General features: G+C 35.0%; 6 protein-coding genes across 8 annotated transcripts; 3 read left to right on the top strand and 3 right to left on the bottom strand.

The window, feature by feature from the left end:
• Positions 1 to 907: 907 nt before the first annotated feature.
• Positions 908 to 4,665, bottom strand: LOC104120860 (probable indole-3-pyruvate monooxygenase YUCCA4). The gene is made up of 4 exons (XM_009632718.4): positions 3,608 to 4,665; positions 2,659 to 2,907; positions 2,419 to 2,541; positions 908 to 1,335 (listed from the first exon to the last, which is right to left on the bottom strand). Exons 1-4 carry the CDS (start codon positions 4,247 to 4,249, stop codon positions 1,102 to 1,104), a joined length of 1,248 nt encoding a protein of 415 aa, XP_009631013.1. The 5' UTR covers positions 4,250 to 4,665; the 3' UTR covers positions 908 to 1,101.
• Positions 4,666 to 6,956: 2,291 nt separating this feature from the next.
• On the top strand, positions 6,957 to 7,397 carry LOC138894651 (uncharacterized). The gene has a single exon (XM_070179365.1). The coding sequence runs from the start codon at positions 6,957 to 6,959 to the stop codon at positions 7,395 to 7,397; it is 441 nt and encodes a 146-aa protein (XP_070035466.1).
• A 16,273-nt stretch (positions 7,398 to 23,670) lies between these two features.
• LOC138894650 (uncharacterized) lies at positions 23,671 to 24,680 on the top strand. Its single transcript, XM_070179364.1, has 2 exons — positions 23,671 to 24,060; positions 24,186 to 24,680. Exons 1-2 carry the CDS (start codon positions 23,671 to 23,673, stop codon positions 24,678 to 24,680), a joined length of 885 nt encoding a protein of 294 aa, XP_070035465.1.
• Positions 24,681 to 31,018: 6,338 nt separating this feature from the next.
• On the top strand, positions 31,019 to 31,432 carry LOC138894649 (uncharacterized mitochondrial protein AtMg00810-like). The gene has a single exon (XM_070179363.1). It carries the CDS (start codon positions 31,019 to 31,021, stop codon positions 31,430 to 31,432), a length of 414 nt encoding a protein of 137 aa, XP_070035464.1.
• Positions 31,433 to 38,721: 7,289 nt separating this feature from the next.
• Positions 38,722 to 51,649, bottom strand: LOC104120859 (type 2 DNA topoisomerase 6 subunit B-like). Of its 3 annotated transcripts, none has more exons than XM_070177728.1 (12): positions 51,512 to 51,649; positions 51,287 to 51,395; positions 50,446 to 50,529; positions 49,666 to 49,692; positions 48,548 to 48,656; positions 48,337 to 48,412; positions 48,216 to 48,240; positions 47,745 to 47,913; positions 42,042 to 42,189; positions 40,299 to 40,476; positions 40,058 to 40,185; positions 38,722 to 39,217 (listed from the first exon to the last, which is right to left on the bottom strand). In XM_070177728.1, exons 1-12 carry the CDS (start codon positions 51,545 to 51,547, stop codon positions 38,945 to 38,947), a joined length of 1,362 nt encoding a protein of 453 aa, XP_070033829.1. In that variant the 5' UTR covers positions 51,548 to 51,649; the 3' UTR covers positions 38,722 to 38,944. The 3 variants fall into 3 exon arrangements, with proteins under 3 accessions (XP_070033829.1, XP_070033828.1, XP_070033830.1); XM_070177727.1 differs by having other exon boundaries at positions 40,299 to 40,491; positions 51,512 to 51,648; XM_070177729.1 differs by having other exon boundaries at positions 40,299 to 40,491; positions 51,489 to 51,635.
• Positions 51,650 to 54,079: 2,430 nt separating this feature from the next.
• On the bottom strand, positions 54,080 to 62,068 carry LOC104120858 (probable protein phosphatase 2C 22). The gene is made up of 4 exons (XM_009632713.4): positions 61,623 to 62,068; positions 58,158 to 58,364; positions 55,792 to 56,003; positions 54,080 to 54,930 (listed from the first exon to the last, which is right to left on the bottom strand). The coding sequence occupies exons 1-4, from the start codon at positions 61,764 to 61,766 to the stop codon at positions 54,366 to 54,368; spliced, it is 1,128 nt and encodes a 375-aa protein (XP_009631008.1). The 5' UTR covers positions 61,767 to 62,068; the 3' UTR covers positions 54,080 to 54,365.
• Between the last annotated feature and the right edge of the window lie 10,021 nt (positions 62,069 to 72,089).

The following is a 72,089-nucleotide window of genomic DNA, read 5'->3' as shown; positions in this document are numbered from 1 at the left end:
GTTTAGTCTAAAAGATGAGTTTGTCAAAACAACATGACCCCAATTTCTTTCCTTTTTTTTGAAATACGAAAGATAATATATTTTTCTTAAATTATTAGCTTAAATCCCTTCAAATTTACATAATTCTTGATTACACTTTTTTTTATCTGTTTCGACGTAATAATTTGATGGGTTATTTCGAGTTTAACTGGTTGGTCAAGTCAACAAATGGTTGATTAGCATAAGCCAAAGATAGTTTTAGCATTCAAAAGTGTACTTTTTCTTAGTACAATTCCATAGCATCAGCAAAGCATTTGTGTTTCAAACAAAGAAGTCGATCTCAACAACTGAAAAAGCAAAAAAAAATCTAACGGCTTTCTTGGTTTTCAGATGAAGCTGATCTCATCTTTGACTTTTTACGTTGAATATATAATGATACATCAATTAAACTAGCATGTAATAGGTGAGCTTTTCTCAAAATAATATTAGCACGTTACATATAAAATTTACTCCGTCCAATCCACAATAACTGATCATTTTTATCTTTTTATTTTGGTCCAAAATAAGTGTTCATTTACATAATTAATTAATTAAGATTAATACAGTGAATATAACTTTTTTTCTCTAGGAATTTGTATTTCCTTAATGGGTGTGTCAAAGATAAAATGATCACTTATTGTGGACAAAAGAAAGTATTAGTTTATAATTTTAAATTTATTTAGTATGACGAAAAATATTTTACACAAACAAATTTTTCATTAAAGGATAAAACCAATTTTCTTACTCATGTTTTTCTCCCATAATCCATTTGAAACACACATTTAGCATTTCTTTTAAAATGAGAATATGACGATGTTGGAACATTTCTTTGAAAAATCTAATTTCAACATTAAATAAAATGCTAACTCAGAAAATTACAACATAGAACACAGGAAGCCTCCTTTGCAAAATTGATTAATTTACAAAATTGACAAGAGATAGAGGTGGAAGAAAACGAACAGCATAGAAGAAGAAATTTCCTCTTGTTGAAATATTGAAGAAATAAAATTACAATTTTATGAACCCTAACTCTATTTTTCCAAAACTATGATCCTTTGGAAAAATTTATATCCTAACGTAAACCTAAAAACATATACCCTGGCTATCTGATAGATTTCTTGAAGTACAAAAATTTTTGCAGAAGCCCTTGTATTTCCTCCATTGATCACTAATATCCCTGGCAATGTTTTTTGCATCATTTGCAGTCCCTAAAAGCCCTCTTCTTGTAAACCCCACCGTGTATAATCCATTTTCCCCTTTCCAGCCATTAGGAAATGGTGTTTTTGGCATCCCTTGTTCTGTGAAGAAGTCAGTTCCCTACAAATTTAATTAAAGAAAAATCAGCATTTAAATTAAAAATATTAACATTAAAATTTTAATAACTGCTTCAAAAAATAGAGTAAGTTATACATCTTTCCGATCAGCAAAAAATAATTATATCTGCTAGCCAAATATTCCAAAAATATACACTGATTATATATGTATATTATACATTAATACAAAAAAGTACAAATGTTTCTGCTATTATTTTTGGAAGCGACTATACAGTATTATATTTCCTAAAAATATCTCTAGATTAAGCCCAAGAATTAATTATAAATTTGAATTTTGTCAATTTTGGTCAATGCATCAACATAAATTTTGAAAAAACAAAAAACAAAATTGCATGTGAATCCTGAATTCCTAGTCTAATCCCATCTTCCCCTAGATGACCTAAAAGTCTAAGCAAGTTGGTGTTTTCACTACATCTAAAGCACAGAACACATACCACTATGCATGGTCTACTAAGTGCACTCTCCTATACATATATATGTTGAAATATTCATTTCTTTGATCAATTTTGGACCACAAAAAAAAAAGGAAAAAAAGAAAGAGGTCACTCTAATAAAAACATTTAAAAATTTAATAATAGTAGCTCTTAGTCTATATTATATCTATTATTATATAGTACACAGGATATGAAAATAATAATTGAGACATGAGTTGTCATTCTAGTACTCCTAACCTCTGGGAAGTACATACAATAGAGTTTATCAAATTAAAACTCCATATAAGTTACTACTACTATTTTTTTTTTCCCTTTTTATTTGGGTTGCGCCTCGAAAAAATGCAGAAAATAGATAAAATAGTTGGGGGGATGATAGGAAAAAGTCCAGACAAATGAGATCAGAAATTCTCTTTTTGATTTAAGAAACGTTTTGTAGCCTACTGCATGTGTAAGAATGAAAGTGATGTGAGATTGAGAGTAAAGATAAAACTAGAAACTTTATCAGGTAACAACAAAATCCTCATTGGCTTATTATCCATTTTGTCATTGCTCCATGCATTCTATTTTTATTTATTTTTGTTTTGAATCCTACAAATTTATACTTAAATAAAAATACTATTGAAATAGTATACCTTAAGCCAAGAAGGAACATTGCTTTTGTATCCAGTTGCTAGGATTATTGAATCAAATTCTCCTTCTTTTCCATCTATAGACTTTGCTCCTATTTTAGTTATCTCCTTCACACCGTGCATAATCTGCAAGAATATACAAAATAAAATAAAATTAAAATCACCATTACCAAAAATACAGAAAAATAAACTAAAAATACCCAAGATTTAATTTGACAAAAGCAAGAATTATTGTGAATTTACCTGAATTTTTCCATTTCTTATTTGTGACAATGCACCAACGTCGAGTACCGGAGTTTTTCCGGTGGCATTTTTCAGTTCAAGTGGACCGGTTTTTGGTCGCCGGAGACCTAACTTATCTGTGCTACCTAAGGTCAAATTGGCTACTAGTAATAGCAACTTGTCAACAACTCTTATAGGCAACCATTTGAGAAGTGCCATTGCTATTGAAAATGTTGATATCCCTAACATTTCCCTTGGTAAAATATGCACCTGCATCCAAAAACATTAAATTAAAAAGTAGCCAAAAGAAATTAGCTTAAAACATGCCCTAACTTAATACACACTTTAAATTTTTCCAAAAATTATGAAAGTGTACCTATAAAAAAAAATGGTGTAACAAGGATGAAAGCTAATCTCAAACATGTTTAACAAATCAATTTCTTAAGAAGATGATACTACATATTTTTTTATTTTCTTATTTTGCCTCGGGAGACGGAGTTAGAATTTTTAGTTTATAGGTTCTAAAGCATAATCCAATTTGTCTTCTCGGTTCCACGTAAACTATCTATACATGTTCAATAACCTTTTTAACACAGATAAAGGGTCTGAGTTAAAACTACTGGATTTTGTCGAACCCGTAGATATATGGTTGGCTTCGCCCCTATCTGCATCATCCGACTAATTCAAATTTGTGCCGGAAAGTCCATAAAACGCTTTCTATCAGAAGCGTTTCTATGTTCAAGGTTAAAACCCGAGATTTTAGGTTAAGGTCACCACAATAATTTGAAAGAAAAAAAGTAATCTCATGAATGGGGTTTAGAGAGGATAAGTTGTACGCAAACATAACTCCAATCTTATAAATGTAGAAAAACTATTTCAGGTAGACCACGGCTCAGGCAACAGCGAACGCCCCCACAATAAATCGAAAGAAAAAAATAAAAATAAAAGGAGGAAAGGGAAATGTACTTACGGAATTTCTGACGACCATGTGAGGGATGGCATTATGTCTACAAAGGTCCAAGCTAACTTCCATACCAGAATTTCCACAGCCAATTACCAAAACCCTTTGATTATTAAACTCAGTACCAGACTTATAAAGACTAGTATGCATTACTGTTCCTTTAAACTTACCAATCCCTTGAATTTCTGGTATAACTGGCTCTGCATTTTCCCCTGTAGCCACAATCAACCACTTTGAAAGATACAAAAAATCTTGAGTTTCCACCTTCCAAAATCCACTAACATGATCAAATTCTGCAACTTTTACAGACTGTTTAAACTTGGGAATTATACCAAAGTGTTTAGCATAATCCTCTAAGTAAGAAATGAACTGTTTTTTTGAAGGGTATTTAGGGAAATTTTCAGGAAAACCAAATAATGGGAGTTGACAAAACTGTTTAGGGAGATGAAGTTTTAAACGATCATAGGTTTTTTGTTGCCATAAAGAAGCAATACAATCACTTCTTTCAAGAATAAGTGAAGGGACTCCATTTTCTTTAAGAGAAGCTGAAACTGCTAAACCAGAAGGTCCAGCACCTACTATTATAGGTCCATTAACCCATAACCATTTTGGTTGTTGATCAGTTTTTTCTTCTTCTTTACAAGAACCCATGTTGAGAAAAAAAGAGCAAAAAGAATTTGGCAAAAGAAAAAGAGAAGGCACTTTTTTCTTTAGCCTTTTGAAAAAGAGTGTAATAACTGAGAGTTTCCTCTGTTTTTTGCACTCTGTAATAGTAGCTAGCTCTCTGTTTCTTTTTACTCTGAGAAAATGTAGAATGAAATAAGTGGGAATTTAAAGAGGAGTGAAGGTGGGGTGGGTGGGTTGCGGGGTAGGGTAGTTTTGTTGGGGGAGGGGGGTTTGTAGAATCAGAAGAGTATTTGAGTTTCCTTTTTAAAGGGTTTTTCTTTTTTCATTTTACTACTGATTTCACTGCATAGAATGAAGAGAAAACAGGGGAAAAGAAAACAGAGGGTTTTAAATGAGTGTGTGTGTTAATGGAGGCGTGAAGGTTAAGGAAGAGATTTGGTTCTCTTTCTCAAGGCTCTTTCTTCTCTCTGCTGCAGAGTTTTGGGGTTGCGCTAAGGAAAGGTATTAAGGCCAATGAGCTTTGTAAATAACAAGGAGTTCAATACTATCTAAAAGCTAATTAATTAATGAAGGGCAGCCTGTGCACTAAGGGATCGTTTGGTACATAAGATAGGATAAGACGTGACATTAAATTTATATCGTGTTTGGTTGAAGGTATAAATTTATCCTGTCTTCAACCAAATACTGTATAAATTTAATCTCGGATTTAATCCAGGATATCTCATCTTATCCCACATTATCCCATCAAACTTAAGATTATTTTATCCTACCTCCCATATAGTATAAATTAGTCCTGGGGTTATAATCCCGGGATATTTAGTCCGCGTACCAAACGACCCCTACATGTCTATTTTACGCAATTTTATCCTGTATTTCTGCAACGTGTTATTTTCACGGGTCAAACCCGTGACCTTCTGCCACATGACAGTAACTTTACCAGTTACACCAAGGCTCTCTTCTAAAAAGCTAATGAATAATTTATGGAATTTTATTTTAGACATTGACGACAAAGTTTTATTGAAAAGTAATTTAATAGAATATTTTGAGTGAATTGGTAAATCCATTAAAAAGGTAAGTATAACCATGAATCAGTAACCTAAAAATGATAAAAGAATTATATAAACATGATTTTAATTATTTTTTTGCATTAATAACGCAGTTTAATCAATTGTAGGATGCTACTTAATAACTTATTCGAGTAATAAATTCATACTTCACTATTAACAATTACTTATAATTGATTTTTAAATAATCTAGTATGTAGTATAAAAGTTGTATATGGTGTCGAGGTTAATGGTTGGTTCTATAAAAGAGTATAAAATAATCAATATAATCGCTAAAATACTTATAATTATGTAACTTGACAACTTAAAAAAAACATGGTCAAACTTCATAATATCTGTATACATTAATTAAATACAAAACCTTTGTCTTTGGAGGCGGAGCTAGCCTTTTAGGTGCGAGATGAACTAAGTCACTTTTATATAAATACTATATTTGTATTAGAAAATTCATTAAATATGCATAATATTTATTTGCGAATCCACTAACTAAAACGAGTTCTGTGGCAAATTCTATGGAAATACGATGACATTCATTCTTCTTATTAGGGAACCTATAATTCTAACAATGTGTTTCTATATATTGTTACTATTAAAAGGAAGAGGCTTTGTACCTAATTAAATATTTATTATAAATTATTAAATATCATTTTTAATATTGCACAAATTGATAAGAGAAGAATAAATTGTTTGAGTAGGAGAAAAGTTCGATTATAATTTGTATCTTTTATATTATCATAAAAGCATGAAATCTCAACAAATAATTAAGTCTTTGAATTGATAAAAATGCAAAAAAAAAAAAAAATCTATTGTATTTTTCATGAATAATATTTTTAATTATATAAAAGTTTCTCTCTCCTCTTTCTCTCGGCGTACGTTAAGCGCGGCCTGCTAAACAACGCTGACCGAAAATGGGGCGAGGACGACCAAAACGGAATGTAACGAAGGTTCAACTAGCTGACTTCATAGTGTCAGGAAATCGCAGTGAAGACAAGGAAGGGCTTTATCGTCGACTGAAACCCTAATTAGCGAAAAAGAAAAAAAATCGATAATGCCTAATTCAGGAGGATCAAGTATCACGAAGTTGAATTCACCAGTAAATTCGAGCAAAATCAGTACCAGTGTCCTGAACTTAACGCCTAAAGCTACGGTGGGGACTAATTGGATTAGTTATCCCAGGGGATAACATTGTTCCATTGCTTACTGTATAACGAACAGTAACAAAAACAATTGAGAAGCCTAAGATGATAGACTAAATCCCCTCTCAAAGGGCTATTGCTAGCATGAACAAATCAATTGCAGAGGAAGAGCAACAGGGCAAGGAGCAACAAGGTGATAATCTACTGAAACAGAGGAAGGCATGTCTAACTAATGGGAAGGCAGAAAAATCATGGGTTAACCTGTTTGCTGGCAACATGATGGCTACAAGGGGAATAGACCTGGTCTTTATTCCTCCAATGATTAAGAATGGAGTTAAAAAGTTTTAATTGCAACAAGAGGCCATGGAGGTTGAAACAGAGAAATGGCAAAAGGTAATTACATTGTATGTCATTGGCGCCTCCCCATCAATTGGAACTATGTAAAGGTTCATAGCTTCCCAATGGAACTTTGCTGCTAAACCAAAAGTATACTATCACAACGAGGGATATTTTGTCATTCCGTTCAATACCATGGAGGATAAAAATAAAGTATTGTATTCAGGGACACACACTATAGGTAATAAGCCAATTATCCTCAAATCGTGGTCTGCTGATTTCAATTTTTATGATGAGGTGTTGAAGACCATACCACAGTGGGTGAGTTTTCCAAACTTGCCTCTGAATTATTGGGGTAAGATTACATTGAGCAGAATTGCTAGTGGTTTGGGTTGCCCTATATATGCTGATGATTGTATATCTAGTACAACTAGAATCTCCTATGCTAGGGTTCTAATTGAAATGGATATTTCAAAGGAATTGCCAAAATGTATTATAGTGCAGGATCCACCGGGGAAAGAATTTGAACATGTGGTAGAGTATGATTGGGTGCCACAGTACTGCCACAAATGCCTTATGGTTGGGCATGATTTTGTTGTCACGCAAGAAGTTGCTGAACCACAGTTGGTAATGTAGAAGGATGGTCAACAAAACAAAAGGTTGTATTACCAAATCAACAAGACAGAACTTACAAGACTGGAGCCAATATGCAACAAGCAAAGACCCAAAAGCCAACAGTACAATGCATAGCAAGAGGGCAACTCAAGCAGAATGATGAGGTTAAGGCCAAACAGGCAACCCAACCTCAGCAACATGAGCCACAAACACATGATAATGACAAAGAACCATGGCAAAAATATAGTGGAAGAGGTCTGCAAGCTAACCATCCCAGTCCACAACAATATTCTCTTGTCACTACCAATGGTTTCTCTCCTTTAAGAGTAGAACACAGGCTGATCATACAAGTTGGGTTGATGTTGTTGAAGGACAAAGGAGTACTAATGAGGGTACATAAGAGGTTCCCCACCAACCCATTTCATTATAAAGATAGCTACAAAGAATATGAGGGGTTTCAATAAAGTATATAAGCAAAGGGAGATGAAGGTGTTCTTAGAGGTGAATAAGATAATATCAATTATTGAACATAGAGTTCAAGATACTAAAGTAAAAGATATAATAAACAAGGTTGCAATTAGTTAGAAATGGTGATCAAATGTTTCATCAAATGGCAGAGGGATAATGTGGATTGTGTGGGATCATAATAGTAATATATTCACGACTCTACAGAGTCACATACAATTCATACATAGGCTAGTGCAAAGTATTATTTTTACCAATCAGTTTGCTTTCACTGTTGTGTATGGGCTTCACACAATTGCTCATAGATATGATTTGTTTGCTGTTTTAAATGAGTTGAAGGAACATATGAATATGCCTTCGCTAATTATGGGGGATTTCAATGCAATAAGGGATATGGATGACAGAGTCAATGGAACTACAATTCAGGATAATGAAGTTAAAGACTTCGGCGATTTTATAGAAGATTGCAGAATAACTGAATTGCTAACTGTAGGAAAATCTTTTACATGGACCAATAGCCATGTATATAGCAGGATTGATAGGGCTCTTATAAATGCTCAATAGATGATGGATATGCCTCATATTCAAGTCCAAGTGATTGTTCCTTACTTCTCAGACCATTCTCCCCTAAGTATAGAGCTGGAAGTAACAATGGATAACATGAAAAAGCCTTTTAAATTTTACAATTGTTTAGCTGAACATCCAAATTTTGGTCAATTGGTACAAGAAGGATGGCAAAACAAGAGTGTTGATATGAAAGGTATTTGGCAAAATTTAAAGATTGTGAAATCTGCTTTAAAAGGCTAGAATAGAAAAGAGTTTGCAGATACAACTACAAAGGTTAAAAAGATGAGAGAGGAGTTGGCAACCATTCAAGCACAAATGAGAAACACCACCTCAAATGTTAATATGTGTGAAGCTGCAAAAGCTATTAGACAAAAGCTTGAGAAATGGAGTATGATAAAGTAAAGTATCTTCAAGAAGAGGTCAAGGGTACAGTGGCTTAAACTGGGGGATTCTAACACAACTTTATTCTTTGCCAGCATGAAAGGAAGAACCTCACAAAATCAGATCAGGCTCCTCACAGCTGAAGATGCAAGTATAATAAGAACTACAGTAGGCATCGAGCAAGAAATAGTGGGCTTTTACAAGAGATTTCTAAGGATTTCATCTAGTAGCCTGCCTGCGATTGATCCCACTGTGATGAGGAAAGGACCGGTCTTAACAAGAAATCAACAGCTACAACTAATCTCACCTTTCACTAGTGATGATGTGTTCAAATCACTGCAGGGGATTGATGACTCAAAAGCTCCAGGGGGAGATGTTTTTAATGCATGCTTTTACAAGAAAGCATGGACTATAATTGGGGAGGATGTAACAGCAGCAGTCCTAAACTTCTTCAATGGGAACAAAATGTACAAACCAGTTAACAGCACCTCAGTCACCCTGATTCCTAAAGTGAAGAACCCAGCTTCAATCAAACAGTATTGACCTATCTCATATTGCATTATTCTTTATAAGCTCATATCTAAGATGCTAACCAGTCGACTGCAACTAGTGATGGACTATTTGATTGATAAGAGCCATGCATCTTTTGTACCAGGAAGTATGTTAAATGAAAACATCTTACTAGGACATGAACTTATGAAAGGCTATGGAAGGAAAGGAATTTCACCCAGATGTATGATCAATATAGACATGTAGAAGGCATATGATTCCCTGGAATGGGTGTTTCTTGAACATATCCTCACAATAATAGATTAATGTACCATCCCAGTTCCTCAAATAGATTATGAGTTGTGTCACCACAGTTCCTAATCCATTATGATTAATGGCAAACCAGCAGTTCCTTTTGATGCTAAACGAGGAGTCAGACAAGGAGATTGCCAGATATGAGAAGTTAAACATAGTACAACTAAGTTTTGCAAATTATCTACTCCTATTTTATAGGAGTGACCTAGTGTCTACAAAAATGTTATATGATTGCTTTCACTAGTTTTCCAACTCATCTGGTTTGATTGCAAATCAAGAGAAAAGTTGTATATATTTTGGAGGGGTGCCAATAGACATACAACATCAAATTTTGCATAGGCTGGGGTTCTCCATGGGGTCTCTCCCTTTCAGATACCTTGGAGTACTATTAGGTACAAAAATATTATCAGTGGCTCAATGTCAACACCTGTTAGATAAGATGTTGGCAAAGGTTCATTATTGGACAGCAAAATTCCTATCTTATGCAGGAAGATTACAATTGATCAAGAGTGTTATGATTGTTATTCAATCCTTTTGGTCACAGATCTTTCCACTGCCAAAACACAATCATGATGAAGATTGAAACTATTTGCAAGAGATTCTTATGGACAAGGAAAGTTGAAAGCAGCAAGAAGGCACTGGTAGCCTGGAAGCAACTCTGTTAGACTAAGACTGTAGGTGGAATGAATATTACTGATATTATTGCATGGAATAGAGCAGCAATTCTTAAACACCTATAGAACTTGTGCAAAAAAAAAGGATCGATTATGGATACAATGGATGCACACATACTATATAAAGCAAGGAGAAGCATGGACTGTCAAAGCTAAGCAAGCATCATGGCTGACTCAAAAGATTCTAGGTGCTGCCAAGTACCTAATTGAAGCAAATATTAGAGTGGAAGAGGTGATGGCTGCAGATTGTTATTCCATCAAAGACATATACAACAAACTTAGGGGAGAATTTCCAAAGGTTGCATGGAGGAAACTATTGTATAGCAATGATAGCTGCCCTAAATGGATCTTTATCGTATACATAGCCATACATGGTAGGCTATACACCAGGGATAGGCTTATCAAATGGGGTATCTTAACCAATCCAATTTTCTCCTTGTGTGAAGGAGCTGACGAGGATCATGAACACTTATTTTTCGAATGCAACTACTAAGCGGCTATATGGAAGAAACTACTATAATGGGCTGGAATAAACAGAGATATTAAAGGATGGACTGAGGAGATCAGTGGGGCTACACAGTTTGCATCAGGTATGAGATCATCAGCAGCCATATACAGAATGCTACTAACGTGCATTGTATACCACTTATGACAAGAGAGGAATTGGAGAACTTTTCCTATTCAGAAGATGAAAAGTGAGGACATGGTCAAATTAATAATTCAAGAGGTCCATTGAGGAGGGAGTTTGAAATCCAACTTAGTGAATAGACTACAGAATCTAAACTTCTATCCGTAGATAGTTTTCTTATATTTCATTAGATTTGGTGTTGATTAGTTTACCAAGACCTTCTATAGTTGGGGCTGCATGTCCATTTATAGAATAATAGTGAAGGGTTTCCGTTATACTTGTACATATTTTTTCTGATAATAAAAATTTAAATTACCAAAAAAATTATAAAAATTTCAATTCAACTATGTTGCAAAATCATTGTGCAAGTACAATTATTTGTCAAGCTGATAAAACTCTTAAGGTACATGATTTTACTCTCACAAAAAAGAGCATAAGCCGTGAAAGAATTAAGAAAATAGAGCAAAATCCATTATAATATAGTATTAAAAATCAAATTGCTAAAAATGCTAAGTTGAAACAATAAGAAAGTAACATAAGACAAAAGGTATTCAGAAGAAGTTGTCATTATCATTTTTCTTTCTATTTATATTCATTCCAATAAATTATAGCTTCGTATAATTTTAATATAGTATTACATTATTTTTTATAATTCAATATTAGGTATTTAAGACTTCATATTGTTATTTATCAATATTTTTCTACGGGCTTGTGATGACCCAATAAGTCATCTAGAGTTTTAACCCTTAATTCTGTATTTTGAAACCTCAAATAACTCCTTTTAACCTTCCTAGATTTACGTACGTAGTTCGTGTCTTTTTCTGCAAGGATTTTATGTGAAAAATTATTTAAAATGTGAATTTGTGCCTTAGAAATTCATTTAAGTTGATTTCGGTCAACATTTTGAACAAACGGATCCGGGTTCGTATTTTGATGGTCCCAGTGAGTCCGTATCGTGATTTGAGACTTGGGCGTATGCCCGAAATCGAATTCGGAGGTCTCTAACTCGTGTTATCGCAATTTGCTAAAAATTAGAAGTTTAAAGGTTTAGAGAATTTATGAATTTGACCAAAGTTTGACTTTATTGCTACCAGGTCCAGATTCTAGTTTCAGAACTTGGTATAGGTTCATTACTATATTTATGACTTGTATGCAAAATTTGGTGCAAAACGAAGTTGATTTGACGTGATTCAGACGTTCGGTTGTTAAAATAAAAATTCTTAAGTTTCATTAAAAATTTCATTCATTTTGGTATCTGATTCCTAGTTTTAGATGTTATTTTTATATTTTGATCGTGCAAACGAGTTCGTATGATGTTTTAGGACTTGTGTGCATGTTTTGTTTGGAGCCTCAAGGACTTGGGTGAGTTTCGGATAGGCTATGGGGTAAATTTGGTGTTCTGGTGTAGGTCTCGCATTTGCGAGATTTGCCTCGCATTTGCGAGCACGGGCAGACTTGAGGATAGGTAAAAATTCGCATTTGCGAACTTGCCATTTCCTCTTATGCGAAGGCAAAATCGCATTTGCAACTTAGCATGGTCCTTAGCAATCTTCGCATCTGCCAAGAGGTGGTCCGCATTTGCGAGTGCTGGGGGTTCGCATTTGCCACCAAAAACCTCGTATTTGCGATGACTGGGTTTCTGAGAGGAGTTCACATTTGTGACCTCTTCTCGCAATTGCGATGTTCGCAACTGCGAACAAAATATCACAATAACGACATCTGCAACTGGTTAAAAACTGAGATAGACGGGATTTTGCTCATTCTTTCAAATTCTCAACCCTAGAAACCATAGAGGCAATTTTCCCAAGAGCCTTCCTTCCTCAATTCATTGGTAAGTGACCTTAGTCTACTTTCTTTCATTTACCCATTGCATTTCATAAGTTTTCATCATTAAACCTAGGATTTTAATGGTGGAAATTGGGAATTTGGGTAGGATTGAGAATTTTTGTAAAATTGAAATTTAGACCTCGAATTGAGGTCGGATTTCGAAAGTAATTACATAACCGGGCTCGAGGGTAAATGGGTAATCGGATTTTGATCCGAATTTCGGGTTTTGACCCAGCAGGCCCGGGGTTACTTTTTTATTGACTTTTTCAATAATGATCGAAATTGAACCTCTTTCATTCATGGGTAGTTCCTAAGGCTTATTTTGAATTGTTTGATTAATAATTTACTAGATTTTGTTGGTTCGGAGGCTTGTTCAAAAGGCAAGGTCGTAGTTGGATTTTGAGTCGATTGCGAAGCGAGGTAAGTGTCGTGGTTAACCTTGACTTGAGGGATTAGGGCTTGTTTGCCTATTTGTTACGTTTTTAAATGTGTGGGTACAATGTATATGTGCGGTGACGAGTACCTATGCATTGTTGTTGGGTTAAAGCATGCGGGTGGGACTTGTTTCCTTGTAATTATTGTCTTCTTTGATTATGATATCCATGCTTAGACTAGTTTATTACGTAATTGATCGTTATTTCCGCATTTATGAACTATTCATGATGATTGAGTATTTTTGGAAGTTGAGGTTCGGTAATTTGGAACCGTTATTGACGTAAAGTTTATTCTTGCTTATTCTATCTCCCAAATATTTATATTCATTGCTACATGGTAAGGGAGAGTGTTAAAGCATGAAGGGTAATGCCGTGTCATTTATTGCTTCATTTACTGATTAATACATAGTGAGAAAGAGAGTTAAAGCATGAAGGGTGATGTCGGGCCATATTTATGGTTTCATGAAAAGGTTAAAATAAAAGCACGAAGGGTGATGCCGTGCCATTATTATTATTTCATGGTGAGGTTGAGAGTAAAAGCACGATGGGTGATGCCTTGCCATCTTTATTCATTATGTTTATCCGTTTTCATTAGTTGATGGTTTAGTTGACTCTCTTATGTTGTCATTTCTTGTTGTAGTTACCGTATCTTGTACCCCATTTCGCATGTCCCCTCCCAATTGTACATGTTTAATCTCTATTTGTTATTATGTTGCACGTATACCTTCGTTTGTACAGGTTTAATTATGTGGGTGTCCTGTCATAGGCTCGTCACTACCTCGTCGAGGTTAGGCTCGATACTTACGGAGTACATTGGGTCAGTTGTACTCATACTACACGCTGCACTTGTTGTGCAGATTTTGGTACTGGTCCCAGCTATACGTGAGGCGCATTAGCTCGGATTGGCATATTTGGAGAGTTGAAGTAGATCTGTTGGCATCCGCAGACCTTGAAGTCCCCTTTCTCTTCCCTTATTTACTGTTCATTTCATTTGAAATAATTGTATTTATTTCGGACTCTACTTGTAGAACCTCTAGAAGCTCGTGTACTTGTGACTCCAGATGTGGGTTGTATTTAGATATGCTGGTTATTATGCTACTTCGTACTTCATTTTAGTTTCATCTCAGTTTAATTGGTTTATTTATTTGAACTGTTTTAAGAAATTGGTTTAAGAATTTCTCTAACGTTGGCTTGCCTAGCGAGTGAAATGTTAGGCACCATCACGGGCCCGAAGATGAGAATTTCGGGTCGTGACAGTTGGTATCATAGCATTAGGTTGCCTAGGTCTCACGAGTTATGAGCAGGCTTAGTAGAGTCTAGAGGATCTGTACGGAGACGTATGTACTTATCTTCCAGAGGCTATGGAGTTTAGAAACAATATCACTTCTATTCTTCTATGTCGTGCGATTTTATTCTATCAATGATAATTGAACTCTTCTATTCTTGTTCTCTCGCAGATGGCGAGAACACGTACAACATCTTCAGCTGGACAGCATCTGGAGCCCCCAGTGGCAGCTCCTACGAGGGGCAGGGGTCGAAGCCGACGTCGCGCCACAGGCCGAGGCAGAGCTCAACCTAGAGCTCGAGCAACAGCACCACCAATAGAGCCTCAAGTGGATTTTGATGAGGAGGTTCCAGCTCAGACTGTACATATTGGACCAGCTCAGGTCCCGTAGGGGTTCATAGCTACTCCAGTGCTTCAGGACGCTCTAGTCTATTTGGTGGGCGTTATGGAGAGTGTGGCCCAAGCCGGTACTTTCCGCTAGCACCTACCATCTCTCAGGTTGGGGGGTGCAAAGACTCCCGCTACTCACACTCCGGAGCATATGGCTCCCCAGTATCATACTCCAGTAGCCCCGCTGGTTAGAGCAGTTCAGCCGGTTGTTGTGGCACAGGCCGGTGATAGGCCCGCCATATCTTCTGAGGCTTTATTGAGATTGGACAAGTTTACCAAGCTCTTTCCAGTTTACTTCAGTGGTGCACCTTCTGAGGACCCACATGATTATCTTGACCGCTGCCATGAGGTACTGCAGAACATAGGTATAGTGGAGACCAATGAAGTCGATTTTGCTGTGTTTTAGATGACGGATTCTGCCAAAAGGTGGTGGAGAGATTATATGTTGACCACACCAGCTGGGTTGCCTGCACTTACTTGGGACCAGTTCTCACATCTATTTCTAGAGAAATTCTTCCCTGTAATACTAAGAGAGGATTACCGCAAGCAGTTTGAGCGTCTCCGGCAGAGCAGTATGACCGTTACTCAGTACAAGACTCGTTTTGTGGATCTAGCTCGTCATGCCCTTATCTTGCTTCCTACTGAGAGGAAGAGGGTGAGGAGATTTATTGATGAACTCACCTACACTATCAAGGGGCGATATTTCCTTGCAGACGGCGGCAAATGTTGCTAGACAGATCGAGATGGTACTTGCTCAGGAGAGGGGATAGGGGTCTGATAAGAGGCCTCGTCTTTTTGGTGGGTTCAGTAGTGCCTCATCTGGCGATAGGGGTACGTTTGGTAGAGGCCATCCTCCCAGGTTGTTTCAGTCATCGCTCCAGACGTCTCACAGTGCTTCTGGTAGTCGCGACCCTTATGTGTCTCATCCCGACCAACTAGCCTATAGTTCACTATTAGCTCCTATTAGTGCACCTCCGCTCCAGAGTTTTCAGGGTGGTTACCAGGTCGAAAGGGTTAGTTCCATGATCAACAGTCACAACAGCTGAGGGCTTGTTATACTTGTGGTGATTTGAGGCACATTGCTAGGTTTTTTCCTCGAGCACCGGGCATCACACAACAACAGGATTCTCGTGCAATGGTTCCGACATCGATCGCTTCACCGCCCGCTCAGCCAGCCAGAGGAAAGGGGTCAGGCAGCCAGAGGTGGAGGTCAGACCGTTAGAGGTGAAGGTCAAGCCGTTAGAGATGAAGGCCAGCCAGTTAGAGGCCTTCCCAGAGACGTGGTTCAGAGTGGTGGGGCCCAACCCCGATGTTATTCTTTTCGAGCTAGACGATATTAATTATTACATTATTTTAATTATAAATAAATAGTAAATGTGAAAACTAATAAAATATCACAGTAAAAGTATTTCACTTGATAATTTAATAAAGAAAAAGCAGGGAGCAAATAAGTTATTTGATGACTACGACTCATATCCTTTATTTCATAGAGATTATTTCGCACATGCATTAAAAATTAACATAGCAATTAAAATTTGGTTAAACAATACGATCTAATGTGCTCTAAGATCATCATATATTTTTTAATATTATCCGCGCATCGCGCGGGTTCTAATACTAGTAATTCATTATGTTTAGGAACTTATATTTGTTTTTTTTAATATTTGTTCAATAACTCAAACACATTGTTTATTTCACTCACAAAATTCTAAAAGATTAAAAGATTCAAATTCTTCAGTTTGTTTTATTATCTTTGAGCAACTATGGTAAGAATATTTTTTCTGTTATTTGATTATAGTATTTACTGACAAAGATAATAATAATTTCAAAAGATATTCCACACCTCATAAATCATAATAAGACATATAAAGACTTCTGCAATTCTGTGGAATATGAGTTCTTTGTTTATTTAGTTAGCCTAATGAGATTAACAGCCATCATTTTTAGGCAGTTTTTTTTTTTTTTTTTTATATTTGTTCAATAACTAAAATACAATATTTAATAATATTTACGTAATTTTTAAAAATTATGTACTCATTGATATAGGTACACTCTCAAAGTATGTAACCTGAGACTAGAACTACTAATTTCAAAAAGAGCTTAACTCATATTCATCAATGGTGTAATATTTTTTTCACTTTTAGGTCTTCTTTATCTGTTGTAGCAAGTTACTTATTTTTTTTTAATATTATAAATTTTACTTTCTTTGAAGGATTATTTATAGATATCTTTTAGGTAATTAAATTGTGTAAAGATTTCTTATTTTCACGCGCTTGATGGTGGAATAAGATAGTGAATTATATCTTTCTTTTCATGTTTTTGCAAATTTAAATTGAAGCTTAATACTTGTAATGTCAAATTTAATCGAATGCATGTTTCAAAGATAAAATATTTTTCGTATATATACAAAATTTTAAAGTTTTTTCTATAGCAAGTAGATTTTCCTATTTACAAGAAGTAATTTTTTGTAGATTCTCTTATTTACAGGAAATAACTAAAGTTTTTTTTTATAAAATAGATACAAATTCGGTAAAAAGCTACAATTATTATACAGCTTGAATACAATTTTTTGTTAAAATGAATATGCTCAAAAGCTTCAATTTACATACAACTTATACATAAAAGAATTTGGGACAGAATCTGGTCAAAAAGCTATATTTAACATACAACTTATACACAACTTGTATAAAATTATTTAGTTGTATATATTTTGTATACCGTTTGTACACCCATCATCAAAATATATACAATTTATTTATGTCTTCTTCTTCGAGTTGCAATCTGAATTTCCAACAAAAGCTAACTCGAATCATCACTAAATTTCCTTAAAATTGAGATATAAACTTCAAAGGATATTCTCAATCATTTGCAAGAATATTCAATCCAAACGAATAATAATTTTGTAAAATTTAATTTTCGATTTTAAAGTTTCAAACCTTTTTAATAGCAATCTTTTATGTTTAACGTTTGCCATTCACTCTTAATTGTTTCCTTTTACCAAAAGAATAATAATTTATATCTATCTATCTATCTATCTATATATCTATCTATCTATCTATCTATCTATCAATCAAAGTATGAATACAAAATTGATAGACCAAAATAATCGTAACATTGATTAAGCTTACCATAAATCAATTGGTTATTTTGGTAAAAAAAAATACTGAAATAATTATGGAATCATAAATAAATTTGGTCCTCTATCATTGTTAGAATCAAATTGTTAACATTATCCCATGGATAAATAAACGGGTCAAATTTATTGCTACACTTCATTCAGGAAAATATCGAATCCTATATGTGCTGTGTTTAAAAATCCTTTTGTATTTAATTTGAAGCTAGCGTGAGTAGTAATTAATATACAAACAGGAAGAATCACTATTAAAAAACATAATTTTGAATAATTTAAGGAAAGACCAAAGTCCTATTTTTGATAACCTAAAAATTCTGAAATGGAATGTCATTGAACAATCCAAGTCTACAACGAAATTATTTTGCTAAATGAGTCCCAAATTAGCTAGGATACCTTGACGATCTTTTTGCAAAAAAACAAAAAATAGAAAATATATATTCAACGCTACAACAAGCTAATGCCGAGGGTTTTATCGAAAATAATCTCTCTCCCTTTATAAGGTAGGGGTAAGGTCTGAGTACACATTACCTCTTTAGATTCCACGTATCAAATTTCACTGAATTTGTTGTTGTTGTTGTTATAAGATAAAACATTTGTTTATGAAAAAAAATCTATAAATGACTCGTGTTTGGAAAGGATTTAGGGGTTTGATCATTCTTGGGATAGGAAAAAATCTAAAAGAAAAAAGGGAGCTGCATATTATTTTAATGTAGGTTTAGTTTTAAAATATGTATTTACATTGGTATATAAACTTTATAGGACTATTTGATTAACGGTAGTGAACATACTATTATATATTCAGAGAATTAAACATAATTTTTCACGAAAAGTCTTTCTTTATTTTGTCTTTTTTACTTTTACCAAGAAATTAAATTATATAGAATTAATTGATTTAATTCTATAGCCGTTTGTAAATCTATAGTTAAGAATAAGGAAATTTGGGATCACTAGCGTTTATCATCTTATTATACTACATTTTCTTTTAAAGAGCGTGCTTCAACTCATCATTGATTTATCTCTATGTTTGATTTTTTAAAATTTAAAATATTTTGACTTATCTGTTCTTTTATGAAACTGACCAGTTTATGCTAGAAAATGACAGTTGACTGATAGTTGTTAAATACATTAAATATTTTTTCTGAAAATTTAAATTAATCTCAATGGTTTTCACATGTATCTTACGTAACATACACTTGTAAGTAATATCTACTCTTTTACTTTTCAAATTAACTCTCAATACTCTTTTTTTACTTTAAAAAATTAATTATTGTACTACATATATGTTCTGCGATTGCAATTATTTTTTGGAATATATATGCAGTTAAAATTAGGGGTGTACATAGATCTGGTTGGTTCGCATTTTGCAATTACCAAACCAAACTAATTATGTCGGGTTATTAAATCTAAAGACCAAACCAAACCAATAAACTCGGATTTTTCAATCTCGGTTTTCTCGGGTTTTCGAGTTATTCGGGTTTTTTCTCCGATAAAATCTTCGTAGCACAAAACATATAACTTGTGCTCCAAATATTTCTTTAATCCTAGTAAGATACAACTATATAAGGTATTTTCCAAGAAAATAATACAAAATATGAGATGTGTCATGGCAATATCCTAAAATATTCAACAATAAAGTTAATAAAATCACGTAATACAAATATTGCTAATTAAAAAACCATAATAAAAATAAACATAATCTAAAATTACTAAGTCATGCTAAAATAAGTAGACTAATAAGGGAGTATTAATTATATGATTAAATGCTAAAGAAAAATAAAAATAGGTTATGCAATTTTATCTAAATTATTTCAAAACAAAAAATAGATATTCAATACATTGTCATTCCTAGTATTAAATTGAATGTCTTTTATTAGCATTAGTATTGATTTGATTTTGGTTTAGGCTTTTGTTAGCATTATTTGAGTTACTAATATTAATGGCTATAAAACGTATTGGAACATTCAAAAGTTCTAAGTTCAACCTTGAAATAATACCTTAAAAGATAAAATTATGAAAAAGTTTAAGAAATATTTATAAATTACATCACAATAAGTATATTTATATATTAAATATATCTAAAATTTATATATATGTATTGTCGGGTTGGTTTGGTTTTGGTTTGACTTTCTTTAGTTAAAACCAAACCAAACCAATTATGGTCGAGTTGTTTTTTCCAACACCAAACCAAATCAAACCGAACCATAATCGGATTTTTTTTCTCTGTTTGACTCGGATTATCGGGTTGGTGCGGGGTGTCATTTCCTTTGTACAACCCTAGTTAAAGTTATATATTTTGTAATGTTATGCAAGATATAATTCGTGCAAAGACGGATATAGAGACTAGTTATATGGAAATCATTGAATATTTTTTCGTTTAACACGTGAGAGTTGTTAATTTTACTCATTCGTTCAACCCAAATCAGAGAACAACTCACAATTTTCTATATTAAGATCGAGCTAAGACTATGGTACAACTAGTTGGTAGCGTTTCAATGAATAATTTGTCCCTAGGTAAATGCATGTTTTTTTGTAGTGACGTCCCTTGATACACCTTCAATAATCATTTATTAAACATTAATTCCACATCCCAGATAGTAAAATCAATCGCATCCACTTTTAATGCATTCAATATTCATTGTCTACACCTATAGAATAACATACTTATTTAAAGGCCTACGTAAGATAATTTAGACCATATAAGACGAACAACGAGCTTATTTAACTGATGAATGCACATTGTGCATCGAAATGTTATGATGAGTTAATACAGCTAAAAATTTTGCGTATTATCAACTTAATCGTCTTCTCTACTTTGGAAGGAATTTGGGTCTCTTACATATTAACAATTGTATCTTGTAAAGTAGTGATATTGTGAAAACGTTATACAATCATTAAATTAAACTTCCTAGTTTTCCTAACATGAGAATTAGCTCTCTTGAGCTCTAAGCTGGAAAGAATCATAAGATCACTTCAAAAACAATAACACAGAGGTAGTAAACGGCAGTACGATACGTAAATCATTTTGTATTTACGCATGATTCGGAAAATTAAAGGGAAGCATCTTCTAGGAGTGTGGTATAGACGGATCCTCTAGGAGTGTGGTATAGACGGCTTACCTTAATTCCACGACTTCAACTTTCAACACCATTACGAGTTTCAAGTCCTAGCTAATTAGAGATTAAGATCACAAACTCAAGAGAATGAGTAATTTCTTTGTCTTAAAAAAAAAATTCTTTGGTTTGAAATTGCCGGTTAACTCTTATCGGAAATTACGGATCGTCAAGTTCTGCTTTTTAACATCTTCAAAATATATGACCATTGACTTACTCTAATTAGACCTCTAGTGATACGACATTGACGACCTACTTCCTATACGCTTAAGCTTCAGTTCGACCTTCTATATATGTATCATGGTAATTGTGTGTCAATTCTCCTTCCCTGAGCTGCTCAGAACCCATTTAATATCATAATATCTAATCAAAAGTTGCGGTGATATACATAGCAGATAAAATGGTGCACTTTCAATAGGTTATCTGATCTACTCTCTCCCCTCGAAGAAAAATCCAAATAAAAGACTAACCGCTTTCTAATTCTCTAAAAAGGACAACTCACTGCACAAAGCTAAGCTACAATACGTAACTTTTTAGTACGTCAGTGGCTATCAAGATCGCTTGTTAAGTAGCGACCTTAACAAGGGCAGCTTGGTGCATGAAGCATCATGCGTTTATGGAAGGTCCGAAAAAAGGTCATACCCCAACAGGTATGATGTAGGTAGTCTACCACGATGCGAGCATTAGTGATTTGAACTCTTGACCTATAGGTCACACATAAATAACTTTACAATGCTCCAGAGCTCCCCTTCTCCCTTTCTAATTTTCTATATAGTGAAAATAACTTAGCCTCGTCTAGTTTAGAAACAAGTAATGCAGGGATTAATAATGTAAAATTAAAATTCAAAGATTATATATAATACAGGAATTATTTTCTATTGAATGTTTATTTGTATGATAAGTATTATAAATTGTATATTTTGAATATGTTTTCATTTATTTCACAAATAGAATATTGATTACTGCATGAAAGGTTATTCTAGTCATTTAATTATTTTAATTCAGAAATTTTTATTTTATATTTCTACTTCACATTTTATCTCGCATAAATAAACATAAAACTTAACGTGAAAAAGAAAAATAAAAACCCAAAATTATATGAGTCTTTCTAAGTTGTTATGTGTAAAAGAAAACATACTATTGCATAAACAATACGGAGTACTATTTAATTTTATATGAAAATTACTTTTTCTACTACTCCCAACCAGAAGTGATGTTATAGTTTATGGCTTTTCCAGAAATATCACAAGTGAAGTTTAGTTATTTTTCCTTTACATTTCACTTTTAGAGACTAAAAAGGTGAAAATATTAATTGCGTTAGCCCAAATTTTAGTTTTTACCGTCACGTACCTGACCGCACGAAATTAGAGTTGGGGAATTGATGTCACGTGACCTCATTGAACCGTCACCTACTGCTAGTCACGTGCCATACTAACTGACAGATCTATCACTAGCTTTCCCCTTTGGCCCCATTTTCCAATCAGCATGACGTGTACTCAAAATGGGTCCCACCATAGTGCCACGTGGAATAGAATTTCCAAAGATTGACGGTGATAGTGATCACCTGAGATGATATCTAGTTAATGAATTAAAATTTACTGATTTTTTCGATTTGATAGTCTAGTCACTAGTGCAAAGGACACGTGGTAACAGACTTTAGATTATTTTGTTTTCTCTAACTTATTTTTTGTTGCTAAGAATGGAAAAGTTTTATAGGAAAAGGAAGTTCAAATTATATTTTTATAAATATTAATTCGTTGACAAAATACATAAGTTACCCTGTGATTTATGGACCAAATTCATGTTACACACTTTTTACGAACAAGAATTATCTTACACACTTAACATTTCTAAAGTGTAGCCAAGACACACCACTTTTTTTAAAATATGTGTGATATCACGCACCAATAAAATCGTGACATGTGTCCCCACTCAAAGAAAAATACTAAATTTACACCCCAATTGATAATATTTTTAAAAGAAAAAAAGAAAGAAAAAAAAAAGAAAACAAACCCCTCTCCCCCACGTCGACTTCATTCCTCCTCTATTTCAAGTTGAAAATGCGAAAAAATGGACACCCTTTCATGAGTTCAAGAAAAGATCTTTTTATTCGGCCTAGCGCTTTGCTACAGGAAAAAAAATAAAGGAAAAGTAAAAAGTGATGGTGCTTTTATTAAATAATATAAAGTGTATAAATGTCATTGTATATTAAAGTTGTTAGAGAGTTAGTTAAGCTTAATGTCAGAAGTTAGTTAAAAGTCGGAATACACTGTTAATGAAACGTGTATGAAGGGAACAATGAAATGTAATTTCTACAAACTTCTAAGAAATGAAATCATCTCATTCATTTTGGCTAATCTTTATTCTCTCAAACGATTGCCTCCTCTTCTTCTTCTTCTTCTTCTTCTTTTCTCTGTGTCCTTTATTTTTCTAAATTTTTACTCACTATTATGTGAATTATTTTATGGTATCAGAGCTCACTAGCTAAAAATTCATAGCTTATATATCGATCCTAGCTATCAGTTCATATCTCTATGTTCTTTCTCTACTAAAATTAGTATCAGATCTGTTCAAATCTTGAATTAGCAAGGAAAAAATGGTGATAACTGATGACTCGCTGGGTCAAAATCCAGGAACTCAATTCACTACTGAACATACAACTCAATCTACAAGGAATCAAGTAAACCAAGCTAATGGGATTGATTATAATCATCCTCTATTTCTGTCTCCTGTAGATGTGAGTGGAATTCAGATCATATCATTTCAATTGACTAGGATTGAAAACTACTCTATTTGGTTTAGGTCTATGCGAGTTGCCTTGTTAGGGAGAAACAAGCTTGGTATGGTTAATGGCACATGGAAGAAAGAAAGATTTTCAGAAATTATGTGGAATCATTGGAAAAAAGTGAATGTGATCGTGCTTTCTTGGATCATGAATTCTGTGGCAAAAGTTGGAGGAATCATGTACGCATCTAGTGCACAAGTGGTCTAGGAAGATCTTGCTGAAAGTTTAACAAAGTGGATGGCTCAAGAACTTTCAATCTACATAAGGAAATAGCTACTCTATCACAAGGTACAGCTTCGGTTTCTGTGTATTTTTCAAAACTGAAGAATCTATGGGAAGAATTTGAAGGCTTGGTGCCAGCACGTGGGTGTGATTGCCCAAAATCAAGGGAATTTGTGAGTTACTTGCAGAAATTAAAGTTGTATCAGTTCATGATGGGATTGAACGATTCATATTCTCAAGTTAGGATTGAGATTCTAATAAGAGGTCTCACTCTTACTATTAATCAGACATATGCCTTAATTGTGAGTGATGAGGGACAAAAACCTATTCCTGCTATCACAAGAATTTTGGGAGCTTATCTAACAGGCCAAATGGGAAGTTTTGAAGCTGCAATGTACTCTAATGCTAGAGGAAATCAAAATCAAAATCAAAGATTTAGAAGAAATTATAATGATACATACTGTGAATTCTGTAAGATGAAGGGACATAGCAAAGAAAACTGCTACAAGATAGTTGGATACCCTGTAGAGTTCAAGAACAAAAAAAAAAAGGAAATGGGAGTACAAACACAAATGCAACTTATAATGTCAACCTTCTAACATAAAATGGTATTTCTGTGTACAGTTCAACTGACAAGATCACCAACAAGGGTCTGCATTTAACTATGGAAGAAATACAAATATGAAGGAATAAATTACTGGAAGTAGTTCTAACAACTTAACCACTAAGAATCCTATGAGTCAGCTGGGAAATTATGCAATTACAAAGAGCCTATATGAGCAGATTTTTCAGTTGCTGAACAAAAATATTGTACCAAATAACACTACCTCAGCAACAAATATAGCAGGTATTGACACAGATTTACATGTTACTGACTGTATTAGACAATGGATTATAGATACATGGGCTACAAATCACATGGTTTCTGATATCAACTTATTAAAGAAAGAAACAGTTGCTGAAAAAGAAAATCCAAAGAAAATCTTGTTACCTAATGGTGACATTACAGTAGTCACTCACACAGGGTCCAACTGAATATTAGAAAGCAACATGATAATAAATGTGTTTTATGTTTCTCAATTCAAATATAATCTACTGTCACTCTCTAAACTAATCAAAGAAATGTAGTGCTCAGCAACATTCTTCCATGATTTTTAAGTATTTCGGGAGATCTTCACTGGGAAGGTGAAGGGGATTGGTAAGGAAGATGGTGGACTTTATCTACTATGTACTGATATAAGAGAAAAGGAGAAAATAGAGGCACTAACTGCAAGAAGTAATGAGACAATTGAAACTGAAAAAACAGATGTAGTGTTGTGGCATAGAAGAAGTGGTCATGTATCTATACAAGTTTTAAAGAAGTTGATTCAAGTAGATTTAGAAACTATCAAGAGTAGAATAAATAAGTGCACAGTTTGTCCTTGTTCCAAACAAACTAGACTGCATGTTCCTACAAGTAGTATTCAGAATAGAAGTTGTTTTGATCTAATACATGTAGATTTGTGGGGGTCATATAAAATAGCTACTTTGGATGGAAACATATACTTCTTGACTATTGTAGATGATTTTTCCAGAATGACATGGGTGTTTCTGCTAAAGCAAAAGTCTGATGTGTGTGTGTCAATTCAGCACTTTTTTAACTATGTCAAAACTCAATTTGAGAAGATAATAAAAACCATCAGAACAGATAATGGAACAGAGTTTGTAAACTCTGTATGTAAAAATCTATTCAGAACCTTGGGTGTTATACACCAAAGAACCTGTGTTTATATCCCTCAGCAAAATAGAGTTGCTAAGAGAAAGCACGGACATATACTGAAAGTTACAAGAGCTATCAGATTTCAAGCTCAAATACCTATCAAGTTCTGGGAATATTGCATATTGGCGGCAGTTTATCTGATAAATAGAATGCCTAGTTCAGTTATTGGAAATATGTCTCCATTTGAGAAATTACATAAAAGAAAACCTTATATACAACACCTTAGAGTGTTAGGCTGCCTATGTTTTGCAAAAATTATTCAGGAACATGATAAGTTAATGCCTAGAGCAAGACTATCTGTCCACATGGGCTATTCAGAAGTCCAAAAAGATTATATCATATATGATCTTTCTAATCAATCTTTCTTTGTTAGAAGAGATGTCATTTTTAGAGAAGATATATTTCCATTTGCCAATAAAGAAAGTATTTCAAAGCCTGTGTTTGTGGATAATACATCAAAAAACAGGAGTATTGTTTGACAACAGTGAAACATCTTTTGAAATTCTATTAGAATTACTACAAGCAATAGTCAGTCAGACAGAATTGAAAAAGCAGAATCCAATGCAAATCAAGACATAAGGGAAGAAAAATATGCAGACATACTAGTAGACTACATGTACACTGAACTAAATGATCATATTGCTCATGAAGAGCCTACTCAAATAACTACAGAAGTTCAAAATCAGCAGCAACCTGAGTCTTCTCAGATATCTACAGAAACTCAGAATCAACAGCAACCTGAGCTTAGAAAGTCCTGCAGAGGTAACTATCCTCCTGTCTGGATGAAAGATTTTGTATCTTTAAATATTCATCAAAATGTGCCTTATGCACTAGATCAATATATAAGTTATGACAAACTAACTCCTAAGGATCAAACATATGTAGTTGCAACTTCATCAATTGCTGAACCTACCAATTATTCTAAAGCTATCCTGGATCCCAAATGGATAGAAGCTATGAGTGAAGAGATAAAAGCCGTTGAGAACAATCATACATGGGATATTGTAACATTACTAGAGGTAAGAAACCTATTGGCTGCAAGTGAATTTACAAAATCATATACAAAACTTCAGGTGATGTTGAGAGGTTTAAAGCTAGATTAGTAGCCAAAGGATATAGTCAAAAAGAAAGGATTGATTATTAAGAAACATTCTCACCAGTGGTGAAAATGGTTACAGTAAGAACAATATTAAGTGTTGCATCTTCAAAGAACTGGCATATACACCAAATGGATGTGTATAATATTTTTCTTCAAGGTGATTTATTTGATGAAATCTATATAGAGCCACAACTCCCCCAAACTTGAGTTTTTGCTTGTCCTCAAGCAAATAAAGTGGTTCACACCTCCACAAGTTAAGAGCCATTTCACCAAATCAAAGTGAGTCACTCACACATCAATTGGGACCAACAATTACCCACATCACTTATGAATTATCAACAAGGTAACAAGTTAAACTTTTAAGCACAAATAGTTCTAATGTGACACTTGAGCATCAAGAGTTGACTTTATTCATCAAGGAAGCTTGTTCTTTTATATAGGTCATTGTGAATCCCAAACTCCTCTTCCTCTACTCTCCGTTTGCCTATCTCATTTAATAATTTAGCACTCAATCCAAAGATTTGCGAAAGGTTCACTCACCTCTCTCAAAAGAATATCGCAAGTACGCCTTTAAGTACCATAGGTTTGCCCCTCGTGTAGATCACCACTAATGTAAGCTCACTCGGCTTGAAATCACGTAGGGCTTTTTCGGAATACAATGAAGGATTTTGGACTAAGGTGGGATATGTTATGATAGAACGAGTTCATCTTTCCTTAAGCACTCCATTTTCTTTTCTCGGATCATGTTTTGCCAACTCTTTGAGGCATTTTCTTTTCCTTGGGGGAACTAGAGAGACTTAACATCACTCTTTCTTGATCGTGACATTTATTTTCTCCTTCTTTGATTTTTCCATACTTTGTATCATTACTTTTCTTTGAATCCCTTCAGCTCTTCAACTTATTCACTTTCTTTTTGCATTTTTTTTTGTTCTTTCTCTTTTTTCCTTTCCTTGTTTTTCAAGTTCCTCGCCTCTCCACGAAACTTACGTTTTTATCCAATTATTTCACAATAGTGTTAAGGAAAGCTCGAGTGGCAAGAGAGGGTCACGACAAAATGGGTAAAGACTTGTAACATGGTTATCAAATGAGAAAGGTTTTAGGCTTACATGGGTTGACTAGGGATAACAACATTGGTGGGCAATAGAAAACTTCAAGCGGGACAAGGAGATCCTACAATCGCTTCTCAAGCCAAGCAAAACTTAAAAGTTCTCCTAGAACACATTCAGGGCAAGTTCTAGACCATTAGCACGGGTACTTGGACTTCCAACAACGACATCTCACCTTTCACGCAGCTGGATTGTTAAAAAAGATAGAGTCGAGGGCCCACAATGACTATATTCAAGATTAAAAATGACTATGGTTCGATTAAACCACTCGATGATAGTCTAAGTCAACACAAGAGTCACAAGGTCACTAACTAGAGCTATTTCTTTGAAAAAACTTTGTTTTTTACCATAGGCATGCAGTTAAGTGTGTTGGTACCAAGTGACGCATGTTTGACTCTTCTAGTATGACTCAATTAGGTCTTTTTATTTATTACTACTACTATTATTGCTTAAACACCAAAAATGGACTCAATCTCTTAAGAAGGTTATCACGCCGGCGTATTCGTCGTTGGGAAGAGCCACCCGGTTCATACAAAAATCACCTTTGGAAAGAACCGTGGCATTAAGAAAACCAACGTCTTATTATCCACGAAGACATAAAAAGAAGCTATTAAATCAAAAAAAGAAGTTACTAATTCAAAAAGAAGACAAACATAAAGATAAAAAAGCTATAAAACAAAATAACTATTGAAAGCTAAACGAATATATATAATGAGAGATAAAAGCGAATATATACATAATGAGAAAGAGGAAGAAAATAGTAATTAGTTAATTACAGGACAAATGTCTCATAGTTATCAAAACACACAATCATCAGAATGTGTCAAAGAAACTCTCCCCCACAAGAAACTCCACCCCCACCCCCGAATAAAAATAAGCATTGTCCCCAATGCTTAACAACATAAGAGTAAGAGAAGGGTGAGAGTGAGGAAAACTCTCTATGGCTCTGTGGCCATCTCTGTGTCCCAAGCAGTGGCACCGACCTCAGCCTCATCCAATTGGATCTCATCATCCTCAAGTCCGGGAGTGGCTGGGTTGGTGAACATCTGACGGACTGCCTCAGCAGTGTCAGCAGCGGTTTCTGGCTCCTCAGACATGCCAGCTGGTGTTGTAGGTGTTGTAGGAGTTGGGCCTGGGTGGTGCAAGTCTACCAACATATCAAATGGAATGTCCCCGGCAACGATGCCAAAAATTGATCTCGTCCAATTTCACACATCAATTCGAGGTTATGAAAACGGTCGATGCAATAATAATACCCAACAAGAGTCGGGGTCGAATTTCACAGGGAGCTATATGTGTGGGAGTTAGTAGTATATATCGTAGCGTGTGAGTTTGTATATCTAAATTTTCACTTCCACAAAATTGGGTTGTTTTAAAGTCTAATTTAAACTACGATTGTAATTTAATGAATAAAATAGGAAATTGTTTTTGTTGTTTTACAAATGTTGTAAAAGGCCTAGGGCTATGACCTTCACCTAGGTGTTTGCCTAATGGGATATAAACTTTAAATCTTATTTTATTGGTCGGAGTGTATTATAGTTATCAACACTCAATTACCAACTCAATACCTCTCGGTCAGAGAGTGATTTTGCCCAGTTTAGCCTTTTCAAGTCCAAATGGGTATTGAACAAAAAGGTTGATAAAAAGCTCAAGTCGTGTTGTTACTATCTCTAGGTTCAACCCTTTAATTGATATTGTCAATTTCTCGATTGACCCAAATTCTTGTTAGACAAGTTTTCCTAGACTAAGTCTCTCTTTCTCAAGTAGAGACCAAGTCAAATAGGCATGAACTAATATTTTCAACTATTAATTCTACAAATAAAAGCAAGAACAAGGCTAAATAATAAACACCCAACCATAAACAAGCATTAAATCAAACACCTATTAAGTTTACACACTAGGGTTGGGTTGCAACCCTAGTGAAAATCTAGTACTCATGCTTCAGATGGAAGAAATAGAAGAAGAAATGATAATTAAACTCATATTGCTAATTAAAATGATAAAATCTATGTTCAATTAGCTCAAAATATGAAAAAGTACTAAAAAGAGTAAAAGAAAACGGCTACTATAGCAGCTGATGTCAAAAGTTGACCTAAAAATGTGAAACTTGTCTATTTATACATGGATATAAATTTTTGACAAAAATGCCCTTTTGGAGGCACAATTCCATGTGTGGTCCGCACTTTTCATCAGCTTGACAGGATTGGAAAACTGCGGCCGCATTATTTTGAACCGCGGCCGCAATGCGTTCCTTCCGCAGACCGCAGAATTGTAACTGCGGCTGCACCTGGCTCTTCTGCGGTCCGCACAATTGTATTTGTGGTCGCATAGCTCTTCTTCTACGGCCGCACAATTGCCGCACTTTGCACCAATCTCTGATGGAATTTCCTTTATAACATGCGGCTGTAGATGGAATTCGGCGATCCGCACTTATGAGTTTTTGTACTTTTTATGTCTTTAGTTCATATTACTCCTTATTGAGTTGGATTTCATCTCGGGGGTTCATCTTCCAATATTCCTACAATTAAGCATATTTCATTAGTTTTCGTGAACACAATTAAATACTTTTGGACTAAACCGTAAGCTAAAAGGCGCTAATAAGTAGTCAAAATCCTCACTTATCAAGTTGCCTCAAGGATTTAGAAGCCATGGGAGAATAAAGTATGCAAGCTCATTAAATCCTTGTGTGGGCTTAAACAAGCTCCTAGATAGTGAAATACAAAATTGTGTGAGGCTCTAAAGAAATTCAACTTCAAACAAAGTCAATTTGATCATTCACTATTCATTAAGAAGACTGCTGGAGGAATCACTATCATCTTAGTGTATGTACATGATTTGCTAATCACAGGAGACAGTCTACAACTTATTGAGGAAACAAAAACATCACTGCAGAATGCCTTCAAAATGAAAGACCTAGGGGAGTTAAAATATTTCATAGGTATTGAGTTTGCTAGATCACATAGAGGAATCACTATGCATCAAAGGAAATATGTCTTGGAGCTAATTTCAGAGGTTGGACTTGCTGCAGCAAAACCAGCATTAACTCCTATTGACAATAATGTCAAGCTAACTTCAAAACAGTATGATGACCATGTTGGACAAACAAAAGACTCAGAAGACAGTGTTCCATTGGTTGATCAAACTTTCTTTCAGATACTGATAGAAAAACCTCTATATTTAACTGTAACTAGACGTGACATAGCCTTTGGGGTTCAAACACTTAGTCAATTTCTTCAACAGCCCAAAAATTCACATATGGAAGTTGCCTTGAGAATTGTCAAGTACATTAAGATTCATCTAGGTCAAGGAATCTTATTATCTAGTACTCAGATTAATACTATCACTACATTATGTGATGCAGTCTGGTGTCACATCCTTAGTCGTTAACTAAGTACATGTGCGGCACTTGACAACTCACTTACGATCTTGCACAACGCACTTGACAACTCACTCACGATCTTGCACAACTTTCTCACGTTTTTGCTATGCCAAATCAGTCTTACTACACTCAAGATCGCTAAGAGAATGTTTGAAAGAACACAAGAGAATTGTTAAAGGAAGGTTTGTATTATAGAGAATTTGAATTGTTTGCTTGGTGAATTACAAATGAATGGCCCCCTTTATATACTAGTCTCCTAGAGTCTAATGTGTAAATATTAATTGTTACACAAGTCCTTAATATTTACAAGGTAAGGGTTTTCTCTAGAATTCTTTACAAGCCTAGAAGATTCCAAGGACTTTCCTAGCAAATCCATAGGGATCTAGGGTCTTCTAAAGGAAATGTCCATACTTTTCTAGAATCTTCTCACAAATGCTAGCCTTCCTCCTATGTAAGCTTCCACATGACTTTAATATATGCCAAATGGTGCCTATGTGGCATGGTGACATGGCGGGTCATCACACTGAGTTGCATGCCCTTTGACCAAAAAATCTGTCACATGCTTCTTAATCAAGTTAGGTGACTCGTTGGTATCGTGAAAGTCAAAGAAACAAACTATTGTTTCTCGAAGTTCTGCAGAAGCTGAATATAGAAGTCTAGCAACATCAGTAGCTTAGCTAATTTGGCTTCATGGACTGTTAAAAGAAGTTGATATTCAAATTAAATTGCCTATTGATATTTATAGTGACAGCAAAGCAGCTATGCAAATAGCTACAAATCCAGTCTATCATGAAAGGACCAAATACATTAAAATCGATTGTCATTTCATGAGAGAAAGAATTCAACAAGGGCTTATTACTACAAAGTACATCTCAACAACTGATCAACATGTGGATATTCTTACAAAGGGACTAACCAGAGTTCAACATTAGTACCTAAAATCCAAGTTAGGTGTGTTCAATATTTTTCCACCACCTAACTTGAGGGGGAGTATTAAATAATACAAAGGGTATAATTGTCATTATATATTGAAGTTGTTAGAGAGTTAGTTAAGCTTAGTGTTAGAAGTTAGTTAAAAGTCTGAATACACTATTAATGAAACGTGTATAAAAGGAACAATGAAATGTAATTTCTACAAACTTCTAACAAACGAAATCTTCTCATTCATTTTGGCTAATCTCTATTCTCTCAAATGATTGCCTCCTCTTCTTCTTCTTCCTTTCTATGCTTCTTTTATTTCTATGAATCTTTACTCACTACTATGTGAATTATTTCAACTTTAAGTGTTGGCCATGGCAGGAGGAATTTCTTCTGTATTCATCGCTTTTAATTTATAGCTCCGACCTCGCAAGAGGAATTGCCACAGTATCGGGTCCAAATCCCTCAATAACTAAGCTTAAAATATTGTGTTCACTTCCAATTCGGTTAGTAAAATCGATTTAGCTCAGAAACTCTTTTGGTTTAACCATGGTGGAAGAGTCTGGTGGTGGGCAAATGGGTGGGTTATTTTAGAAAAATAAAAAAAAATAAAGAAACTGAAAAAGGGATAAAAATTAATTTTAACTATTGGATAAATTTTATTAGATTTGAACCGTTCATATAAAACACTAAATATAAATATTTTTATTGTTCAGAAGCCTTATTTTGTTTGTAAATCACGCGCTAGCCACGTAGACAAAAAGGTGTGTCTTAGCTACACTTTAGAAAGGTTAAGTGTGTAAGGTAATATTAGTCCGCAAAAAGTGTGTAACAGAGATTTGGTCCATAGTTCAAGAGGTAACTTATATATTTTTCCTTAATTTGTTTGTTAAATAAATGTTGAATTATGTAAGTGAAAATTATTTTTTCACCTGAAATACTTCTTATATAAAATTTTCAACTTGAATTATATATTTCAAGTTGGAGTTAATACAGTGAAGCAACATTATTTTGCAAATAATGTTGAAAAAAAAATTGATTCTATAATAACCACACAGAAATTAGAAATCAGAGTTAAAAATTAAATCAATAAAAAATGTTGAATGTTATATGGAGTACTTGACTGAGCAAACTTATTGGGTATTATTACTTTTAGCCCGCACCAGAAATTATTTACATTCGACAGCCAAAATAATGTATAAAAGTTGTATAATTTTTGTATATAACATACATAATGAATATATGTACAAACAAATATGAAAAATATTTATATTTTTTACTATTATTTTAAGAGCACTTATATAATATTATTTTTTAAAAATTATTTATTTAATACTCCTACTTGTTAGATAGTCACAACTCACAATACATACGAATTACTCCCTCCATTTCAAATTATATAACATGATTCTCTTATACACGCTTTTGACAAAATTAATTAGGATGGGATTTTGACTAATTTATTCTTATTCATGTCTTAACATTTAATCTTTTTTTATTGGTATTTGAATAAAGTTATTGATAATTGAGGTGTTTGTAGTTTTCAAGAATAATTATTATTAAGGGTAAAAAGAAAAAAAATTAATTTTATCTTGAATTTCTAAAATAACAAATAATTTGAGACAATTAAATGACTGATAATACGAGACAGACGGAGTAATTTAGACACTATTTGGCCCGTTGGATGGATTTAAAGAAGTCGCATCACGCGAACACCAATGCAAAAATCTAATGGCTGCGTGTGATGTTATAAATAAAATATTCTCCTTCTTTTGATAAAATAACTTTAGAATTCCTTTCTATTTTGAAGTATTCGTACTACAAGTCTAAAGTTGGTGACGTCAAAGAGAATTATTTGAATATAAGTAGCGGGATAGATTTGCCTATATTAGAACTTGATTTCCTTTTACTTATTTATTTCCTTTTATAGAAGTACTAGATGAGGAGATAAAGAAGTAGGAGTCTGTTAGGCCAATGTTTATTTCTAAACGCATAGTTTATCAAATAAAATTTGTAAAAAGAGATGTTTTTAAACGATGTAGCAGTTTGTTTATGTCAAATTATTTGTCAAGCATTTCTTTTTAAATAAAAGAACAAAAAAATATAGTACTAATTGTTTATATTAGTAAAAGAACAAAAACAATATAGTAATTGTTTATATTCTCATCGTATCTTTTACAAGTTAATTCTACCTGCCATCCCGATGGCAAAGTACAAGAAAAAGAAGGTGTATTTTTAGGTCATTTACTTAGCTTTGAATATTGGAAATTGGACGATGTTCTCTATCTTCCATTGGAAACATTAGAGATCTATCACTCCAGTTCATACATTTATGTGTAATTTTTTTGTCTTTTTTTTCAGTTTGACTATTCAAATGTCAAACCCTATTTTAGTCAAGAAGATACGTGGTGTATATTAGTAGTAAATAGTAGTAGTAATTATATGAATATTCCCTCCTATCCATTTTATGTGATACACTTTGACTGGATATGAAATTTAAGGAATAAAAAAAAATTAAAACTTATTGTCTAAAAAAAGTCGTAGATATTTGCATGGATATAAATCATCTCAACAAAAATAAATTAAAAAATTTAAAGTTAAATTATTTCTTAATATAGAACAATATTATTGTTTCCGTGACATCCTAAAAAGAAAAATGCATTACATAAATTAGGACAGAGGGAGTAATATATTTATGTAGTTTGTTACTTTTGTCTTTTTCTCGTACTACATCTAAGATGCAATTGTAAACGTTTCACTATTTGAACATCTTATTAAAAAATTTAAGTTACTAGAGGGAACATATTTTATTTACTTAACTATATTTTCAATACACCGATGATCATTTGAGGGTGTTATTCCTTTTTATAGGTCAATTCAAGTATGCGAGAATTCTATTCTATAATGGATAATTGTGAAACTTGAACTCATCAGTTTGTTTATTTTAATACCAAGTTAGAGTGTACGACTATTTCATCCAAAAATTAATGTTAACGGAAAGCATACTTTTATTTATTTAACTATATATTAAACAATATATAACTTTTATGGGACGGAGTCGAAGAAAACTAATAATCACTATATAACTCATTAAACAACATACTTTATACAATGCAAAAAAACAAAAAACAAAAAAAACTTTGTAATTTTCTTTGTTTTCCCTTTTTTTTTAAATTTATGTTTCCTTTTTCCCTTTTTCTAACTTTAACATGATGTTTTTGTTGGTAAGGTTCTTGAAATGGAGAAAACCCTAGCTAGCTCACCCTATCAAACGACAACTAGGGCTTCTCATCTTAGATACGGATCTTTAGTGATCATTCAAAAGATTTTTCTTTAGCCCTTTTTTCAGCCAACGTGCTCCAGTAATTGATAACAATAGTATTGCTACGCGGTCTCGTTTTCTGTTGGTACTAGGTTTTTGTGACTAATGTTTTTTTTCATTATTGATCACTTTACTTTCTTGTTGTTTTTATCCTGTTTCTTTATGGCTTTTTGGTACTATCGCTTCTTGTCTATATTTTCATTAATGTGGTACATATACTTTCCTGAGCGGAGGGTCTATTAAAAACAGTCTCTCTATTCTCACAAGAAAGGGATAAGGTTTGCGTATACATTAACTTACTCAGACCCCACAGTATGAATTAATACTAGTTATGTTGTTGTTGTAATAAGAAAATGGAAATAAATTACCAGAGTTGTTTCTTGACAGAAATCATTGATCATGTTAGAAAGAACAGCTGCAAAACAAGTAGTAGGAAATTTTCTCTATTCATGAATGGGAACAATGCTAAGTGCCTGATTGCATTGAGTGATTCTCAAAGAAGATGACCCCATTGTTGGATCCAAGTGGAATACTAATGTTTATTGGTCTACTGTATTACAAAAAAAAAAAAAAAAAAAAAAAACTCGATGCACAAAACATTCCGCATTTACGTAGGGTTATGAGAAGGGACATACCCTTAGGGCTATGATGCATGCAGTATACCCTAACGCACGCATTAGTGGTTGTTTTCGCGGCTCGTACTTGTGACCTATAGATCACACGCAGACAATTTTACCGCGTAGACTCCCTCCTATTTTGGTGTACGGTATTATGATGATGATTTTACAGACTGGATTTCAGAAGAGTGCAATTTGGAGAATATACTCTCTCATATATGATCCTACGATCAATCAGATCTCTCTTTTCTGTTCTTTATATACTTCCCACAGTATAGCGCATTACCTATTGTTAGTAGCAGGGTCATACTTCATATCATACATTTTTTTTTTGTTTCATTCGTTTTTTTTCCTTAGGCTCTTTTTTGTTTAAATTCAATTACACACAGTAAAATCATTTCCAGAGTAAAGAGTAGATATTTCATATATAGATATAGGTAGCATGTAATGGTATAGAGTGGAAGCTAATGAGACACATATGAATGTGAGGGAGAATTATTTAATCTATTTGGTGTAAATTAATGCTTTATATATTTGGTGCAAAAAAACTTCTGCATTCAATTAGTCATCGACGCCTACATTACTTATTGACTGACAAAAAGCTACCTCTTGCCCTTTCCACCTGAGGTTACCCTCAGGGCCGGCTCCAACCTTACGTGGAGTAATGCGTCTGACTTAGGCCCCCAAATTTAGGGGCCATTTTTTTAAATAATAGGTTCATAGGTATTTAAAAAATAATATTTAGTATTTTTAATACAAAATTAGAGTTTTTAATATAAAGGAAAGAATATTTTTTAGATATATAAATAAAATAATACTTTGACTTACTTAAAATGTGTAGATGAATAATTTTCATAACTTTTGGTTTTTTATTTTTTACTCCTTCATTAAAAATTTGCTCTCTCTTCCTTATTTGTCTAAGGCAGTCTTTCTTTCTTTTTTTTCCAATATCTTTCATATTTCAAAAAACCCTACATATTTTTTGTGTTTCTCTTTGATATTCTTACTCACTTCTTTCTCCAAGATTTCACTAGTTCAAGTGTTCAACAATACTTTTAAGCTTCCAATAGTTCTATACTTATATTGCTATGTAAAATCTTATCTAAGATCAACAATATCTCAAGAAAGATTAGATAGGTTGGCTATATTATCAATCGAGCAAGAATTATTAGAAAAAATCGATTATAAAAAAACTTATTAACAACTTTATATCTCAAAAAGTTAGAAGAATAGACTTCAAATAAAAATATATCCTATAACTTTCTTTTAAAATTGATGCCTCATATTAAATTTTGGCTTTAGGCCCCATATGTGCTTGAGCTGTCCCTGGATACCCTACCCTAAGATCCTTAAGTCAGGCAATAGATCTAACAACAATTCTAGTTGGAATTCCTGACATTCACTCACGCTGGAAATCATTAGTTCTTCTTTCACTTTCGTTACGTTAGATTATGTATACATATAAGGAAGAATTGGTCTTTGTTCAAACATCAAAGAGATAAATTAAAGTCACGCGGCTCTTCCAGAAACATGTTATTGTTAAATTACATAAGAAAAGGAGAGTTATTTCAAAGCAGTTCAAGTAGCGTGGCTGAATTAAAAATCTCCGTGTGGTTCGAATCCTTACGGAGGTTTGAATGCGGAATAGAGAATTGAATTGATCATCAAATCATGACGGAGGTTTGAATAATGTCTTTGCCTATTTGCTGGTACAGAGAGGCTGGTCCCAACTTTGTGCGTGCGCCTATATATAGACCGAGATCATACTAAATTAGAAATATTATTCCAACAGCCAAATAAAATCTCAATGCTTTACACCTGCCGAAGCAGCATTGATTGGCTCTCTATTGCTTCAATCATTTCTGCGATATTTATGTTGCATGCCGCACGAGCTAGCTAGCTTGCCAGTAGCTAATTACTACTCCTATTATTTATAGTTTCTACCTAAAGCTGGCTATACCATCATTATCTAAGGCATATTCTTTAGCTTTTTCTTATGTGTGGGGACTAAAGAAACATTGTTCGATGGAGTAAAATCAAGCAATGGAGCCACGAAATCCCAAATTCATTGGAGAAACTGTTTCATTTTGCCTGCATGAAAGCAACAAATCTTTTTCTCCAACAGGAAAAATATTCATGTCTTTTGTTGGCCTTGTTTGTTTTCGTGAAAATTCACTAACTCTAATGGGGAAACATTTTTGTCAAACTCTGTTCCGAAAATAGCCTTTCTGCCTGCACAAGGTAGGGTAGGATTTGGGTATACATTATCCTCCCGAACCCCACTTATGAAAATATATTGCGTATGTTTTGTTGTTGTTGTAGTATTTTAGTCAAACTCGTATTTTACACTAAATACATGACATATATCTTCAACATATGCCCTTTTCTCACTTAATTATACTATATATACAGTTTGTTAAAACACATTCTCACGTCATCATTATCAGTTAACTATAGTTAGTTAATATATATTTCTCACATCAATTCACAAAATCTCATGTCATATGAAGCCGTCTATCCCTCAATAAAAATAATATAGCATGGCAGAGATTGATTGTGAATTGTGATAAACCATATGGCATGACAAAGTAGTAACTAATAGTTGGATATGTAACAATGCTTCTAGCTTTCTATAGATCCAAAGAGTTGTAAGCTTCTTCATCTTATTGATATTCCTCGTCCATGAAATCCTCTTTCCGGAAATAATCATCTTCAAAGAGGAAACTTGGGGCATCTTTATGCTTCTGGGAGTTACGATCATTTAATCCGATGACTGAAACTATCTTATCCCTTATGCAATTTCCAACATTATCCATGTTAACCTCTTCAGACTGCACTCCTAGAAGAGAACAGCATTCTTCTTGGAAGTTCAAGTCATTTGAGGATAAGATCAGGCGAGCAAGAGTTTTTGCAAGATCAGGTGCATAATCACAAATCTATGATGAAAAACAAATTAGAAGCTAAGTTATATGCGTGGATGCAAACTGAGATCGATTTTGACCATTTCAACTTTAAAGGGGATCATATTCAGCTCGAAGATGCATGATAATTAAAATTAATGCATGCAAAAGACTACTGCACCTACTACTATGTTGTAGCAGTGGACTAATATAAAGATATATATACATGGCCTATTTTTTTTTGAAAGCTGTTCCACTATATAGCTAAAGTCTAGGATAGAGGGTGTAAACACATAAGCCACTGGCATATTTACATGCGCCTCTGACCATAGATATAAGTGTACTGAATAAGTGTGTTGCAGAAAAAGTGTAAAAACGTGAAAGCACATGCACTTCCAGCTAATGAAAAAGCTATATCTGACAAGAAACTGGCCAGCAGTGCTAAATAGATAATGCTTCAAAAGCAACTCCCAGTTAGCAGGAGAATTCTTTCTAGGAAGCTTTCATTCCCAGTGAGAATATACTCCTTTCCGGCCGCTGCTCTCATTAACTGTTTGAATAACTGTCATCCCTTTAATATCAGATGGTTTATGAAGAATGTAAAAGACTAAACCATGACTAGTTCCTTTAATATATGAACTACCTAGTCAGATGGAATTACCGTATACTCTCTGGTTAACAACCAATCCTTTAACAATCCACATCAAAAGAAAATCATACAAACTACTTTTTCTGCTTCATGCTTGGGTATGGACATATAAGAATGCAGAATAGATCATAAAATGGGGGGATTAATTTGTTCATAGCTCAGCCAATACCAGGAACCAGAAAATCCAATGACCATTTTGAATGCAGAGAAGATCGAGAAAAATTTACCTTAAGAGCACGTGTACTTAGGAGAACCCCTTGATTATTTTCCTTTAAGTCATCCAAAGCACACTTGACAGCTTTTCTAGCAAGATTTCGATCAGGTAGACAGTTTTGTGCAACCAACTGTTTCACCTTGAAAGCAAGTTAAGCAAAACACAGATGCAAGAAATTTCTCATTGTTTAAAGGTAATGCCTAAGATTGTATAACCATGTTAATTATCATGGATATGTATAATTTACGGATATTGTCTACGGTAACAATGGATGGCAATATGAACGTGAAAATATTGTGGCAGGTTCTCCCATTCCAGCATTACACAACCATCATGATCTGCAATGCTTCGTAGAGCCAACCCATAACTTTTCCAGTTGATGCTTGTGAATGCATCAACGGACGAGTGAGCAATAGAACAAGGTACAAAGTCCTTGAAATATAAGATCTGGAATCAGGCATAAAGATACAAATCAAAGAAACAGAAACAAACTACTATTATTCTGAAAAGAAAACATGAAGGAGGGCGAGATACTGGCTCAACTAAAAGAAGGCGAGCAAGTAATGCTCAGAGATGAATTAAATAACTTCAACAGCATCTCATCAATCAGGTAGAAGGAGCTAAACTTTTAAAAAAATTGCTTAAAATATTTTGTCATTGCAACCAATGTTAGAAGACTAAGTTTTGACCAATCATCTTCCTGACCCATACGACAACTACAGATTGATGCTAAGGTACACACGGTGCCTTTTAACATGTCTTTGTTATGTTGAACTTCCAACACACCTCCAGAATATGTTGAAACTACTGTAAGGACTAGAAATCCTTGGACTTAACCAACCTGTAACTTCTATGATTCACTTAGCAAAAACTTCTGATATCCTCTTAAGTGTAATAAGCAATACTTAATTAAAGCTAATACCAGAGGCCACATTTGTTTACCCTAGGTAAAATCGGACAATTAATGTATCCTGTTTGGTGCACAATGGGATACTCTAGATTTTAGAAAATACTTGTCCCCTTGGAGACATCTATAAAATTGGAAAGATACATAATAGATTAGATTTTAGACAATACTTTATTTTTTATTACTCCCTCCGTTTCAATTTATGTGAACCTATTTCCTTTTTAGTCCATGCCAAAAAGAATGACCTCTTTCCTTATTTGGAAACAATTTACCTTTATGCAATGATTTATAGCCACACAAAATATATGTGTCTCATTTTACACCACAAGTTCAAAAGTCTTCTCTTTTCTTAAACTCCGTGCCCAGTCAAATGGGTTCACATAAATTGAAACGGAGGGAGTACAACATTACTATGGACAATCTCACTTTTCAACTTCTATGCTTCCGTCCCGAACTAGTTAGGGTCGACTATATAAATCCTCATTTCTTCATTAAAGCTCAACGCATATCTAATCATATGCATGAGCTTAAAAGGAGCTACAAGGTCATGGAATAGCCAAACCGACTTGCTTGGAATTGAGGCATAGTTGTTGTTGCTGTATATGTAATCCTATCGAATCAAATGTTATCAGGATGGCCCAAAGAAATAGGTCCACTTACTGGCCATAAAAAAATCGAAATATCTTTCAGTTATTACTCACATAAATATCTCTCTACTCTATGATGTAGGGAAAGATGCATAAATATCAGCTTCCACACACCATACAGGCACGGGTTCTTCACCTTGTGTTCCATGCTTTATATAAAAACAAGAGATTCATTATAGTGATATAAAACCCTGAAAATTTGAAACTCCAGACATTAATAATGCAGATCTGAGATATTTCACGATCCACTTGTTCTAAGACAACAAATGAACTCAACTTACAAGTTAATAGAAGTTTAGAAAGAATATGCAACATGACATGTATACGGTGAAAACTGTTATCTAACATTCGGTAACAACATGGTTAATAATAAGCACATATTAGAATGTGAACATTTTTTATGATTTTAAGAGCTTTCTTCAATTAATAATCCAAAAGCAAACCTCCGTTTTCATGTCTTGTTCCCTGATGCAGGAAGAAGGGAATTGTTCTGACAGCTCACTGATAATCACCACAGCTTCCACCACCTGGGTATTGCCCTGAGAACTTCCAGAAGAGTTAGCAACCCCAGTTCCAACCTTCAGATTTTCCCTGAAATATGAAACTACAGCTTTAAATATAATACGATTGTTTTAATGCAGCTTTTTTTTGCTCTGGACGACAGTTGCATCTCCAAAGGGGAATATCCATATATGAGCCATCGCAATTTCTAGTTTAGCACCACCAATAGATCTTAACTAAATAATGCAAGGAAACTTAAATCATCCTAGATCAAAATATAGAAAGAGTGAATTGAATTCTCGACCAGATTATAAAAAGTTTGACCTTGAGTTGCTACTTCCTGCATGCTACATGTGATCAGTCTTATTGCCTCTACTCCTTCCTTCTGCTTATCTGGCTTGAGTTCTAGCATTCCCTTTTATATTTGACCCTGATTTTTTCTCCCCTGCTCCACTCCATCCCAAGCTTCTTTTTTCCCCATCTTCACTCAAGCTAAACTATTTGACTAGACCAGTCCTTTAAGAAGCTAAAATCTTCAAATTATGCATTTTAGAAAAAGAATTAACTACTTTACATCACACTAAAGTACCCTAATGAACAGTCAGACATACAGACAAAACTACACAAGAAAGAGGGAAGAACTGTAAATGTTACACTTTTTAATGGGAAATTGCAGCACGAAAGGCCTAAAAGATAGTGTGAGAAAGCACGGGAGAAAATAGGTTATATGATATTAGATGATAAATATTATACAAGAGGTCCCTATTTATAGCTATATACTACAAGGAGATATTACTCCTCTTCCAATGTGGGACAAGACTACACTATACATATCTATAAACTAACACTCCCCCTCAAGCCGGTGCATACACATCATATGTACCGAGCTTGTTACACATGTAGCTAATACGAGAACCAGTAAGAGACTTGGTGAAAATATCTGTTAGTTGATCATTCAACTTTACAAACTTTGTAACAATATCTTCTGAAAGTATTTTTCCTCTGACAAAGTGACAGTCGATCTCAATGTGTTTAGTCCTCTCATAGAACACCGGATTTGACGCAATATGAAGAGCAGCTTGGTTATCACACACTAGTTCCATCTTGCTGATTTCTCCGAACTTTAACTCCTTGAGCAACTGCTTGACCCAAACTAACTCACACGTCGCCATGGCCATGACCCGATATTCGGCTTCGGCGCTAGATCGAGCAACTACATTCTGTTTCTTGCTCTTCCACGAGACAACACAATATCCAGACGTAGAACGTCTATCAAAAGGTGATCCTGCCCAATCAGCATCTGTGTACCCAACAATCTGCTCGTGGCCTCGATCCTCGAATAGTAATCCTTTGCCTGGAGCTGACTTTATATACCGAAGAATGCGAACAACTGCATCCCAGTGACTATCACATGGAGAATCCATAAACTGACTTACAACACTCACCGGAAAAGAAATGTCAGGTCTAGTCACTGTGAGGTAATTCAATTTGCCAGCCAACCTCCTATATCTCGTAGGGTCTCTAAGAGGCTCCCCTGTCCAGGCAGAAGCTTAGCATTCGGATTCATAGGAGAGTCAATAGGTCCGCAACCCATCATTCCAGTCTCCTCAAGAATGTCTAAGGCATACTTCCGCTGTGAAATAACAATACCTGAGCTAGACTGAGCGACCTCAATACCTAGAAAATACTCCAATCTGCCCAGATCCTTAGTCTGGAAGTGCTGAAAGAGATGTTGCTTCAGATTAGTAATACCATCCTGATCATTGCCAGTAATAACAATATCATCAACATAAACCACTAGATAAATACACAGATTAGGAGCAGAATGCCGATAAAACACAGAGTGATCAGCCTCACTACAAGTCATGCCGAACTCCTGAATAATTGTGCTGAACTTACCAAACCAAACTCGAGGGGACTGTTTCAAACCATATAGTGACCTGTGCAATCTGCACACACAACCATTAAACTCCCCCTGAGCAACAAAACCAGGTGGTTGCTCCATATAAACTTCTTCCTCAAGATCACCGTGGAGAAAAGCATTCTTAATGTCTAACTGATAAAGAGGCCAATGACATATAGTAGTCATGGACAAAAAGAGACGAACAGATGCTACTTTAGCCACGGGAGAGAAAGTATCACTATAATCAAGCCCAAAAATCTGAGTATATCCTTTTGCAACAAGACGAGCCTTAAGCCGATCAACCTAGCCATTCGGGCCGACTTTGACTGCATAAACCCAACGACAACCAACAGTAGACTTACATGCAGGAAGAGGAACAAGCTCCCAAGTGCCACTTGCATGTAAAGCAGACATCTCATCAATCATAGCATGTCGCCATCCTGGATGAGATAGTGCCTCACTTGTAGACTTAGGGATAGAAACAGTGGACAAAGAAGATATAAAAGCATAATGAGGTGACGACAGGCGATGATAACTTAAACCGACATAGTGGGAATTAGGATTAAGTGTGGATCGTACACCTTTGCGGAGTGCAACTGGTTGACTAAGAGGAGACAAGTCCGCAATAGGTGCAGAATCTGATGCGGGGCGTGAATCACCTGGGCCTGATGCTGGATGTGGACGACGATGATAAGTCAAGAGTTGAACTAGATTATGTGGATGAACCGGAGTTATAGGTGGTGGAGCTACAACTGGAGCTGTAGGTGGTGGAGCTACAACTGGAGTTGTAGGTGGCGGAGCTGGAGTGACTGAATCTCCAAAAGATCAAACTGGTAGTACCTCAGAAATATCTAAGTGATGACCTGAACCTGTGAAGTATGATTGGATTTCAAAGAAGGTAATATCAGCGGACATAAGGTACCGCTGGAGATCAGGAGAGTAGCATCGATACCTCTTTTGTGTTCTCGAAAAACCCAGAAATACGCACTTAAGAGCACGGGGAGCTAACTTATCTGTTCCTGGAGTAAGGTTATGGACAAAACAAGTGCTTCCAAAGATATGGGGTGGAAGAGAAAACAAAGGTAAGTGGGGAAACATGACAGAGAATGAAACTTGGTTCTGGATAGCTGAAGATGGCATACGATTAATAAGATAGCAAGATGTAAGAACTGCATCCCCTAAAAAACGCAACGGAGCATGAGATTGTATGAGTAGGGTACGAGCTGTTTCAATAAGATGTCTATTCTTTCTTTCAGCTACCCCATTTTATTGAGATGTGTACGGATTAAATGTTTGATGAATAATCCCATGAGATTTCATAAACTGATGAAATGGGGAAGACAATTACTCTCGGGCATTATCACTACGAAATGTGCGAATAGAAACCTCAAATTGATTTTGAATTTCAGCGTGGAAGGTCTGGAAAATAGAAAACAGCTCAGATCGATTTTTTATCAAAAATATCCAAGTGCACCTTGAATAATCATCAATGAAACTGACAAAGTAGCGGAATCCCAAGGTGGAACTGACCCGACTAGGACCCCAAATATCTGAATGGACTAAAGTAAAAGGTGACTCTGCTCGATTATCAAGACGCCGAGGGAAATGGGAGCGAGTATGCTTACCGAGCTGACATGACTCACACTTTAGAGCTGACAAGTGAGATAAACCAGATACCATTTTCTGAAGTTTTGACAAACTGGGATGTCCCAACCGTTTATGTAATAAATCTGGTAAATCAGTAACAGGACAAGTTGTATAAGGAAGACAAGATGTGAGTCCATGTGATTTAGCAAGAATAAGATAATAAAGTTCGTTTGATTCACGTCCGGTACCAATGATCCGCCCTGTACTGCGTTCCTGTATAAAAACATGGTCATCAAGAAATAAAGCAGCGCATTTAAGTAATTTGGCTAAGCGACTAACAGCTATGAGATTAAAAGGACTATTGGGAACAAAAAGGACTGAATCTAAAGGTAAGGAAGGAAGTGGGCTTGTTTGACCTATTGCAGTTGCCATGGTTTGAGACCCATTGGCCATTGTGACTTTTGAAAGAGATTGAGAATACGAAATAGTAGTGAAAAGAGATTTGTTACCAGAAATATGATCTGATGCACCTGAATCAATGATCCAAGACTCAGAGGATGAGGATTGGGAGAAACAAGTCACGCTATTACCTGTTTGAACAACAGAAACTATCTCAGAAGATGTCTGCTTGCATGCTTTGTACTAAGAAACTCAATATAATCTGCTAAAGAAACCATCCGACTATTAAAAACATCGGTTCCCATGTCGCTACAATTTGTAGTAGTAGGGTTAACTTGAAATAGCGGAAATAAATAACTCTTGTGAGAACTCTGGAGAAATAGCTTGAAAAACACTGTTTACAGCAGGAAAACAGAACATTGTTCTGCGCCGGAAACACTGTTCACGCTGGAAACACTGTAGCTCGCCGAATCTACTGTAGCAGTCGGAAAAACTCAAAGTTGTCGGAATGCAACAAAACCAGTGAGGGTAGGATCAAAATTACCAGACGATCCTACTGTTCAACTGGAACTTTTTCAAAATCTGGCCGGAACAGTGCTCACGCGCCGGCGCGTGGGTCAGATTTTGCCGGAAAAAAATTTCTTTTCCATGTGCGTGAGGGCGCGTGGACGTGAGTTTTCCGGTGGGGTTGACTGGGGTTTGGTCGCCGGAACCTGAGGAGTCTTGTGGTGGTGTTGGTTTTTGCACAACACCAACAAAAAGTGATTTTCTTGCGGACAGCCTTCTAAGTCGCCGGAAAATTGCACGGCGAAGAGGTCTTTCTTCCCGGAAGTCGCTGGAATGATGCACATCGACGGATTTCTCACTAATGCTCTGATACCATGTGAGAAAGCACGAGAGAAAATAGGTTATATGATAAATACAATACAAGAAGTCCGTATTTATAGTTATACACTACAAGGAGATATTACTCATTTTCCAATGTGGGACAAGACTATACTATACATATCTATAAACTAACAGATAGTAGATGTAATACTCCATGTAAAGCAAAGAATGACAAAGGTCGGGAAACTACGTCAGATTGGACAACGAAGAAACAAGAAATAGCATTGCTAAGCTAAGTTGCCCCGACACGGCAATTTAGGTGCCGCACCCGTGTCGGCACGACACTAGTGTGGGTATGGGATCCGTACCGGATCTGGTCAAATATTTTTGGGTACTTTGACTACGACAGACGGAAAAATTCGAGGCGAGATACAATTTGATTCCCGAAATCATAACCAAAACTAGGGTAAATTTGAAGAAAATAACATACTTTATCCAGGAAATCAATCCTTACTTATCTACAACTTGAAAATAAAAAAGAAATATACACTTTACAAGCTATACATAAGTATTCCACAAAATTTCTCATAGTTTAGAGATATTTTTGTATTTTTTGGTTTTTTGAATTATTTTTAGCTGGATTCCCGCACCCGTATCCGTACTAGGATCCGCATCTCCGAATCTTAGAATTTACATTTCGAAGGATCCGACCTCTAGATCCACACCCGTGTCGGACACCCGCACCCATGGCCGAACAACTTAGTTGCTAAGTACTGCCTTTTTATTTTTTTGAGTTTAGCACCTAAGAATTATGAATTCAATATGTGGAAGTAAGACCTATTAACACATTATCTCCACCCTTCAACAAAAAGTAGATGAAGGAATGCATCATTCATCAGACAAAACTTAGCACCCCTCTAGTACTCACCCAATTGAGAAGACAGTGTAGCGCTTACGAACATAATCCTTGAATCCTACTTCCAAGCATTTAATGCTTTCAACAGGAGAATATGCAGAACTTCCCTCAATTTCCAGAATACGATTTTCAATATGTGATCCCAAAGGATCATTGCCACCAACTAAGAATTCCATTACAACTTTCTGGAAGAAGAAACAAACTATCAGCCAAGAGAAGTAGGGGTCCTAGCTATTTCCTAGGAAACAGTAGAAGGAAAAAGATAACTCCCTAATTATAATTAGAAGTCCAAAGAACTTGGTAAAAAGACATATACTTAAAAATTTTAAATCTCAATGCGAATTTGATAACGACAGATTTTTTTTTTGACATGGTGAACCCCTCCAAAAATAAACAGTTGCATTTAGAACTATGAAAGGGCTCTATAGAGGAGATAGTTGCATTTGATTCGAATTATAAAGCATATCAAGGACAGAAATGAACTTGCCGGAATCTTCACAAGGATCATCTGCATAAAAAGCCATGAAAAACTGGAGTTAATAGAGATTTACTTTGAATTTGAGAAATCATATCTAGAATGAGCTGATAAACATGAAAACTGAACCTTCTGAAGAAAGTAGGTAACCTCTGCCAATAAGTCATCAAGGCTCTTGGATATTGATACTGATACTTCAGTCCCGCTGCAAGGTATAACTAATTAACCATGTGCAGAAAAACAGAAACATAGGAAGAGGGGAAAGACTAGATGGGTACAATCAAGAGAAAACTAGTTTAAGAGTAGGATCACAAGGATGGAACCCCAGCAAATGGCATACCTGAATTTGGCACCATTCTTTGCAGTTGAGGGTAGCTTTGTCAGTCTCCCAGCAGAATTAGATTCTTTCAAATTTAAGTTTAAGTTGTGTATCTCACTATCAGATATGCCTGCAATTTTCATCCCTCAATTTAAACTACCAATGCTCAATCCTATGAGATTATAGGAGTAGTTCCAACTTATGTACTTGTAAGACGTAAGATTGTTAAAGTAAGAAATATGCTATATATGTGAATCATAAATACTATCCAGAAATCATTCTTCCAAAGCAATATCAACGGTTTATTGCTAGTAGATAATGAGCACCCTAAGCTAAAAGAGAAGCTGTGTGAGCTTGACTGGAATTGCTTAAGTTGGAGAACAACATAAAGTTCAATCTACTGTCAAACTGCGTCAATGCCACTTTTTAGCTAATATTTAGAAGGTGTTACGGATGAGCATGTATTCTTTGATTAAAAGTAAATGGTTAGGGAACTGTATCATTCAAGACATGAATAGGCAGGATTCAGTGCAGAGTTAGCATTGAGACATTTTTAGTAAAAAGCTGATCCCAATTTACCCATAGGAAAATGTGGACTTGCTTTAGTGGTAATGCCTCTTTTCCAAGTTAAAGATTTCAAGATTTTGAGACTGTTTGAATAGAAATAATGATAATATTGTGGCATTAATTTGACCTATAAATATCTCAAGTTTTAGAAAGCTGCCTAACCTTCCTCTTTGTGAAGTTCATTGAGTATCACATCCCTCAAAGGACAAGGGAAATAATAGGACTTGCTAGAGGAATTTGTGCAGACAACATCATGAATAAACTCCCAAAAATACTACATACTCCCTCCGTCACAAGATGTAGTCAAACTATGTGAACTTTGATCAACATTTTAGAGAGAAAAATTGCAACTTGTAGTACTTTTCGTATGGTTTTTGAATATCTAAGTTTTAATTGTAAAATATTGAGTTGATGTAATTCAATTTAGCTTCGAAGATTAGTCAAATTGACTCTTGAGAAGAGAAGCGTGATGACTAATTTGGGACAGAGGGAGTACAAAATTTCCCAATTTTTGTCCTAACAATAAAATTTGACTAAGCAAAAGAATTATTCACTAAGAAGGTTGGACTTACTTGTAGTTGCAAGAGAAATCATCCCATCTACAATGTAAAAGATACTATATCATCAGCAAACTCACATGTGGCAGAAGAGAAGTTATGAAAGGCTTTCAATTGTATCTTCCAGGCAGGAGAACACAAAAAGCAGAGACGCATGATTTTTAGTTGCAATACCTGTGAACCTCCAGAAACTGAATAATTAAAAATTGAACTCTTATATTAGTTAGTACTTTTTTTCCTTCTTTATGTTCTTTTCCAGTTTTCTTGTCCAGCAGCCATGGGAGTAAAACAAAGGCATTTATGTGACCTGGTCATTTGCTAAAATGCTTTGTTGCTTTGCCACTAGAATCCTCATATTTATCTATCTCTTTCATCTCATCCCACCATATGCTCCTCCTTTTCAGCTCCCTAATCTGTTGGCTCAAAACTGAAGAATAATGCCCCTAGTAACTTCAAGTTGCATGAAGTTATGCTTCATATTCCAAGAAATGGAATACAAAGGCGACTTTTTCTTGTGCTTTAATCAGCATTTTAGTCGGTCAGAATAAAGTCCAGAGTTATGGCTTATGTCACATGCACCATTTAAGAACCACAGGAACTACTGTCTATGCAATGATGAATAAAAGTATGAGGTCTTGTTTCTTTCATATATACGATACACAGATATGTTTTAGACGATAGGTATCTACTGAAACTTAAACCAAAGTTACATGCATATCAGGTAAAACTCTCTGAGGAATATAGCTTAGAAAATAGAGTAAAAAAATAACAAGCATGTAATTGCCAATTGCTTACCCCATTGATTAGTCAGAACAGCATCGTTTCTATATTTCAAACATTGGTATTCCTCCAATTTGCTTCCAACACCAGTATCAGAAACTGTTCGTAAGAAATTTCAGTGATTAGGCCTCATAGATTCTGCTAACTATATTAACAAAACACTCGATCAACAGTTCAAATCAATATGCAGTTTATTTCAGAAATGCAATCTCATTTCCTTATTCTAACCAATAGGACCATTGAAAATGTGAATTAGACAGATTAGCATGGACAAATCAGTCGTCAAGTTAACACACCGACCAATTTATACTTATTTGAGTACTCAACCAAAAGATATAACTAGTTTTGTGTTGTTAATTAGCTCTTCCACGCGAGCTACACAAACTAAAACCAGTCTCAAGCCCGGAGAAAGGAGTAGCATCACTGTAGGTTGAAGGTCATGGTAAAATAGCTCAAACCTGTTCAATACCGAAGAGGAGAATGGTCAGGATCTGTATAGCGACCTCATCTAGCTTCGGATTGAAACATAGTTTTTTGATTATATAGACTTGATTTTTGGAATTGAGAAAATATAAGTTGAATGCAAATGTAAATTCCGTATCCAGAGGAAACTAGCCAATGCGTATTCAAAATGAATCACTTCCAGATGACACATCTTCTATATCATATACATGCATATACAGAATTATGACATACATACTCAGTCGCAGATACGAATTTCTGAACGAAGAACCAGAACACACACGCACGCACACAGACGGCGTTGCAACTTAACAAGCAATACATGTTTCTGCTCGCATTTTCTCACACACACACACACACCAACAAAATCGAGAGAGAGATAGAGAGAAATCGCCTGAAATTCGAACGAGCGGGCATCCAAATCGAGAAGAGGAAGTCAATTTTATGGATAATCTGCAGAGATCATCAGCTAAGCGACATCGTTGAACAGCGCAGAAAATGAGCTGCACAAGTAGAAGAAGAGTGAAACTGAAGTTCAATTAATAAATTGTAAGAAATGGCAAAAGCCGCAATTGGAGTAGCAATGCAGAGGCTACAGTTTCGAGGCAGAGGAAGTCACATGTGTATAGAGCATTTGTACGGAAGAGACTTCCATTTCTGCTGTAAACCTTTTGCAGTAATGCAGAGCATGAGAGAGAGAGCTCTGTATACCATCACATTTTATGACTTATATTCGTCAATTAAGAAATGCGTTTATAAGACTCATATCTAAATGTATGCTATTTATGAGTCGCATTTGGAGGATGCGATTTATGAAACGTAGGCAACCAATTTATAAATCGCATTTAGTATATGCGATTTATAAGTCGCATTTGTATAAGTCACATTTGGGATATGCTATTTACAAGTCGCATTAGCAGTCACATTCCATATCCGATTTATTCAATTTGATTCACACTTCAGAAATGCGATTTAACCTAATGTCATTATCTATTTCAGTTAACTTAAGACGGATGATCACATTTCACATGCATTTTGTATATTTTTTGAAATTCTATCAAAAAATCATATTTTGAGAAAAAAACTCGACTACAAACAATCATTCCGATTTTTGAGAGTCAAAGATTATGGTACATATGGACCTATTTTTTAGAGTCGGGGATTATGTACATATGGACGTTTATGTTATATGACAGTGTGCCTATCTCAACAACATACCCGTTTTATTTCATACCGTAAGGTATGGAGAGGGTACTGTATACGCAAACCTTACCCCTACCTTGTGAGTATAGAAAAGTCGTTTCTAATATATCCTCGGCTCAGGAAAAGATAAGCATAACTTGTGAGTGCCTATCTCCCTCATTATAAAAAGTACATCTCCATGGATGATCAGCATGTGTCCAAATTGTATATACAAGAAGAAAGTGATTAGGAATTGAGAAAAGTTTGAATGATGGGAATTTGTGATGTGATGTGAATTAAAAGTGCTAACTCTAATAATTTAATTTTTTTGAATGAAACAGTTCACATAATTAACCGTTTGTTCGGATGGTTGTTACATATTGTATCGTTATGTTTAATGAGCATACTATTTAGATAAATTATACTATTTTTTATCGTTTCATAATGTCATATACCGATAATTTAAAAAATTAACTTATAATATTATAAAGAAAAAACAGAGCATGAGATAAAATAATTATTTAAAAAGGTAAGATAGAGAGTAATATAAAATTATAATCATGGCAACATGAGGAAAAAAATAAGGTAACGACGCGACTACACCAAATCAGTTGTTACATAAAAGGGATATTTTCATTGTTACATAACAACAAATTTAATAATAGGATATAATAAAATTTAAATAACAATCAAAATAAATATTATATTTAAAGTAACAAAACGATGCAATATAATCAGTAACAACCTCAACAAGTTGTAAATAATGTTTAACGTAATGATCTATTGAGTTCTAACATAAATAGTAGTAATATATTTTAGGTGGTTTGGTCATGTGAGGGGAGGAGCACAGATGCCCCGGTGATAAGGTGTGAGAGGTTGACTTTGGAGGGCCTACGGAGAGGTAGAGGTAGGCCAAAGAAGAGGTGGAGAGAAGTGATTAGGCAAGACATGGCGCAGCTTCAACTGACCGAGGACATGACCCTTGATAGGAAGGTATGGAGGTCGAGTATTAGGGTAGTAGAGTAGGTAGTCTAGAGTGTTCATAACAGTAGTATTGGCATGCAGTCTCGCTTTCTGCTGGCAGTAGGTTTTTATGACTAACCGTTGTTTTCTTTCATTGTTGATAACCTTACTATCTTGTTGTCTTTATTATGCTTTTATAGGGCTTTTGGTATTGTCCCTTCTTGTTATTATTTTCATTAATGTGGTACTTATACTTTCCTGAGCCGAGGGTCTATTGGAAATAGTCTCGCTATCCTCACAAAGTAGGGGTAAGGTTAGCGTACACACTACTCTTCCCAGACCCCACAGTGTGGGATAATACTGTTGTTATTGTTGTTGATATGGGAACACACCATTAATCTAATTAAAATTCGACAATTCATCCGGTGACTTCACGGTCGCCAAAGAAGTCCCAAGAATCATCAAACATTTTGGATGAGATCCAGAAGATCATCGAATGGAAAAATGAATTGAGCAGGCTAATCACTCGATGACCCGGTGAAGAACGAGATTCCCCCTCTTAAAAGCCTAAAGTTCGTCCTCCACTGCTAATAGATCCAAATGCCCAGGCAAAGGAAGAAGAAGAGGTATTTGTTAATGCTTCCTTCCTTTGTGAAGAGAAGACAGAAAAAGGATTTTTCGCGCTTTCATTCCCTAATGTCTTCTGTAACAACAACTCTAATTATAAAAAGCGATTAGAGAACTTCTGACGTTTCCTGTGTTACTTTAATGAGATTTTAATTTTAAGTTTACATATACGAAAGCATAAAGAATTTAGAACTATCGAAGCTAAAGGGGAAAATGGATGACTAAATTATTAGTCAAAATTCAAAAATGAAGCTTAGAAGCTAACTCGAGTAAATATGGAGTAAACTATTTTCGAACCACAGGTCCACAGCTGAAATTAAGTTAACGATTTCATGTAAACGTAAGACATTCAAAATCCATAGTAACCAGCTGAATGCAACCCCGCATCTAAGTTGGATAATACTGCTAACAAGACTCAATGAGAAACTTAATGGAAATATTATCATAAATCAAGATTACCAAGAAGGTCCAGAACCACCTAAAACGCATAAAATGTTGGTAATCAGAGAACAGAGCCGCATGTTACAGTTGGTTTGTTATTCTCTCCCATCATCTAACCATTTCAGCATAAACTACAAGAATTAGAAACAACAATTGGAGGAAAAAGAACGGAGGAGGGATCTTTAACACCTAAGAAAAGAACTCCTACGATAACCGAAAAACTAAAAGAAAATAAAACAAAAAGACCACGATATATCGTCTTAATCTTTCAAGGTATCCAAGAAACTCTGCAACTCCTTCAAACCTTCTGCAGAAATGCTCCTATGCACCCTTCCGCGTGGTGCAACCAAGTTAGGAGGTGGCTGCTTCTTAAAACACACCACAACCACTGATAGATTGTCCCCGCTCTTTCTTTTCAAAGCCTCGTCAACGATATCTTTGCTGCACATCACTGGATCATTGTGTTCTTGAAGCCTTCGACGAGCGAAATCCACAGCATTTTGGCTCATGAAGACATCCCATATACCATCACAGCCTATTATGAGAAACTCGTCCTCTTCTGTAAGTCTGGTGCTCATAAGTTCGGGTTCTCCACTAAGGGGACCACCATCAATTGATTTTAGTCCTTCCAGGTGCCAATCTCCTAAAGCACGAGCCACATTGAGTTGTCCATTCAGGTAACCGTCATCCACATATCCTCCGGAAGCTTCAATGCGTTCTTTTTCCCTCAAACAAACTGGTTTGTGATCTCTAGACATCTCAATAGCTTTAGCACGGCGACAGAGTACAGCTCTGCAGTCTCCAGCATTTGCCACAACCAGAGAACTGCTTTCCATGCAAAATATCAAAGCAAAAGAGATGCTTAGGGATCAGCAATCAAACCAAAAGAAAGATTAGATATAAAAGCAATCCTCTTCACTATAGGCTATGAAAGCATGCGGGGAAGGGGAGGGGGGGGGAGGATTTACTGACAATGCTGCCAGCAAATGAACAAGAAGTCATGGTTTTCATAATGATAGATACATCTTTTAGAGAAAATTAGATTACACCTTCCTCAGAGAAATCTAATATTGAATGTAAATGGTACAATAAACTCATCGGCGAGATATATTACTAAAAGGTAGCTTAGTGGCACTATTATCATATTCATCACTCTAACAAGCTGGAAGGAACACGTAATGTATCAAAACCATAAAAATACAAGTCCCAAATTAAATAAATTTTACGTAATGTTCAATCAAAGTTCCAATGCCATAAAAATCAGTATGAGTTTTAGCCAACTCGCAGGAGGTCGGTGCGCGAACAATAAGGAAGTGAACGAGGTTTCCACAAGACATCTATAGAGAACCTCATGCAGATATAATTCAGATTGGAAGGTCTAACATATTGTATATGTTGAACATAGCTGCAAATTGCCTCAGAACATGAGTTATAAAAAGAAGTATCCACCGATCAAAAACAGAAAAATATGAGAATAGTGCAGATGTTCTAGTTGAAAAAGCACAGGATCCCTGCAAATTAATATCAAATTGCTTCCAAATCAAACCCAACCTGAACCTGTCTTAATCCATTTTGCCTGACCCCATCCAAAAATAATGAAAAACAACAAAAATTAAACAGTGCCACAAACGATTTTAATGCAAAAAAAAGATGATTAAATGTTCCTTCAACAGAAAGCAAGTGAACCTTCCAATAACAAGGGCTGCCAAAGCAGTGGTACCAGAAGCAAGATCAGCATCCAAGGTGCAGGCTTCTGCGAAAGCAGTATCAGTTTGCAAAAATGCAGAAGAAATTGCCCTATCAATCTGCCTTGGGAAGTCTTCATCCTCCGCAATAAACCTTGGTAAGTGGTAGCACGCAAAGTCAGCTGCATGCTTTCCTCCATGTCCATCGAAAACCTTGCATTTATAGAAACAAAAAGTAGAGTTTTATACATCAAACGTACTTTTCCCCTAAATCCACCATAGATCTGTGCATATGCAAAATGTCTTAAATGCTTCATCCATGCACAAACTACCCAAAAACAAGAAGACTCTCAATTTGTAAACAAGCTAGATCTTGGAACCCAGTAGTCTTCAGTTTCATTTCAAAAATGCAACATAAAAGAGGTCTGCACTTTTTTGAGACTGGTAACAAATAAAAAAGGTCTGCACTCGAAATTAATTTGAGATATCTAACACAGACCGCAAATTTAAAATGTCTCTTTCCCTCGGCCTTGCATAAGTAATCTCAATTCTTGGTATTACTTCCAGCTCCAAAGAAATACTAGTTCAAGATATATCCCAATCAATTGTTGGATACATAATGAAATGAAAGAAACAGAAAGGGTAAGTAGACAACTCTGTAAACACAGTAATCAACTTGATACTTCTTTTCACCACTCAGCTCCAGTATTGTCTCAGCAGTGGCAGCATGGTGACTAAAAATGGCTGTTCAGCTTTCAATCACTAAACAGTAAATACTTGAAATGATTTTAGTAATATCCTTAGTTTTGGGTATGAGAAGAAACTTCTAACTGCTCCTTCTACATGAACAAAAAAAGTGTTCTTGTAATGTAAACTTAAGCAAAGAAAGCCTCATAACTTTCCTTTACTTCCCATCCCTCAGTTTTGAGTTGGGAGAGATAAACTTTATCAAAACACCCAACTCACCACGAGATGAAAATAACATCAACACCTAAAAATGTAGGGCCTGCCCTGCTAATTGTTTATTTCATCAATACACTTCTACTGATACACATCAGTTTCCAACATTTCCAATGCATGTAGAGTGGGAAGAGCTATCTGCCATCTAACAATTCTCACCAAGTACCAAGAAATTACAAGCATTCCACAACCAATTTATTATTGAAAAAAAAGGAATTTGTAAAAAATAATCTAGCGCTTGGTCCTGAAACTTCAGAGCCCATTTTTGGTGATGTCACCCCCCCTATTTGTATTCTTATGAACCTCAATTATTGAGAGTTTGACCTTATCTTTGTTAGTTCGGCCACTGACTTTAAGAGAGTGGATCTAGAGCTACTTACATACCATTAAAATCAATTTATTGTGGAATAAAAGTGCATAGACAGCTAATTTTAAGTCATAATGAGTTACGCTTTCTTATGAATTTCTTTGTTATCAATTCGACGTGTAAAAGTAAAACTTAACAGTCAAAGGCGAATTCAGTTTTTTGTGTTTTACTACCTAAATAGTGCCAGGAATTAAGTAAACACTAACAAACATCAACTTTCTACGTACTTTCTTGGTGGCAAATAAGTTTGTGCTGCTCCCACACCCTGGATTTGGACTTGTGATTAAAAATTTAGCGTCCTAGGTTTATTCATCTGCAACTGATGGTGCATTATTAAGTTCATTTAAACCTGAAACCACAAGATTTTGTTTTGTTTGTTCTTATCAGTAGAGTTCCCGTAAAGTGCTTTCCAAAATAAATAGAATTGTAACTGCTTTATCAAACAAAACTGAACGGACCAAGTTCATCATACAATTTGAGCCAAATAAAAGTTTAACCCCCCCCCCCCCCCAAGTATTCCCTTTTTGAACAACATAACTTACTTAGTTGTCGTCCTACAATCCTCAGGAATTAACAGTCTTTCCATAACAAATCTTACATAATTCTTGAAATTCTCACACACACAACGGCAGGACAGTAGGGAAGCACTAAACGACTATATTGCATTTCAGAAAAATATGATTTGAAAGTATATCAAGCAAATGCATAAAGAAACTTGGCACAAATGCATCAAGTCTACAAGCAAATGCATAAAGAAATTCTGCGCAAATGCAAACAAGTCAAGTCAACATATAGGTATCTAATAAGAATAGGTCTGAATATGAATTAAAACTGGAAATAACAAAAAATTAGCAGAATGCTCAATGAACCAGGGAAACTGCAGAGACAGGCATTGCCTTTCCTGTCAAATGCAGAATACTATTTTTTTACCGGTAAACAGCTAAATGCTGAATAATTAGAACATAATTTATTCCCAAATATGGGGAGTTAAATTAATCACTCCTCAGAAATTGTGAAGCAAGAGCAGAGAAAATTATTACCCCATAGAAGGCATGATTCCCTTCATTAGAACTAGTTGATCGATAGTGGTTCATAAAATTGTCGGCGCACACATACACGTCTTCCATGCTTGACCGAGATCCAATGTCCGCCCAAGCACCTGAGCGAAGTAACGGAATGTACTCTGTTGCATGATCACCTGTATCTGCTCTTGGTTCAAGAGAAACATCTGATAACTTGGTTCTCACCTGGTAAATCTCCACTCAAAACTTCAATACACATCAAGAAGATACAAAATCACCACAGATCATACAAATGCTGAAAGTTCAGCCAGAACTAATTCGAAGTAATATAAAAATAAAAAGTAACAGATCATAATATCCAGACAATTTACAAATAGATCAGAAAAAAAAACATGATTGATAAAACAGATAAAATATACTGATCCAATAGTTGATATATTAAATTTCTATTAATTCAGATATTCCGAGAGTCACCGTGACTTTGGGTATTGCAGGCGTATCGAGGTTGAGGAGGTCGTGGGAGCTATGCGTAACATGAGTAGGGGCAGAGCGACCGGGCCAGACGAGATTCCGGTGGAATTTTGGAAGTGTGTGGGGAGAGCAGGTTTGGAGTGGTTGACTAGGTTGTTTAATGTTATTTTTAAGGCGAAGAGGATGCCGGATGAGTGGAGATGGAGTACGGTGGTTCCATTGTATAAGAACAAAGGTGATATCCAGAGTTGTAACAATTATAGGGGTACCATGAAAGTGTGGGAGAGGATGGTTGAAGCGAGGGTGAGGATGACAGTGTCTGTATCCGACAACCAGTTCGGGTTCATGCCGAGTCGTTCGACAACAGAAGCTATACACCTTGTTAGGAGGTTGGTGGAACTGTACAGAAAGAGGAAGAAGGATCTGCACATGGTGTTTATTGACCTAGAGAAAGCGTATGACAAGGTTCCTAGAGTTCTCTGGAGATGCATGGAGGCAAAAGGTGTGGCGGTTCCCTATATTATGGTGATTAAGGACATGTATGATGGGGCTAAGACTCGGGTTAGGACAGTAGGAGGCGACTCTGAGCATTTTCCGGTTGTAATGGGGTTACACCACGGTTTTGCGCTTAGTCCGTTCTTATTCGCCCTGGTGTTGGACGCGTTAACACACCATATTCAAGGGGAGATGCCATGGTGCATGCTATTCACCGATGACATAGTTCTGATTGATGAGTCGCGAGCCGGTGTTAACGAGAGGTTGGAGGTTTGGAGACAAGCACTTGAGTCTAATGGTTTCAAGCTGAGCAGGACGAAAACGGAATACCTGGAGTGTAAGTTCAGCGCTGAGCCGGGGGAAGTGGGCATGGATGTGAGGCTTGAATCACAGGTCATCCCGAGTAGAGGCAGCTTCAAGTACCTTGGTTCGGTTATCCAGGGGGAGGGGAGATCGGCGAAGATGTCACACACCGTATTGGAGTAGGATGGATGAAGTGGAGGTTAGCATCCGGAGTCCTGTATGACAAGAGAGTGCCACCGATACTCAAAGGTATGTTCTATAAAGCGGTAGTTAGACCGGCCATAATGTATAGGGATGAGTGTTGGCCCGTTAAGAACTCGCATATCCAGAAGATGAAAATAGCAGAAATGAGGATGTTGAGGTGGATGTGCGGGCACACTAGGATAGATAAGATTAGGAATAATGATATTCGGGAGAAGGTACACGTGGCTCCCATTGATGACAAGATGCGGGAAGTGAGGCTTAGATGGTTCGGATATGTTCAGAGGAGAAGCCCAGATGCTCCGATACGAAGGTGTGAGCGGCTGGTTGTGAAGGGCACGAGAAGAGGTAGAGGGTGGCCTAAGAAGTATTGGGGAGAGGTGATCAAGCAGGATATGGCGAGGCTCCAGATTTCCGAGGACATGACACTTGATAGGAAGATGTGGAGGTCGACTATTAGGGTTATAGGTTAGGAGTTAGCTGAGTCTTGCCTTACTTCGTACCATTGTGGGACTAGCCAGGTAGGGTTTTTGTCTAAGATAGCTAGTGGCAATGTTGTGTCTTACTATTTCGCTTTTCAGTGCAGGACCTATTTACTAGCTATCGCTTTTGCTTTGCATTTTTCTTCTGGATTTCATGGGGTTCCTATTTTTCCTATGATTGTTGTGGTGATACTAATAGTCTCCTTTTGTCCTTTTGTCTTTTTGTTTTCTTGAGTCGGGAGTCTTTCGGAAACAGCCTCTCTACTCATTCGGGGTAGGGGTAAGGTTTGCGTACACACTACCCTCCCCCATACCCCATTGTTGTTGTTGTTGTAGTAATTTAGATACTATCCTATTAAGATTTTTCATGTAGATCTAAGAATAAAATTCATATAAGAATTAATGAAAGTGGTATACTCTTCAAAGAGAATAACACTGAAGAACCCAAAACCAGAAAACTACATCTCCTAGGTGATGCTATTCAAATCAGAGAAGGATTAATATCATTCACTTCACTGAATCAGCAGAAAGTCATCATTGCTTCCAACCATGACGCCACAGCCATAAAAATTCCCAGAAAACATAACATTAAACAACTTTTTTTCTTTAGTTATATTGAAAACGTATGCATGTATATTCCAAATTTCAACATTTTACTTATGAAACCATAAAACAGGGTTGGAACACATCTTCCCAATAAGACAATCAAACTGTCAGATGACAAACTGTCAGATTACAAGAAGAGATAGTTGCAAAGAACACAGCAGCTTCTATTGCTTTAAAACACATAAAGATAGCCTTTCTAACTTGGCAGCTATCTTTATTGGGCAGAGTCAGATTACCACGAAAATGTCCAATATTTGTAAATATAAGCAATCATATGATAATAACATATCCAATGAACAAAACAATAGAGAAGTACTTCTTTTGCTTTGTTTAATGCACTAAGCCAACTAGCACAAATAATCTATTAAAACCACTCCAAAAGATGCATAAGCTTTACTATAACAACAACAATAACGACTACAGCTCAATGCCAAACTAGTTAGGATCGGCTACATAGGCTCTATTCAAGGGCGGAGTTAAATAGGAGTAAGGGGGTGCAATTGAATCCCCTCCTTTGAAATATTACACTAAGCTAATAAAGAAAAAGTGAGTTTTCTTTGTTAAATATAAACGGTTGAATCCCCCTGACTAAAAAAAAAAAAAATCTAGTGTAGTGGCTGAGCGAGTTCAAAATTGCTTCAGGTCATAGATTCAAATCCTAGTGAAACATTGTTGTATTTTTTTGAAACCCCTTGTATAAATTCTCCCCTGGACCACGAGCTCTATTCAGACCTATTTCCATCTAATACTCAAGAAATTAAGTTTTTTACAACAAATTAAGTTTTTCTAACACCGGATCTAAGGAAAGTGCACCGACACAACTAGGCCTTTATCCCAACTAGTAAAAAAATTAATACTTTGCAACTATACTAAATTAAAAAACTAAAAAATCCAATAAATGCAAAGGCTAAAGTAGACAATTTACCAAAGAGGGGTGTCGAACAAGGGACCTCTTGGTGGCAGAAGCCACTAAACGGTGGTGCCCACCAGCAAGAGGGTTCGGCGGCTTGCTATTACTGGAGCTCTCACTTTCTCTGCAATTATCAAACATCAATTTACTGTCTTCCATTTTGATTCTCAACCATAACTGTACGGAAACAAAATATATGAATCAATGTAGAAATTTGTTATAAAATTAGGGATCTGTGGTGCAATTTCGATGAATCTAGGGTTTTTATTTAAATTAAAGAGGTTTCTTTTAGGGTTTTAACGGGCGGGAAAAAGAGGAAATTGTAGGGTGTGCGAGGAAACAGAGAGATTTAGGGATGGATAGAATGCAATTGGTTTGGGATCTGTTTTAGGAGAAAAGATTGAGGATTTCTGAGGCGTTGCTTTTTGAGGTGGGGACTGATCTTAACAAAGGCGGTGATTTGGTTGACTACTTGACAGGTAGAAAATGTAACTTACGTATGATATAAGTTACTCATACTTATGATAGTGTGAATTTTTAGTATTATTAAATTATCAATCATTTTAAAATAAATATTTATTTATAATTGTGCTTAATTAATATAATTATGAATAATTATAAATCGTATATAATAGAACTTAAGCTCAATAACTCTATATTGTCAATAGACTAAAATTATATTTTTCGTTCAAATCTATTATTGTCTTATAAGCAATTAATATAGAAATTCAACTCAATAATTATATATTGTGAACACAAATGTTATGGGGTATATCTCTTTTCGTCTCACAAGAATTATACTCTTTACTTGTTAAAATTTATAAAACTTGAGAAAAAAGGATAAATATTTAAAATAGAAAATTATATAAAACAACGTGACCTTTTGTTTTTCTTTTAAAAAATAAAGTTCTCTTTGAAGCGTAATGACTTATTTTACTTTTCTTTCTCTCTATTTTTTTTTTACAAATAAGACAAGACCTAACATCTCGACTAATTATCTTGTAGAAAAACTAATGGAACAAACCATAAGAGTATGAAAAGATGAACATAGAATCAAAAAATGGGAGTCATAGCATTTGACGTTTAAACTTTAAAGCGTTGGCATTTGCCTACACGTTTTATCAACTAATCAATTTTAATCCATAAGCAACTAAGAATATCTCAACCAATAATTTCATTTATAGTAATTCAACGTTAACAATCCAACATCTAGGAAAACGTTTGACACAAGTATTATTTCTTGTGTCTTGAGGTACATCTGAACTAGGGCTGGATACACGTCTTATTACGCATTATTAATTTTAAATTATCAATTCAATTAATTTGAATTGGTAAATATCCAAGAACTATTTATGGTAAAAAGTCGTTATTTATTTGGGATCAAGGTATTTTTTTCTTCTGGCTTAAGCTTGAAGAGAGTGTAATTTTTCCACAACACTCATATGAACAATTGGGCTTTGACTCCGTTTGAATGGACTTATTTTAAGCGATTTTTAAGCATAAGTCATAAGTTAAGAATTCTAGTTTTTAGCTTTTGGCTTATTTTTACTATTTTAGCTTAAAAATATTTTTTTACTTTATTCAAACACTACAAAATAACTTAAAAGCATTTTGGCTTAAAAACACTTAAAATAAGTCAATCCAAACGGAATCTTTATCGATCCTTGCTAATGTAAATGGACTTGATAAGTCATCATATTGGTTAGCTCGACTGCAAAAAATGGCCCGATACTACGTTAGTTCATTATTAGGACATTAGTATCTATGATGATAGTATGTAATAACCTTAGGCACACGTGACACTTTATTGGGAAACGTTTAAATACTCATTTAGCAAAGTTTAATCACCTTAATTCCATCCTTAATGTCATCACATGACAAGCCTTTTTTTTATAGACAAAATATTGTTTGGGACAATTTACGCAATCAATTTAAGTAGCAACATAACAAGTATAGAAATGTAGATGCCGAGTAAATCAATATACCAAAACTAGAAGAGTTGGGCTTATATTGAACTCAACCAACATTTAGGGACCACCACAAACTTCTCCCTACTTCTTTTCGTCTTTTTATTTTGGGGGGGGGGGGAGGGGGGGTAGGGGGTGTGGGAGGGGGGAGGCAAGACAACTATTTATAGTAAAAAGAGAGAAACTTTTGTGGTGTATGATTTGACGGCCAAAGGATGTCATTTTTTTTTGTAGAAGATCTTTTAGGAGAGTTAAAGTTCCTAAAGTTCGAACTTAAAATTATTTATTTAATTATATGGAGATAAAAAATGTAATGATTCTCATTGATACAACTTTAGGAATTAAAACACATAAGTATAACATAATTAATTTGAGGTGATCAAAGCACCTTAATTTAGACAAAAACCATAAAATAAAAAAAAAACACTGCTTTTATCTTTATGTAGTTGATATGCTATATATAGAAAGAGCAGCACCTTAATTTAAACAAAAACCATAAAAAAAAGCAAAACACTGTTTTTATCTTTATGTAGTTGATATGCTATATATAGAAAGAGCAACGTCACTATTTTCTATTCATCAATCTCTACAATTCAGTTCACTTTTGAGCAGTCAACATCTGGACTAATATCAAAAGGAACATTGGCACCACATTTTCCAGGGATCCCAGCGGCACGACTGAGTTCATCTCCGGTCGCACGAGAGGCAAGACTCTTCACACACGAGCACGCGATCTGGCGGTCCGCGGTGGTTGTTGCGCTAGCGATGAGGGATTTAACCCCATCGCAGCAATCAGATGGCAAACTAAAACCAAACAACACATACGTAAGGCATGGTTGCAGGTTGCTGTACACCGTGTCGCATGTTAGCTCCGCCTTAACCGGTGGTGCCGCCGCCACCATGCAAATGAAGAGGAGAGAAAGAAATTTCATGCTTAGCATTCTAGGGATAATTAGTTGAAAAAAGAGATTAATCTCTTGGATGTTTTGATGAAAAGCTTTGGCAAGAGATGGTATTTATAGGCACTGAACTTTGATTTCTCCTTTGTTGAATGTTGTTTATTGTTTGGCTTAGCCTTTTAGAAAAATATGCTACATAAATAATAGTATACAAGTAAGGGGGGAAATGAAGTTTCTTCTTCTTCTGTAGTAGTACATTTTAATAAGTTTCTTCTTGTTTTTTCCTTCTAGCTAATTTATGTTATTTCTTGTTATGGTTGGGTCAAATTAAAATTTAGTTCGTGCCAGGATTAGGATCTAGATCTGATTATCTTGATATTTATTTTATTTCATTGTTTGACTCATATAGGTTTTCCTAAATAGAACTTTGACTTTAAAATATTTTCTACTTTATGAATTTAAATTTGTATCTTAAGATACTTGTACATTGTTTTTGGTCACTGAAATTTAGATAGATATTTCTATCTGAGATTATTCCTTATTTCCAAAGTTGGAATACGTGGTCGTAAAAATTAATTCTTTCATTGCTTTAGGACAAGTAATAGTGAGTTCTTGAGAATTGTGGAATTACAAGACAATTAATTACTCTTTAAGTATTTCCTTAGCTCTTTTAATTATTCTTAGTTCTTTTCTAAATGTTTTATTTTACTTTTATTGTGTTTTCGGTCTAAATTATGGGCACCATATATAATTAACTATATTGTCTAAATATAGTACATTTCATCTAATTAAGAGTCTTTACCCAATTTAGTACATTTGGATTTGATTTTACTTCATTCGATTTAATTCGTCTGAAGATTTTAGGCATTGAAGTCCTGCCTAAATTGAACTCTTGGCTCAATATTTGAGAGATTTATTTGGAGTTTAGCTTGTCATTAAATAGAGATCAATAAAATATCATCTATCCTTTGAGATTTTTCCTTACACCCAAAAGTGTGGAGACGATTTCCTCATCAATTACTTTTATCTTTGGGTATTTTTTACTTTTAGCTCGTATCAAAAACTATTTATATTTGGTTGCCGAAAAAGTGCATAAAATTTATATAATTTTGTCTATATAATATATATATATATATATATATTTGAAAAATATGGTATATAGTGATGATTAAAATAATATACAAGTAGGGGAAAAAATGAAGATTTTTCTTCTTATGTTGTGCATTTTAATAAAGTTTCTTTTTTATCTTTTCATTTGTGTAATTTCTTTTTACGGCTGGGTCAAATTAAAATTCAGAGTCTTGCCAGGATTAGGATCTAAATCTGATTATCTTGATTTTTTTTTTATTTCATTGTTTGACCCATCTAGATTTTCCTAAATAGAACTTTTGACTTTAAAATATTTTATGCTTTATGAATTTAAATTTGCATCTTAAGATACTACATTGTTTTTGGTCGCTGAAATATAAATATTTTCATCTGAGATCCCTTATTTCCAAAGTTGGAATACGAGGTCGTAAAAATTAATTCTTTCATTGCTTTAGTATGACATGAGTGATACTGAGTTTTTGAGAATTGTGAAATTACAAAAATAATTAGTTACTCTTTAGAAATTTCCTCGGCTCTTTTTGTTATTCTTAGTTCTTTTCTATATAATTTATTATACTTTCGTTGTGTTTCCGATATAAATCAGGAGGACCATATATAATTAACAATATTGTAATGGAAAAGGGTCAAAAATGTCCTTAACGTATTAGAAATGACTCAAAAATGCCTTCCTTCCACCTATGGGTTCAAATTTACCCTTAATGTTATTTTTAGGCTTAAAAATGCTCCTCTCTTAACGGAAAGATGACATGGCATTGATGGTCATTTTAATTAAACATGTAGCATTTATTTAGTCTGGAAAAAAGTGAATTTTTTTTACTAAAAACTGAAAAAATAAAAATATTTTTTTTCTAGTTTTTACAAAATAACTGCTTTAAAAAAAGCTGAAAAATATTTTCTAAAATAATATTTTTGTAAAAATTAAAAAAAAAACTGAAAATTAATTTTCTAAAGCAATATTTTTGTAAAAGCTGAAAAAATTAGTTCATCTTCTTCTTCCTTCCTTGTTTGTCCATATGCTTTCTGAGTTCATTTTTTATATATATTTTAGTTCTTCTAATGAGTCAGTATATCAAAACTGAAATATTTTTATTTTTTTTCAGTTTTTAGTTAAAAAAAATTCATTAGTCTCAAAAAATATAGCATTTATTTAGTTAAACATGTAGCATTTATTTAGGAATAGATTGGCTTTCTGAGTTCTGAAAAAATGGTATTTTAATTAAACATGTAGCATTTATTTAGTCTAGAAAAAAGTGAATTTGTTTTTACTAAAAACTGAAAAGAACGAAAATATTTCAGTTTTGATGTACTAACTCATTAGAAGAACTAAAATAAATAAAAAATGAACTCAGAAAGCATATGGACAAACAAGGAAGGAAGAAGAATAGGAAATATTTTTTTTCAGCTTTTACAAAAATATTGCTTTAGAAAATTGCTTTTCAGTTTTTTTTCAGTTTTTACAAAAATATTATTTTAGAAAATATTTTTTAGCTTTTTTTAAAGCAGTTTTTTTGTAAAAACTGGAAAAAAAATATTTTTATTTTTTTCAGTTTTTAGTAAAACAAATCACTTTTTTCCAGACTAAATAAATGCTACATGTTTAATTAAAATAAAAAAGGGTCAAAAATGCCCTTAACGTATTAGAAATGGCTCAGAAATGCCCTTCTTCCACCTATGGGTTCAAATTTGCCCTTAATATTAAAATGCTCATCAATGCCATGTCATCTTTCCGTTAAGAGAGGGGAATTTTTAAGCCTAAAAATAACATTAAGGGCAAATTTGAACTCATAGGTGGAAGGAGAGCATTTTTGAGCCATTTCTAATACGTTAAGGGCATTTCTGACCATTTTGCATGGGGCGCCCTATTTGGTCGCCCTTTTTTAACTTATACCCGTTTTGTTTTTCCGTTTGCATACATACCCAATTTTTTTGTTAAAAGTATTTTAAAAAGACGATTTTTCCTTCTTTAATAAAAGACTATTGACAAAACTGTAGACTGCAAGATAAAATTCAGCATGTTTTGGTATGAACTTTTAGCAAATAAACTAAATAACTTCAGCATGCATTAGAAAAAACTCATTAGAAAATTACATACTATAAGATAAAAACTTAAGCATGTTTAGTCTGAAATTTTAAAAAATTAACTAAAAAACTTCAGTTTGTTTAGACTAAAGTTTCGGATAAAATTCATGACAAATTAAAACTGTAGACTACAGGACAAAACTTCAACATGTTTTGGTATGAAGTTTTAGCAAATGAACTAAATAACTTCAGCATGCATTAGCAAAAACTCATTAGAAAATTACATATTGCAAGACAAAAACTTAAGCATGTTTAGTCTGAAATTTTAGCAAATGAACTAAAAAACTTAAACATATTTAGTCTGATATTTTAACAAATGAATTAAAAAATTTAAGCATATTTAGTATGAGTTTTAGCAAATGAACTAAATAACTTCGGCATGCATTAGCAAAAACTTATTAAAAAATCACATACTGCAAGACAAAAACTTATGCATATTTAGTCTGAAGTTTTAGCAAATGAACTAAAAAACTTAAGTATGTTTAGTCTGAAGTTTTAGCAAATGAACTAAAAAATTTAAGCATGTTTAGTCTGAAATTTTAGCAAATGAACTAAAAACTTAAACATGCTTAGTCTGAAGTTTTAGCAAATGAACTAAATAACTTCAGCATGTTTAGACTGAAGTTTCGGATAAAACTCATGACAAAACTGTAGACTGCAGGATAAATAATTTCAGCATGCATTAGCATGAAGTTTTAGCTATAGTGTGAAACAACTTCATGCTATATTAGCATGAAGTTTTAATTTCAAAATGAAACAATTTCATGCTACATTAGCATGAAGTTTTAGATTTAACGTGAAACAACTTCATGCAAGTGTGATTTTGAAGATGAATCTGGATAAGTTTCTGGTTTTTTGATAAAGCTGTTGAGAGGAGAGGAGGAGATCTTTTTTCACGAATGAGGTTGCATATCACGCGATTAGTGTGTGATGCAGGTTTTATATCTTTTGTCAGGGGTGTAATTGTCATATTATTACAGATTTTTTTTGAGCTGGCTACCAAATCAATAATTTTTAAATATAGTGTACATGTTAAAAGGTGATACAAATATAGGGTACGACTGCAAATCCCCCTTACCCAATTTAGTATTTTGGATATAATTTTAATTCATTTGAAGAATTTAGGCATTGAAGTCTAGGGGTGGGTATAATACTGACCGAACCGAAAAAACCGGCCAACAACAACAACAACAACCCAGTAAAATCCCACTAATGGGATCTGGGGAGTGTAGTGTATAAGCAGACCTTACCCCTACCCCGAAGGAGTAGAGAGGTTATTTCCGAAAGACCCTCGACTCAAAAAAAATAAAAAGACAAAATGACAAAAAGAAAACAATATTAGTATCACAACAACAATCATAGGATAAATAGGAACACCATGAAATCCAGAAGAAAGATGCAAAGCAAAGGGAGACAATATTAGTAAATATTAGTATCACCACAACTATCATAAGAAAAATAGGAACACCATGAAATCTAGAAGAAGGATGCAAAGCAAAAGCGATAGCTAGTAAATAGGACATGCATTGAAAAGCGAAATAGTAAGTCACAACATTGCCAATAGCTATCTTAGACAAAAACCTTACATGACTAGTCCCACAATGGTACGAAGTAAGGCACGACTCAACTACCTCCTAACCTATAACCTTAATACTCGACCTCCACATTTTCCTATCAAGTGTCATGTCCTCGAAAATCTGGAGCCTCGCCATATCCTGCCTGATCACCTCTCCCCAATACTTCTTAGGTCGCCCTCTACCTCTTCTCGTGCCATCCATAACCAGCTGCTCACACCTCCGTACCGGAGCATCTGGACTTCTCCTCTGAACATGTCTGAACCATCTAAGCCTCGCTTCCCGTATCTTGTCATCAATGAGAGCCACATGCACCTTCTCCCGGATATCATCATTCCTAATCTTATCTATCTAGTATGCCCGTACATCCACCGCAACATCTTTATTTCTGCTACTTTCATCTTCTGGATATGTTAGTTCTTAACGGGCCAACACTCAGCCCCATACATCATGGCCGGTCTAACCACCGCTTTATAAAACTTACCTTTGAGTATCGGTGGCACTCTCTTGTCACACAGGACTCCAGATGCTAACCTCCACTTCATCCATCCTACTCCAATGTGATGTGTGACATCCTCGTCGATCTCCCCCCCTCCCTGGATAACCGAACAAAGGTACTTGATGCTGCCTCTACTTGGGATGACCTGCGAATCAAGCCTCACATCCACACTCCCTTCCTCTGGCTCAGCGCTGAACTTACACTCCAGGTATTCCGTCTTCGTCCTGCTCAGCTTGAAACCCTTAGACTCAAGAGCCTGTCTCCAAACCTCCAGCCTCTCGTTAACACCGGCTGACGACTCATCAATCAGAACTATGTCATCGGCGAATAGCATACACCATGGCACATCCCCTTAAATATGGTGTGTTAACGCGTCCATCACCATGACGAATAAGAACGGACTGAGCGCAGAACCTTGGTGTAACCCCATTACAACCAGAAAATACTCAGAGTCGCCTCCTACTGTCCTAACCCGAGTCTTAGCCCCATCATACATGTCCTTAATCGCCATAATGTAGGGAACCGACACACCTTTTGCCTCCAGGCATCTCCAGAGAATTTCTCTAGCAACCTTGTCATACGCTTTCTCTAGGTCAATAAACACCATGTGCAGATCCTTCTTCCTCTCTATGTATAGTTCCACCAACCTTCTAACAAGGTGTATAGCTTCTGTAGTCGAACGACCCGGCATGAACCCGAACTGGTTGTCGGATACAGACATTGTCATCCTCACCCTCGCTTCAACCACCCTCTCCCACGCTTTCATGATATGACTCAGTAATTTGATACCCCTATAATTGTTATAACTCTGGATATCACCTTTGTTCTTATACAATGGAACCACCGTACTCCACCTCCACTCATCCGGCATCCTCTTCCCCTTAAAAATAATATTAAACAACCTAGTCAACCACTCCAAACCTGCTCTCCCCACACACTTCCAAAATTCCACCGGAATCTCGTCTAGCCCGGTCGCTCTGCCCATACTCATCTTACGCATAGCTCCCACGACCTCCTCGACCTCGATATGCCTGCAGTACCCAAAGTCACGGTGACTCTCGGAATGCTCCAATTCGCCTAGCACAATATCCCGATCTCCTTTTTCATTCAGAAGTTTATGAAAGTAAGTCTACCATCTCCTCTTAATTTGAGCATCTTCCATCAATACTCTAACATCTTCGTCCTTGAACCGAAAAAACCGGCCGATTCAAAAATTTCGATTCGGTTTCGATTTTTCGTTTTATTCGGTCGGTTTGCGGTATATAGTTTTAAAAAGTTCGATGTTCGGTTCGGTGGTCGGCTTTAATGGTTCGGTTTTCGGATAAACTGAAAAACTGAATTTTCTACTCGTTTTTCACATTCTTTGTTTTCACTACTCACTTTACTTGATCCATAGCTTTAAGCTAATTTGCTAGAAAATACTGAGGAGGTGTTAAATCTCAAACAATTTGGTAAGAGGAAAAGGAAAGAAGATGAGGGGTTTCAATTATCTAAGCATAGCTCTTCGTAGCCATTCTTCTTGCTCTAAGCTTCTGCTTCTCTCTTCTGTCATGTAATTTTTGCTTCATTTTATTTTAATTTCTTAAAAAAAAATTATGAATTTTTATTGTGCTTGCTGATTTATTACTTGCTTTGTTGGTCTTTAGTAGTGGGAAATAGATCAAAAAAATTAACCTTTGATAGTGACGGAAACGAGCATAACAATGACGGATTTCATCAGCAATGGTATTAGCTTTAGCTCTCTTCCGTGTTAAATTGTACTATCATCAATACCATAACATAAATTTTGATACAACAACATAAATGAAAAATATATGTTCTGTATTTTAAGTATATTTTTTTAAAAATATATATACGTATATGGGTTAGTTGAAGACAATAAAAGCACTTGCATCGGCCGTAAAAGCACAGACCGCAAATTTGAAATGTATCTTCCCCTCAGCTTTGCATAAGTAATCTCAATTCTCGGTATTACTTCCAGCTCCAAAGAAATACTTGTTCAAGATATATCCCAATCAATTGTTGGAAACATAATGAAATGAAACAAACAGAAACAACTCCGTAAGCACAGTAATCAACTTGATACTTCTTTTCACCACTCAGCTCCAGTATTGTCTCAGCAGTGGCAGCATGGTGACTAAAAATGGTTGTTCAGCTTTCAATCACTAAACAGTAAATACTTGAAATGATTTTAGTAATATCCTTAGTTTTGGGTATGAGAAGAAACTTCTAACTGCTCCTTCTACACGAACAAAAAAAATGTTCTTGTAATGGAAACTTAAGCAAAGAAAGCCTCATAACTTTCCTTTACTTCCCATCCCTCAGTTTTGAGTTGGGAGAGATAAACTTTATCA

This window comes from Nicotiana tomentosiformis, chromosome 6, assembly GCF_000390325.3.
Source record: "Nicotiana tomentosiformis chromosome 6, ASM39032v3, whole genome shotgun sequence".
In the NCBI taxonomy this organism is placed as follows: Eukaryota; Viridiplantae; Streptophyta; class Magnoliopsida; order Solanales; family Solanaceae; genus Nicotiana; species Nicotiana tomentosiformis.
Note: the sequence above shows the minus strand (reverse complement) of the source record. Positions and strands in the feature narration are given on the sequence as shown.

Coding starts and splice junctions, on each gene's coding strand:
- LOC104120860 (XM_009632718.4), bottom strand. CDS start 4,249: ATGGGTTCTTGTAAAGAAGAAGAAAAAACTGATCAACAACCAAAATGG. Junction 2,908..3,607: donor ACATGGTCGTCAGAAATTCC/GTAAGTACATTT, acceptor TTTTGGATGCAG/GTGCATATTTTACCAAGGGA. Junction 2,542..2,658: donor TAAGAAATGGAAAAATTCAG/GTAAATTCACAA, acceptor ATATTCTTGCAG/ATTATGCACGGTGTGAAGGA.
- LOC138894651 (XM_070179365.1), top strand. CDS start 6,957: ATGGAGGATAAAAATAAAGTATTGTATTCAGGGACACACACTATAGGT.
- LOC138894650 (XM_070179364.1), top strand. CDS start 23,671: ATGGTGATAACTGATGACTCGCTGGGTCAAAATCCAGGAACTCAATTC. Junction 24,061..24,185: donor ACGCATCTAGTGCACAAGTG/GTCTAGGAAGAT, acceptor TCAAAACTGAAG/AATCTATGGGAAGAATTTGA.
- LOC138894649 (XM_070179363.1), top strand. CDS start 31,019: ATGCATCAAAGGAAATATGTCTTGGAGCTAATTTCAGAGGTTGGACTT.
- LOC104120859 (XM_070177727.1), bottom strand. CDS start 51,547: ATGGAAGTCTCTTCCGTACAAATGCTCTATACACAT. Junction 51,396..51,511: donor TACAAATGCTCTATACACAT/GTGACTTCCTCT, acceptor CTACTTGTGCAG/CTCATTTTCTGCGCTGTTCA. Junction 39,218..40,057: donor TAAGTACACGTGCTCTTAAG/GTAAATTTTTCT, acceptor TTTTCATCATAG/ATTTGTGATTATGCACCTGA.
- LOC104120858 (XM_009632713.4), bottom strand. CDS start 61,766: ATGGAAGACAGTAAATTGATGTTTGATAATTGCAGAGAAAGTGAGAGC. Junction 58,365..61,622: donor TTGTTCGACACCCCTCTTTG/GTAAATTGTCTA, acceptor GAGATTTACCAG/GTGAGAACCAAGTTATCAGA. Junction 56,004..58,157: donor GGAATCATGCCTTCTATGGG/GTAATAATTTTC, acceptor TATAAATGCAAG/GTTTTCGATGGACATGGAGG.